This window comes from Populus trichocarpa, chromosome 10, assembly GCF_000002775.5.
Source record: "Populus trichocarpa isolate Nisqually-1 chromosome 10, P.trichocarpa_v4.1, whole genome shotgun sequence".
Taxonomy (NCBI): domain Eukaryota; kingdom Viridiplantae; phylum Streptophyta; class Magnoliopsida; order Malpighiales; family Salicaceae; genus Populus; species Populus trichocarpa.
In genome coordinates, this window is record NC_037294.2 from 1,780,083 (window position 1) to 1,851,606 (window position 71,524).

Consider the following 71,524-nt stretch of genomic DNA (forward strand, 5'->3'; position numbering starts at 1 on the left):
AAGGCAATAACTATTCTGAATTTTAGGAAGATATAATCCCTCACTAACCTATTAGGTGATGTCCATGAGGCTTACCTCTAGCTTATTTTACATGTTTAATGATGTTTTCGAACTTGCTTTACTGTTATGATGTTTTTTAGTTTTGATTTTGATTAATACATAAACAAGTTGTTTTATTGTTTAAATCTTGCTTTGAGTTGTTTATTAATGTCCCTGAATACTTAGGTGATGTTCGTTGGATGAGTTTTGATGAAATAAAGTAGTTTTGAAATCTACTAGATGTGGCAGCAAGGTTATGATGTTTTTTTATGTTGGCTGATGCATGTTCTTAGTTTCTAGGTTTTGGTTGGGTCTTATTGAAGGTTTAGGAAAAAAATTACATAAATATGTAGGCTATTTTAAGTTTGTAGTTTTGAAGTTTGGAACCTCTTGCATGATTTTGATGTTATTTGCTTGTTTTTTTTATTCAAACATGTTTGGTTATGGTAGTGTGACTTTTTGAAACGAAGAAAGCATGTTTTAGTGGTCGAAAAAGCCAGTTTTGGTGGCTTGACAATAGCCGGGTTTTCTAAGGCAGTGTTCTATGTTCTTGGAAAAAACATTGGCTTATCTCTATGTTTTGGACCAGTTTTGGTCCATTCCTTTGCATTAAACACTTCATTGGACTTGATTAATTAGTAGTCTAGAGCTCATTTGTATCAATAACAAGTTTTATGGGGGTTTTAATCATAGGGTTTTGGTTTTGAACCAAAACCTATTTTGACTAAATCGTGATTATTGGCTGATAATCATTGATGCTTGATGCTTAATTATTGTTCAATGATTGATTTCCATCATTTATGTGCTTTTTATTTCATGAAATATGGTCTAGATTAGAATTCATGTTGCTAGAATTTGAGTTTTAATGTTTTTCATGTTATTCGTGTTCTTCTTCTTCTTCTTTGCATTTGATTCGTTATTTTCGAGTTTTTTCATGTTTTTTGTGTTTTTTGGTGTATAATCTGTTTTTTGGCTTTCGTTTTCTTTTTTAGTTGTTTTTTGATCAAACCAGGATCTTTGATTCGGTTTATGGTTGAAACCAAATATTTTGGGTCATCCCAGTCAGGTTAACTCAGTCGGGTCAACCCAGTTGGGTCAAGAATGGGTCAAAGGGTTAAGACTCTGTTTAGCTTGCAATATGTTTGCTAAAAGAGTTTTTTGGTTTAAGGGTGTGTTTGTCAAACACCCCCTTATGCTTGTTTCGACAGTTTTATTATAAAAAAATTATGTTTTTTTTCCAAACAAAGCCTAAAAAATTAAAAAAATAACAAAAAAAATAATTTTAATCACATCTATCTTTAATTAATTTGTTGTTATTTATAAATTTATTTTACTTGCAACATTTTTTCTTACAGACTACAGCTCATGGACATGAGCCAAGCTCAATGGAGCTTTTTGTGGAGACGCACGTGTAGAGTGAAGACTGCCAAAAATAGGTGCAACAGTTTGTTGACTACTGCGCTCAACACTTTGTGGTATGTTCGTTCAACCATTTTCTTTTGTAAATTATTATTTACTTGAATTAAATTTGATGATTTCATTTTTTTATTTCTAGGAGACATATAACAGCCGATTGAGGGAGAGATACGGGAACAATCCTTCGACCCACCTGGATTTCGATCCGGATTTGTGGATGGAGGTAGGATCATATCTGGTGGACCCGATAGAAATTAGGTGTACAAACTCTTCAACACCACGACTAACTTGTAGATGGCTCGTAGTGTCTCAAACGTTAGGAGCTTGCAATCGATATGGACCACCCAGTCTCAGGAGTTCGCGACCTTGCAACAACATACGACCCATCTTATTGAAGAATATGAACAACTCTATGCGGATTATGATGAACTTCGTAGAATGGCCATGGATATGAGATCACAGATGGGTGGTACGTGTGCGCCTCCTTTTTGGCCATATGGTCCCGGGAACGATCAACCTCCTCCAACGCCGCCATTTTTCTTCTTTAATTTTATTTGAACATATAAATTTGTAATGAATATTTGGCTTTTATATTAAGATAATTTATTTTTACATACTTGAATTTTATACAATTTTTTATTTTTTATTATTTTATTTTTTTGTTCAATAAATAATTTTTTTTAAAAAATATATTTTTTAATTATTACGGACGGAGTTACCGACAAACTTTGTTCGTCGTTATATTCCAGAGAGTTGAAAAATAATTACTGCATATGCCATTTCAACTGTTACATCACCGATGGAATAATTCCTTCGGTATTTTATAGAGGGTTTGGAATAAAATTACTCCATATGCCATTGTCAATCACCGAAGAAATAATTTCGTCTGTATATTCCAGTGGAAAAAAAATTGGCTTGCATTTTCTATCTGTAAAACCATCGGGTTTTTTTGTACCGACATTAATGAAATTACTGACAAGAGGAATTTACCAATGGACTGATTCCGTCCGTAAATCAGTCGGTAAAATTCATGCTGACGGAATGGTAGAGTAAATACCGAGAAAACATTTTGTTGGTAAAACTGTTAAATGCAGCAGTGTTAAGAAGCTTGTCATCACTTGTGGTTTGCGGATCTGCTGGTTATATTCATACGTACACTCATGCTTACAGTGCAACAATCAGAGACGCCTCCCACGGCTCATCATTGAGCTCTGTACAGTTCCAAACTTAGTCGGTGAAATCACACCTTGAAGAGCTTCAAAGCATTTCAAGAGCATATTGTATCTTTCAATTCCATGCTAAGTAAGAGGTGATAATGAGGAAGTAAGAAAGATAATTATGACAATACATACAAATAGAAAATGATATATAAATCACAGAAAGTTTATTTGAAGAAGTAACAAGAAGCTCCTGACTCGAGTTCTAGCAACCTCTCCTCGTCTACGTTTAGCAGAGGGAGAATATCGTACAGGACTAAAGGTAACACAACTGGAGGAGGTTATGCATACAAGAAAGCTAAGTGATTAATCAATAGGTCTTTAAAACGGAACTGGTTTACCCTTAGGGTAATCGACATAAACCCTCCCCTTGTAGCGTTGAGCTGCCTCGTTGCTGTCGATAACTTCTGTTGCATAGTAATATGTGGGATGAGCATAGGGAACCTTCATAACTGGTGGCCGCCTCTTGGCCCGGCCGAAGTGCTCATCAATGGCTGCAAAACCCTCCTGCCCAATCTTAACAAGACGATCTGCCTGACGTGCCATGTTAACTACAATTAATCAACACACAAAGACAAGTAGCTGTTTATAGGTTTTGTTGGTTTTCTTGCTTTGGCTAATATGTAGGAGGCCAAGCCAACCTTTATAGAGAAAGGAAAGGTTTGGTTGACAACAGCTGTGGAATGAATAATGGTAGACAGTACTCCTTTTTGTAAATAAAAGCACCCAACATTTGTGTACGATAAAACTAACCATTGCTGAGAGAAAAATCAATAGCTTTTCTTCATCTTATCACTACTGACGATAAAAGCATCACAAAATGAAAAAAAATATATATCATCAAAAGTTTATTAATATCATATTTAAACACAAAAAAGTAAAACATGTTAGATTTGGATGTTTTCAATACTTAATAAACTTTTTATATAAAACAATTTTACTGGTTTTTTTGTCGTCCGATCACCATCGATGACAAAACCATCACCAAGAGTTTATTATTATCGACTTTGGATTGGAATTGAATGTTCTAAATACTTAGTAAACTGAAAAATAAGGGATGCAAACACTGCTCATTAACAACTGTTGTCAGCCAATCATTAGAGCCACTTTTATGAATTTGTGTTGGGCATAAATTATAATATCTGATCATGTGATTAAAGAAAACAAAAGCTTCCCTGCTTTTGGACTAATGCTTTTTCGACCGGTCAGGAATCAAGTCAGGTCCAAAAGCAGTAGCAGCAAAAACACTAAACCTTCGCAAAAGCCAATTATGAAAGAAGATTCCTTCTGTTCTCTAATCAGAATAATCTCAGTTTAATTATGTGACGATATTGCAGTTTCTAATTAATGGCAATAAGCACAATCAGGATATTATCTGACCTTGGTCTCGGCATTGGATAACCTGCACTTAACATTTTTTTTGCTTCTTAATCCCAGAGCCCTTTTTAACAGTTATATTAGGGGTTCGCTAGTATTATCTGACCTTGATCTCGGCATTGGATAACCTCAAGCAATGTTTGTTCTTCATATGTAAACAAAAGGGAAACTTATCGAATCCAATTACAGGTGGAAAAAAATTAAAAGGCAATTTGTAGTAAAAACTCAATGATCTCTGAGCCAAGCCCCCGCAAGCTATTCCAAGCTTATTTTACAGAATATTAACTCACAAAAGAATAGAATTATGTTCTTAATTAGCACATATGGCAAACAAATGGCCTTCAGTACATTTGAAGTGGCTCGAAGGTTCTCTCTAGTGCGAAGGTCAATTTTTGTAAAATTGATTCCTTCCAACTTGTTTCCTAGAATCGATGAGACTTAAATTTGTTTGTGAATCTAATTCCTTATAACTAAACTTTTCGTTTCCAATTTATTTTCATAATCTGTTTTTTTTTTTTGCTTTAACTGATCTTGATTCTCTCCGAAACTTGATATCTTTATTTCTTACTCTAGTTAACTTCATGACATAATCAATGTGACGCAACCTGACCACCTCATCCTAACAAAATTAAAATCTATTTACATCTCAAATCCGAATAAACAAGTTGCTTGCATTAAACCCCAATATTGAAGGAATAATAGAGAATGGAATTTTGGTCAAAAAGTTGCCTCAGATTCTATTCTTTGACATAGACTAGGTAGCTAGAACTAGATGTTGTTGTTGATAATTGCAGGGTTGTTATGTGGTGGTTTGTTTTTAGGTGTTGAAGGTTGCTTTCTAAGCAGCCTATGGTTGGTTCTAGCCAATGGTAAAGACTGGTCTAGTTCTCCACCATATCATTCATTTTTTTTCCATTTTTTTGGCAAATCAAACTAGGACTAAGAAGGGGATGATGTTTCAAGATTCGTAGGATTGGAATCTCAAGTTAACCGAGCTAAAGAAAAAGACTAAGGTTCTAGTTAAAGAGGGGTCTCTAAATTGAGATTTTAGGTTAACCGAGTTGAAGGCAATATTTTGGTTCTTGTTAAATGGGATCGTAGGATTGGGATCTCAAGTTGACCGAGCTAAAGAAAAAGACTAAGGTTCAAGTTAAAGAGGGGTCTCTAAATTGAGATTTTAGGTTAACCGAGTTGAAGGCAACATTTTGGTTTTGGTTAAAGGGAATCGCTTGATTAAAGGGAGTCACTAGATTGAGATTCTAGGTTAACCAAACTGAAAGAAACATTTTGGTTCTAGTTAAATAGGATTGTCGGATTGGGATCTCAGGTTGAATGAGCTAAAGACAAAGACCAAGGTTTTAGTTAAAGGGGGTCTCTATATTGAGATTTTAGGTTAACCAAGCTTAAGGCAACATTTGGGTTCTGGTTAAAACGAATCATCAGATTGGGATTTCAGGTTTGTCGAGCTGAAGACAAAGACCAAGGTTCTGGTTAAAGGGGGTCTCTAGATTGAGATTTCAGGTTAACCAAGCTGAAGGTGACATTTTCGTTCTAATTAAAGGGAATAGCTAGATTAGGATCTCAAGTTGACTGAGCTAAAAACAAAGATCAAGGTTCTGATTAAAGGGGATCTGTAGATTGAGATTTCAGGTTAACCAAGCTTAAGGTGACATTTTGGTTTTGGTTAAAGGAAATCACTAGATTGGGATCTCAGGTTGACCGAGCTAAGGATAAAGACCAAGGTTTTGGTTAAAGGGGGTCTCTAGATTGAGATTTCAGATTAACTAAGCTAAAGGCGACATTTTGGTTCTTATTAAAGAGAATCGTCGTATTGGGATTTTAGGTTGACCAACTTAACGACAAAGACCAAGGTTCTGGTTAAAGTGAATCGCCAGATTGGAATTTTAGGTTACCGAGCTACTTTTCATATTTTAGTTCTAGTTAAAGCGGATCGCCAAATTGGGATCTCAGGTTGACCGAACTTTTGGCATTGATTTTGGTTTTGGATTAAGAAAATCACTAGATTGCGATTTCAAGATAACCAAGTTGTACACAGTTTGATTGTAGTTTCCGTTGATGGGGATTGCTATGAAAACAAAGTTTCAGGTCAACCAAACTAAAAGCTTTGAGAAAAACAGTCCGTTAGTCAAGCACTTAACAAGTCTTTGTTCCATAAGTATTATGAAGAAGGAGCAACTATTGCCATAAGAGTGGTAAGTTGTAAACCGTGAGTATAATCGGCCAACAAGAATAAGGATCAACAAATGACCTGAATGGGTTGAATCCATCTGTACATAACCCAAGATGCACGTTCCTTGATTCAGCTGAAAAATAAGAATGCACACTGTTAAAGTGTTTCCATGCTTCACCGTCAGAAGAATGCACCATCACTCCATCCACCGCATCAAGTGATTGGTGCTATATCATGTGCTCAGTAGTCTTTGGTGATATGAATAACCTCTACAGTCTAGGTGTGATTGGGAAGTATCTAAGTTTTTTATATGCCATAAGAGTCTTTCTCATGCCAGTTCTGGGTTTGTAACGGGAATGCTCTCATGTCATGCACACGGTTAGCTCAGCATTTTCAAGGTAGTACATCATGCAAAAGTTTGGACACATGTCAATTTTCTAGTATTCTAAACCGAGGGGTTTAATCATGGACTTAGTAGCATAGAAGTTCTCTTTCAGCCTCTTCCCTTCAAGTAGAATGCTTCTCGCCCATTCAATAATTTTGTCGGCAATTCTGTTGGTTGAATTTCAGGTAGTGATGCCTCAGATTCCTCAGGACTTTCCATGCATGATAGACCATTTTCTTTCAGGGATACCCTAAAGAGGACTTAAAGATTTCAGTTGTATATGTGTGATAACAGAGCAGAAAAAGAAAACTCTCTCGGATAGGACCCAATTTGTGGCAGTTTCATGTCATCAAAAGTTCACCGAAAGGCGATGCTTGCAATCGTTATGTTTCAGAAGCAATAATATTCTTGTTTATCCTTCTAGGCTAAGATGAAATATGGAGGAAGTTAAAGCACATCTCATGTTTTTGATGGGTCCCATTTATAATGAAGGATTGGGAAAGATCAAGAAAAGGTATAACTCGGAGCATTTCCCATTTTTCCCTTTTTTCTGTAAAAGATATGTGTAAAGCAATGCTTCAGAGGGAGGCTTACTAATATCATTTTCATAGGAGATAAGATATTTTTACTAGATACACTTGCTCACATGGCTCGGATTGGGAATCATGTTTTTCCTTAAATCTTCATCGACTATCAGCTTAGTTAAAGAGATGTGAAGGAAATTTTGGTTGTAGAACTCAGAAATGATCCAATCATGGTCATGATCGCTGATATTCTTAGATATCATGTAAATTTCTACTGTTTTTTTTTCTAAGCTATTGTTTTACCTTGAACTCCGTTTATTATTTCTTTATCGGAGACGCTTCCCATGGCTCATCATTTTATCCTTGTGCTCGGGACAATTCTAAAATGAGGTGATAATTCTAAACTCGAAATTATTCAGTGAAATCACACCTTGAAGAGCTTCAAAGCTTTTGAACAGCAAATTAATTATTTGTTTGCCCTAAACGGACTACTAACAGATATGTTCATGTACTAGTGAAAGATGTTTAGGCCAAGAGAAAGCATGATCACGCAAGACCAGAATAATAGTCTAAAATAATAATAACAGGAGATATTCTAACCGTTAAATCAGGTTTAAATTTTTATAGAAGATTCTACAAACCGTTTTCCCATTAAAAACCACTCAATAGTTATCAGAGCATTGTATCTCCATAAAGTAGGCTAATTAGTTATTATTTGGGATAATTTTGTTATTTTTCCTTAATTTTCACAGATTTATTGTTTATTTTTAAATTTTATGTTATTTTCCGTTATGTTTTGGGATTCTGATATTGTTTCGAATCTTGGCCGATTTTTCTAGTCTATGAAAGAGATTGTAAACCTCTTTAGAAGGTAAACTTAATCAAATTAATATTTTAGAAATAAGGTTTTAGGATTCTCAGTGTTTTAACATTATTTCAGTTTATCTTTTGTCTTTCTATGCTTGCAGCTATATTGTTGTGCTTCCGCTTGCATTAAACTTTCAAAACCACTAAGTCAGTTATCGAAGCATTGGATCTCCTATAAAAGGGATTGTAAATTAACCTCTTTAGGAGGTAGACTTGATCTTAGGATTCTTCGTGTTTTCACCTTATTTCAGTCCATCTTTTTATTTCCATGCTTGCAGCTATATTGTTGTGCTTCCGACTGCATTAATCTTTCAATATTTCATGCTAAGTAATAGGTGAATAAGGTAATAATCAGGGAAGCAGAGTGATATTTATGACAATGCATACTTGACCAGCCAAATAGAAAATTATGATATATAAATCACAGAAATTTTATTTGATGAAGTAAGAAGAAGCTCCTGACTCGAGTTCTAGCAACCTCTCCTCGTCTACGTTTAGCAGAGGGAGAATATCGTACAGGACTAAAGGTAACACAACTAGAGGAGGTTATGCATACAAGAAAGCTAAGTGATTAATCACTAGGTCTTTAAAACGGAACTGGTTTCCCCTTACGGTAATCGAGATAAAGCCTCCCCTTGTAGCGTTGAGCTGCCCCGTTGCTGTCGATAACTTCTGTTGCAGGAACATAGTAATATGTGGGATGAGCATAGGGAACCTTCATAACTGGTGGCCGCGTCTTGGCCCGGCCGAAGTGCTCATCAATGGCTGCAAAACCCTCCTGCCCAATCTTAACAAGAAGATCTGCCTGACGTGCCATGTTAACTACAATTAATCAACACACAAAGACAAGTAGCTGTATATAGGTTTTGTTGGTTTTCTTGCTTTGGCTTAATATGTAGGAGGCCGAGCCAACCTTTATATAGAAAGGAAAGGTTTGGTTGACAACAGCTGTGAAATGAATAATGTTAGATAGTACTCCTTTTTGTAAATAAAAGCACCCAACATTTGTGTACGATAAAACAAACCATTGCTGAGAGAAAAATCAATAGCTTTTCTTCATCTTATCACTACTGACGATAAAAACATCATAAAATGAAAAAAAGATTATCATCAATAGTTTATTAATATCATATTTAAACACAAAAAAAGTAAAAACTGTTAGATTTGGATGTGTTCAATACTTAATAAACTTTTTATATAAGAAACTTTTACTGGTTTTTTTGTCGTCCGATCACCATCGATAACAAAACCATCACCAAGAGTTTATTATTATCGACTTTGGATTGGAATTGAATGTTCTAAATACTTAGTAAACTGAAAAATAAGGGACGCAAACACTGCTCATTAACAACTGTTGTCAGCCAATCATTATAGCCACTTCTATGAATTTGTGTTGGGCATAGATGAGAATATCAGATCATGTGATTAAAGAAAACAAAAGCTTCCCTGCTTTCGGACTCATGCTGTTTCTACCGGTCAGGAAACAAGTCAGGTCCAAAAGTAAAAGTAGCAAAAACACTAAACCTTCTCGAAAACAAATTATGAAAGAAGATTCAGGGTATTTTATCTCGGTTTCTTTAATTTGAAAAATAATGGAAAATCCGAAATAAAACATAAAATTTTGAAAAAAAAAAAAAAACAAAATTGGCTTGAGCCGAATCTTCTCATCTTAATTTGAGGAAATCCATTTAGAGGATGGATTGCCAAAGAGCTCCTCCATAGAGATGGGCTTTGGGAATCTAAGTAAAAATTTAAGATTTATCTGACGGTTGAATAAAAAGCTATGGTTTTTTTTAGATACTTTATTAGTTTGGCATGATCATATTTTTTCTTGAATTTATTCCTATCTTATTGAACTATAAAAGTAAATGTTAAATCATTTATGTAATTTGTTGGTGATTTGACCCTCATCTAGCTATATCAGTTCCCCTTCTAACCACTCATAACCTCCAGTTTCTTCTAGCTATGTTGTATCATTTAGAAACTAATATTATATTCATCGATCCATTTAGATTTTTATTTCCTAAACATTATTTATTATTTAATATAAAATAAAAAAAGTAATATATATGTATGCATATTGAATTCAGATTGAATTGATATCTCGAATAATTGCTTTCAAGTTCGTCCGAAAATATCTATTAACACCGGGAAAAAAGGGTCTATGCATGCAAAACTATGGACAGTTATTGTTAGTACTTGGTGGCACAAATGTTCAAAGTTCCTAAAATATATATAAGACAAAAATCGCATTCAATTATTGAACAAATGATTCCTTAATTCCGACTCTTTAGTTTAATGGTGAATCTGATTCCATATAACTATCTTTTCCTTTCTAATTTCTTTTGATAATCTTTTTTTCTTTTCTTTTTTTTTTCCTTCTTTAACTGATCTTTATTCTTTCCAAAACCTATACCTTTATTTCTTATTCTAGTTAACATGACATAATTAATGTGGCAAAACCTCTCCATCTCATGGCCGGCCTCAAATTAATCCGAATAAACGAAGTTACTTTATTGACCGACTAATCGAGAGATAAATTCCGTACGAAAATATAAAGAACAAGTTCTTTATTTGTAAGTGCAATTCCACAGTAAGGAATTATTAGGAAATAAGCAGTGAAGACCTGGCCTGCTCAGTAATGCTAAATAATCAGTGAAGGCACTTTATTCTAGCTTTCTTTATTTACTTAAGGATGTGCTAGATTCTGTAGTAAGGGGCAATCCATTGAGATCTTATGGATATGGTTATCCTTAGAAGCATTCTGGACATTGTACCTCTCACTCCCAATATTATAGTACAAACAGTTAAGTTATGGCTTTCCGTTTTGTTAATAACAATAGGAAAATAGATTCTGATCCCGCTTCATGGGTTCATATACTCACATTTTTTTAACATTTTTATGATATTGGGACAAGTTATATCGTTTTATATGCTTCAAATTCCTCATGACTTACCTTGAGAAACCATTAATGATGTAGTTGGACTTGCGATAACAGGTGATTCTGAGCTGTCATATGTGGGTCTGCCATAATTAGATGAGTATCTGCTCTAGACAGATTATATGGATGTTCTAACATATATATTTATAGACTAGTATGACAAGTCTAGATCCAAAAGAAGGTCTAGTGATGCAAACCCTAGCGGAATTTAATGGTATTCGCGACCTGAAGATCAATCTAACCCAAGTTTGTTGAGATTTGAATGAGCTTATCACAATGGAAGACTTGATCCAAGGCAACAAGACTATAAACCAACTCGATCACAACGCCTACACCTGGAGACGAGCAAAAGAAGTATAAATTCACAACAAAAAATGGTCAATTCTTTGAAGAGTTGAAAGTTCAATCAAGAACAAAGATTGAGCAACCAAAAGTCGGCTACAATGCTGAAAATATTATCACAAGTCTCCCCTAAAATTTGAAGTAAAGAAAACGATTAAAAATTTTCAAACTGTTTTCAAAGCATTTTTGAAATGCAAAAACAAACATGCTTTAATAAGAAAATTCAAGAAGAGAAATGTCAAAAATATATATAAAAAAGTATCTATTAACACTGGGAAAAAAAGGTTCCCTTTCTAGTGTTAGTACTTGGTGGCACAAATGTTCCCTTTCTAGTGCAAAGTTCCTAAAATATATATAAAGCAAAAATCGCATTCAATTATTGAACAAATGATTCCTTCCGACAAGTTTCGTAGAATCGATGAGACTCTTTAGTTTAATGGTGAATCTGATTCTTTTTTTGATAATCTTTTTTTCTATTCTTTTTTTTTTCCTTCTTTAACTGATCTTTATTCTTTCCAAAACCTATATCTTTATTTCTTATTCTAGTTAACCTAAGTAACATGACATAATTAATGTGACACAACCTCTGCATCTCATGGCCGGCCTCAAATCCGAATAAACGAAGTGACTTTATTGACCAACTATTCGAGAGAGAAATTCTGTACGAAAATATCAAGAACAAGTTCTTTATTTGTAAGTGCAATTCCACAATACAGAACTAATAGGAAATAAGCAGTGAAGAGTACTTGGCCTACTTAATAATGCTAAATAATCACTGAGGCCACTTTATTCTAGCTTTCTTTATTTACTTAAGGATGTGCTGGATACAAAATAAAACTTGAGGCACGCACAAACATTGTCCTTAAATATATTTTCTCAACACAAGGTTATATTCCAGAATTCAACAAGATTTTTTCTAAAACAAGGGTTACGGAAACAGCTAGACCAAGATCGAAAGGAAATGCCAGCAAGTTTTGCAAACACAGAAAAATACTATGGTTTTTTCAGCACACTATGATTGTAAGAGTGCATGGCATATATAGGTTGTTAAAATGGAACAACCAGGCAGAAAATAAATTAGAAAATTAAAGAGTTTTTACAACAGTTCAAAAAAATAAAAGAGCTGTTAGGAAGTTAAAGAATTGTAAATGTTAAAAACGTTTTAAAATAAAAGAGTTGTTAGGATTTTGTGACTAATAGAAAATTAATTCTAAGTTTTAAAAAAATTGTGGTTTCAATTTAAGAGCAAAAAACAAATTATTGCTAGAGACAAAAGGTTCAGAAAGTATAGGCATTGCCTCACACGTCGGAGAGCAATCAGAGGTTTTTCTCCTGCTCGGCTCAACTTTATACACGCAAGCCCACTACCCCTTTTGTTTTGGTTACTATCACGTATCAAAGTTTACTATATAAATACTAGATAAATATTTTATTTTTTCAATATGTAATATAAAACCTTATATAGACTCTATGTTTACAAGAAATAAGTTGTGTTTTTTCAAATGTAGGATAAAAACCTTGTAAAATAGTCTTCATTATTTACAATTCTATGGTAAGAGGCAATCCATTGAGATCTTATGGATATGCATATATGGTTATCCTTAGAAGCATTCTGGACATTATCCTTTTAGCAAGGGAAAAAATTTGGTTGGTAAATAACACCATAAAATACCGATAGAAAAATTCAATCAGCAAATCCGTTTGTATTCATTGAATTTTTGATAGTGACAAAACTGTTAAGGAAATAAGCAGTGAAGACTTGTCCTGCGCAATAATGCTAAATAATAAGTGAAGGCACTTTATTCTAGCTTAAAGATGTGCAATCCATTGAGATCTTATGGATATGGACATATGGTTATCCTTAGATGCATTCTGGACATTGTACCTCTCAATCCTAATATTACAGTATAAACAGTAAGTTATGGCTTCCGTTTTGTTAATAATAAAAGGATAATAGATTCTGATACCACTTCATGCGTTTTTTTTTCAGTTTGGTCCTTGGTTTTAGATTTTTTAAATCAAGTTCCTAATTGCATACCAAACTTTAATATTCTTACAATTAAGCCCTTGATTCATCCAATTAAACCTCCTAAAAAACCAATTAAGTCTCGGAACTTTAATTTATTTCAATTAACACCTAAATTGACTCTAAAAACTGATTTTCCCAGTAATCAAGTCCTCAATAAAATTAATTAAGCCTTCCAAAATTCTCATTAAGTCCTTACCTATCCAAATTTGTATTTCTTTACCCTAATAGAAATATTTTCACCAATAGGAACCTTGTCAATTAGAATTGGGTTGTTAATCATAGTAGTTTTGTACATTTTAGTCCTCCAACTTTTCCACTAGTAATTTGGTCCTTCACCATCAACTTGAGTAATCTTTTAGGTTTTTTTCATGTATATCCTCTTGTATTTTGGATTTTCTCTTTCTATTTTTTCTTTTTTCTTTTCTTGATTTTTCGTGGAGTCAAAAGTAGGTAATAACAAATTGATTGTAAATAAGTTTTTGAAATTGAAAACTATAATATAATTAGAACATGAGATTAAAATTCTAGATTTAAAAAAATCAAGTAAGGACTTGATTTACGAAAACGCAGCCTTCAAGTGTTGATCAAATTCTAGGACGAAGAACTATCTTCATATAATTTTTGCACAAATCCTAAATAAATTTATGTTGTTTAATGAGATCCATGAGACTTGAAAAAACTATTTTCACTATGTCATGTATTTCAAGAAACCCAACAACGTAATCATAGAGAAATAAGAGGTGCAGCAAATCACTTTAAGGCACTCATACTTTTTCATCTTTTGGAGTAGCTGACTCTAAAACACTTGGCACACACACACAAACATAGGAAAAAGAAGAAGAAAACAATAAAGTTAAAAACGACTTAATTATGCTTGGTAATTAACTTAACCAAGCAAAGCAAGGCCCAATACATTATCACTAAAGAGCTCAATAGAGTAACTTTTTCTTTCGATAATCCATAATCACCACCCCACCATAATGTTTAGCTGCCTCCTTGTTGTTGATAACATCCATTTTCATCATGGGAACTTGGATTCCACCATAATCATATCGTTGCTGATGGTGCTCTTGAGGAGTTGAAGACCTCCTAGGGCACCCGTACCACTCGTCTATTAGTGCAAACCCTTCCAACCCAATCTTGTAAAGGCGATCTGCTTGGCGAGCCATTTGCAAAATGACACTAAAAAATAAGAAGAAGAAACAGTTTAAGTAGGTTCTGAGTTTGAGCTTGACTTGTACATATGGTTTGAAGCCAAGCTAGTCCGTATATATAGAAATCATAGAAGCCTCTCTAGTTAAGCTTATAGGTTCACTGTGGTCAAAATCAAAATCTTCAAAGAAAGATATAATTCTCACAACTTCTGATGATTGATTCTGTTGCTTTTTCTTTTTTATTATTCTCTATGTTGTTAATTCCATTCACATCTCAGAGAAACTATCGATCCAAAGGCTTTACCAAGTATTACGACTTTTCCAAAATTCAATTAAGAAATATCAAATTCTGGATATGCATGCATGATTCACCATAATAATTGTCGCGGGGTGCGCGGCGACGCGGCGAATTTTCCATTTTTTAGATCTAGGAAGTGTGTATGGTATCTATCTGGTAAATGTGGGGAGACAAGAAAATAGTCTTTTGTTGGTAGGAAAATGGAATGGGAGTCGCCACCTAGTATTTTGGTCACTAGGAACCCTAACTGGTCTCAAAGATTGGGTACGGGGACTGGTTGCGTAAAGGGAAGGTATTAGCACCCCAAATACGCCCTACCTAAAGTAAGCTGCATTGTTTATTTGTCTGATAAAATTCAAGGTCTCGTTGTGTTTCCTAGTTGTTGGTCCGTCTATGGTTCAAGAAAAGTCCTCCTCAATAAGGAGGTCATTATCTTAAGGGGTAAAACCTAATCCTTCTAACGTCTATGTATGTTGGTCCGTCTATGGTTCAAGAAAAGTCCTCCTCAATAAGGAGGTCCTTATCTTATCGGGTAAAACCTAACCGTTCTAATGTCTATGTAAAAAAACCCATATTTTTAATATCAGGAATACGTTTTACGTATAAATTCGTAATCCCAAATACTAAAAGAAGACAAAAAGATTTTTTAAGAATTTTTGAAATATTGGCCTAGTTCTCATGGCTTGAATAAACTGGTTATTAAAGCCAAAATACATGCTAATACATATATTGTTTTGAAATTTCCTTTGTTGTGTGAAAATATGATGTTAGAATATTTATATATATATATTGGAGAGACTAGGCCGTATGCATGAAAACAAAACATTTTTTTTTTTTGTAATTATGTATTTTTTGATGTTTTGACGAAAATCGGGTATTTTAATACCGGATTTGTATCTTTACCGTATAAAAATACAAACCGACATTGATCAAAATACAGTAATAAAATTACAACAAAATCGCATATTTTTTAAATGATTTTTGAAGAACCCTTTTTTATTTTTTTTGTTTTTTTTTGTTTTAAAACATGTATACATATATAAATAATACAAAACAATATAATATATAAATATATAATATTAAATGGGTTGGGCTGGTCCGGCCCAACCAACTGGGCCGGACTCAGCCCAAAAAATGTTGGGCCGATTTCGGCCCAAAATGGATTGGGCCGATCTCGGCCCAAAATGGATTGGGCCGATCTCGGCCCAAAAAACTGATATTCTTCTCTGGGCCAGACCCGGCCCAGAAGACAGGGCTGGGCCAGGATCTGCCTGGCCCAGACCAAACGGGCGGGGGGAATTAATTCCCCCCCACCCCTGCATGCAGAACGCTACTCGTTCTGCATGCAGAGAAGGAAAAAAATAAACACCAGAACAAGGGGGGAGGAAGAATTACCTGGCGCGGAGGAGGCGATGGCTTGCTGATTGGAATGCTTCGCTGGTGGTGCTGTGGTGGAGGCCGGTGGCGGTGTCGTGGCTCACGGACGGCGGCTCCAAGCGGCGGTGCTGCTATTTCAAACGGTGGAGGGTGAGGTTACTGCTCTTCCCTTCTCCTCCGTATGCCTTCCTCTTCTTTCGTTTTCGGTGGTTTCCCTTTATCCTCCCGGTTTGTTGTCAAGTTTCCTACCCCGTTTCAAGCTTTTCCTTCCTCTCCGTTTGAGTTTATCAGTGGTTCCCTTTTTATTCGGTTCTGTTCTCTGTTTCTCTCTATTTCCTCTTCTTTCGGTCCTCTCTCTTTTTTTGATTCGTTCCCTCCTCTCTTTGGTTTGTTCTCTCTTCGGTTCTCTCCTTTTTTTTCTTCTCTCCGTTCTCTCTCTTTCGGGTCTCCTCCTCCCTTTCCCTTTTTCTCCCTTTTTTTTCCTCTTTCGGTCTATTTATAGAGCCAAAGGGCGGGGCTTTTTATGGTTGCACATGGGGAGCAAGGGCTGCGGCGGTTGGTCGGCCATTTGGGTGCAGCTGTCGAGGTTCCGCTCCCTGTTTTTCGGGTAGGCGCGCGGCGGGTGGTCGGCCAGCGGGCGTGGCTGGCGAGGTGCGGCTCCCTCGGTTTTCTGGCAAGGCATGCGGTCAAGAGAGAGACAGCACACTTGAAGAAGAAAAACCCACCATTTTGCTTTCTTCCCCTGCTGCACGTCCATGGGAGGAAGAAATCGGAACAGTGTCGTTCAAAACGACACCGTTCCGATCTTCTCTTTTTTTTTTTTTTTTTTTGCATGAAACGGCGTCGTTTTAGGCAAAACGCGCCGTTTCATTTAAGTCCAGCAAGACGCCAAAACGCGTCAATTTGCAAAGCAGCCCTCAATCATCTTTTGTTCATTTCAATTGCACCCCTGCCAAAATTAGTCCCTGCCCTTATAGTTGGCCGCGTTTTTCAGTTTGGTCCTTGGCCTCTGATTTATGCAATTGAGCCCTCAATTGATTAATAAACTTTCAATTTCTTCAATTAGGCCCCTGAACCGAATAATTGCAGCCCCTCCATTTACGCTCCTCTTCCAATTTGGTCCCTGGTTTTGGATTTTCTTAATTAAGTCCCCAATTGGCCCTTAAACTTCAATATTTATGCAATTAAGCCCCTGATTTGAACTAATAAATTCCTAAAAAATATATTTTGGCCCCAGAACTTAAATTTCTTCTAATTAAAGCCCAAATTGACTTAAAAATCAATTTTTCTTACAATCAAATCTCCTATAAATTCATTTAAGAATCCAATTAAGTCCATAAACATCCAAATTTGGGCTTTTCTCCTCAAATTTCAAATTTCTCCTCTCAATAGGGCTCTCATCCTTCAAGAATATACTGTCCTAACTCCAATCTTTGTATTTTTAACCTCATTGACCAATTTTCCAACCATTTTCTGAGCACTCCCACCTCTTATTATTTTTTCTAATTTCTTCCGGCTATATATTTATATTTTTATGGGGGGAACCCAAAAATGGGTTACAACAGATGCCCCCTCTTTATAATGCTTACGGAGCAGAGGTTTTGCGCAGTAAGTTTTATAAAGATAAACCCCAAAACGGAACTCCCGAAACTGATCTGGTTGAAGCTTGATTGATCTGAAACTTGTCTTTTACAGCAATCCTCCTCAACTTGGAATCCCATCTGGCGATCTCCTTTAGTCAATTTGGAATCCCATCTGGCGATTCCTTTTTTAATCAACATGAAAAACGAGGTCCCATCTGGCGACCTTCAAATAGCGAAACATGAGATCCCTTCTGGCGATCTCCTTTAATCAAACTTGGAATCCCATCTGGCAATTCCTTTTATTCAAACGAAATATGAGGTCCCATCTGGCGACCTCCAAATAGCGAAATACGAGATCCCTTCTGGCGATCTCCTTCAACTTGGAATCCCATCTGGCGATTCCTTTTATTCAACAGGTAATACGAGGTCCCATCTGGCGACCTCCAAATAGCGAAACACGAGATCCCTTCTGGCGATCTCCTTTATTCAACTTGGAATCCCATCTGGCGATTCCTTTTAACCAACATGTAATACGAGGTCCCATCTGGCGACCTTCAAATAGCGAAACACGAGATCCCTTCTGGCGATCTCCTTTAATCAACTTGGAATCCCATCTGGCGATTCCTTCTAACCAACATGTAATACGAGGTCCCATCTGGCGACCTTTAAATAGCAAAACATGAGATCCCTTCTGGCGATCTCCTTTAATCAACTTGGAATCCCATCTGGCGATTCCTTTCAACATGAAATATGAGGTCCCATCTGGCGACCTTCTAATAGCGAAACACGAGATCCCTTCTGGCGATCTCCTTTAATCAACTTGGAATCCCATCTGGCGATTCCTTTCAACATGAAATGAGGTCCCATCTGGCGACCTTCTAATAGCGAAACACGAGATCCCTTCTGGCGATCTCCTTTAATCAATTTGGAATCCCATCTGGCGATTCCTTATTACCAAAGCTGATATCGATGTCGTTCTTCCTGATGGCAGGGTTCAAAACTTTTCATTCTCTCTTTTTCTTGTTATTCTCGTTGTTCCAGAATCCACTATGGTTCAAAACCGTGATTCTTTGCTATCATCCTCTATGATTCTTTCTTCGTCTCCAATCTTGTTGGAAAGCATCAAGGTCTCCTCCTGTAACGATCCAAAAAACATATATGCAATGCTTTATGATTAGATGTCATGCATGCATTCGTACCTGGTTTTGAAACATAGGCCCCATCACCTTCTTCGAGTTCATGAGCCTCCTTCTTAACCTGAGCTTGCTTTTGAAGTCGCATGCTGGATTTATCTCTCGTGTTGCCTCCTATCATATTTTGGAGAAGAAATCTCTGACTTTCTTTAAGTAGTCCTTTTCCCAAAATGTATGATTTGTCATTGCCTCTTTGTCATGCTTTTGTCAAATGCTTTAGCTTGGTTTTCAAATCTATAGGCTTCCGTACATTTTAAACACGTAAAACTTTTCATGAAAACATCTCTTATTGCCCCCAGTGTAGGGGTGTGATTTTAGCCTAGTCTTTTGTATAGAGAAGGAATTCGTTCAGCCGATGCTAAACTTTTTTAGGTGCGATAACAACAAAACATGCACTATTGGGATTAATGCAAAAAAATGATTGTTGTGAGATCAATGCAAAAAAAAGAAAGAAGTCAATGGCCAAACTTTGCTTTATTGATTTAGGAGCGTACATCAAACATAATATCTTTTTACAGAGTCAGAATTCACAGGTCGAGCTAGGTCTTCTCCATCCATTCTAGCCAACTTCAGCGCTCCTCCTGAGAATGCCTTCTTTACTACGTAAGGCCCTCGTAATTCGGTGCCCATTTGCTTTGATCGTCTCCAGGTAATGGCAATATTTTCTTCAATACTAGATCCCCTTCTTGAAACAACCGCGGTCTAACCTTCTTATCATATGCCTTGGCCATTCGTTTCTGGTAAAGTTGGTGATGACATATTGCAGCTATCCTCTTTTCGCTGATCAAGTTCAGTTGCTCATATCTCACTTTGGCCCACTCAGCCTCTTCTAGTTCGGAATCCATTAATACTCTTAACGATGGGATTTCCACTTCCAACGGCATCACTGCCTCCATACCGTATACCAAAGAATATGGGGTAGTCCCTGTCGAGGTCCTGACTGTAGTGCGGTATGCGTGAAGTGCGAATGACAACATCTCATGCCAATCTCTATATGTGACTACCATTTTCTGAATAATCTTCTTGATGTTCTTGTTGGCGGCTTCTACTGCGCCATTCATCTTTGGTCGGTATGGTGAAGAATTCGAATGCTTGATTTTCCATTTAGTACACAGCTCCGCTATCATTTTTCCATTGAAATTCTGTGCATTATCTGTCACTATCTTTTCAGGAGGACCATATCGACAAATCAAGTTCTTCTCTATAAACCTCTTTACTACGTTCTGTGTTACGTGGGCATATGAACTAGCTTCTACCCATTTTGTAAAGTAGTCAATAGCTACGAGGATGAATCTATGACCATTGCTAGCTTTTGGGTTAACAGGCCCGATCACGTCAATTCCCCACATTGCAAACGGCCAAGGGGATATTAGATTAAATAGAGGAGCTGGTGGCATATTGACCTTGTCACTGTAAACTTGACATTTATGACATTTCCTGACATAATCGATACAGTCTTTCTCTAGTGTCAACCAAAAATAACCAGCCCTTTGGATTTTCCTCGCTATCATATGCCCGCTAGCATGGGTTGAGCAAATCCCCTCATGGACCTCCCGTAATGCCTTTCTAGCATCTGCCTCATTCAAACACCTTAGTAGGGTCCCATCAAATGATCTTTTGTACAAAATCTCTCCGTCTAAATAGAAGTCTATAGCCAACCTTCTCAAAGTTTTCTTATCCGTTTTGGAAGCTCCCACCGGATATTCGTGATTTTGCACAAGGTTCTTGATATCATAATACCAAGGATGTCCGTCTATCTCTCCTTCAACTAAGCAACAATAAGCTGGGTCATTTCTAATGTCAATGTGTACCGGTTGTACCTTGCACTTGAGATCAATGGTAGTCATAGCAGCTAACGTGGCCAAAGCATCCGCAAAATGGTTCCCCTCCCTTCCCAGATGGGTGAATCTAATTCCTTCAAATTCCTTTGCTAGCGTGGATAGGTATTCCTGGTACGGCCTCAACTTGTCCTCCTTGGTCTGCCATTCCCCTTTAACCTGACAAATAATCAACATTGAATCTCCATATACATCTAACTTCTTTATCTTCAACTCTAATGCCGCTTCTAAACCGAGTGTACAAGCTTCATACTCAGCTGTGTTGTTGGTGCACTCGAAATGTAGTTTAACCGAAACTGGATATTGTTTCTTATTAGGAGAGATTATTACCGCACCGGCCCCGTTACCATATACATTCACTGCACCGTCAAAAAACATCGTCCACCAATCTGTCTTCTCTTCTTCTTTCTCTATTGACAATATATCTTCATCAGGGAAGTCAAAATCCAAAGGTTCATAATCTTCAACAGCATTATCGGCCAGATGGTCTGCAATTGCACTTCCTTTTACGGCTTTCCTTGTCATGTATACTATGTCATATTCTGCTAATAGAACTTGCCACCTTGCAATTCGACTTGAGAGAAAGGGCTTGTTACAAATATACCTCAGAGGATCCACTTTTGAAATTAACCAAGTGGTATAGTATAACATATAATGTCGCAACCTCTTTGCAGCCCACACCAACGCACAACAAAGCCTTTCTATCTCCGTGTATCTAGACTCACATTCAGTGAATTTCTTACTTAAGTAATAAATAGCTCTTTCCTTCCTTCCGGTTTCATCATGCTGACCCAATACACATCCCATGGCTGCTTCAGTTACTGTTAGATATAATACTAGAGGTTTTCCTGCTACTGGAGGAACCAGTAAAGGTGGATTTTGTAAATAATGCTTGATTTTATTGAATGCCTCCTCACACTCCTCATTCCAGGTTCCAGGATTCTTTTTCCTTAGTAGTCGGAATATAGGTTCACATGTCGTTGTTAACTGAGCTATGAACCGAGCAATGTAGTTTAACCTTCCCAAGAATCCTCTTACTTCTTTCTCCGTCTTAGGGGATGACATAGCTTGGATGGCCCTTACTTTATCTGGATCCACCTCTATACCTCTATCACTTACTACAAATCCTAACAGCTTGCCCGATTTAACTCCGAATGAACATTTTGCAGGATTAAGCCTTAGTTCATACTTCCTCAACCTCTCAAACAACTTCCTCAAAATTTCAACATGATCCTCTCCCCTTTTAGACTTGGCAATCATGTCGTCTACATACACCTCAATTTCCTTGTGCATCATGTCGTGGAACAAAGTCACCATTGCTCTTTGATAGGTTGCTCCTGCATTCTTCAATCCAAATGGCATGACCTTGTAGCAGAACGTCCCCCAAGGTGTGACAAAAGTTGTTTTCGCCTTATCCTCCGGAGCCATTTTTATCTGGTTGTATCTTGAAAAACCATCCATAAAGGAATAAGTGGAACTCCGGGCAGCGTTATCTACTAAAACATCTATGTGTGGTAGGGGAAAATCATCCTTAGGGCTAGCTCTATTCAAATTCCGAAAATCCACACAAACTCTAATCTTCCCCTCCTTCTTAGGCACCACAACAACGTTAGATACCCATTGTGGATATCTAACTACTTCTAGGAAGCCAGCATCCCATTGCTTCTCCAGTTCTGCCTTGACCTTGATCCAGACATCTGGGTGGGCCCTCCTCAGCTTCTGCTTGACTGGCTTACAACCTTCTTCCAACGGTATTTTGTGTACTACAATATTTGTATCCAAACCCGGCATATCTTCATAGGACCAAGCAAAGACATCTGAATATTCTTGTAATAGGGTGATCATTTTTATCCTTTGTTCAGAAGTAATTAAGGTACCTATTTTCAACTCTTTCTTGAGCTGATCACTACCCACATTGATGGTTTCGAGTTCCTCGGCGATAGGCTTCCAAGTCTGTTCCTGTTGTTCTACTAACCTGGTGAATTCACTAATATTGCTTTCATCCCATTCTTCTTCTTCCATAGCTATCACATGCTCGTTCAAGTTTGGCCATTTATTCTTGATGCTAAATATATGTGATGTTGTAGGAGATCCGCTTTCAGGATTCCTGAAAGCGGGAAGTGTTTGGTGTAAATGCATAAAAAAAGAAAGCAATTTGTGGAAAGTGCATGATCTCACAATTTATTTAAAGAAAAAGTGGGCTCCATGACAAACATAAAATCTAGCTGACATCATGAGCCTTGATTGTCAACTAGAGGAAATAAAAGCAAACATAAGCAATGACAAAAGCATGTTAAGACAAACAAAATTGGTTTACATTTTGAAAACCACTGGAGCTTCTTGGGTCACCCAGTTCTGAAACTTCTCGTCTTGAGCTAACTTGCGCACAAAGGTCTTGGCGGATACTTCTTCTATGGTGTAGACCGTCAGTTGTGGGAGTGCTTCATCTCCCTTTCTTGCTACTGTCTTCATGTCATCTCCTTCCACCTTGTTTTCCCCCAAGGTATTTATGCTCATGTTTGACAGCTCTTGATCAAGGCTTTCGGCTTCTTTATCATGTTGCATTATGTATGCAGCTTTTGGGAATGACACGCTAAGGGGAGGGATTTCCAGCTTTTCTTCATCAGGCTCTCTTCCTTTAATTCTAGCCATCCTTCTTGCCCTTCTCCGACCAGCAGCCCACCGATAATCCTCTTGGTTAGGTTGGTACCCTAGCCCAAATCTTTGAGCAGCACTTTTCATCTTTGCCAGATTAACCCCTTCTGGTATCCCGATAATAAGGTTATACTGAAATGGGATTCCGCGGTTCAAGAAGCATAGACTTGCCATCCTTGCTGCTTCTGAGATCCTTGGCCTTCTTAGCACTGTGTTTTCCGGCACCCAGTCGGTGTTCACAATCTCAAAGGCATGGATATTGTTACCCTTGCAATCACCCGCTTCGATAAAAGGCACAGCTACATTCTTTGTCATGGATACTGTCTCCTCGGCCTTGACAGTTACCAACATCCCATTCATGATATACTTCAGGCATTGGTGCAATGACGAAGCTACTGCCCCCGCTGCATGAATCCAAGGTCTTCCTAACAACATACTATAGGAAGGGTGGATATCCATAACCTGAAGTGTTACTAGGAACATTTGTGGTCCCACATATAGCTCCACTTCTAAAGTCCCAATTATTGGCCTAGGCGACCCGTCATACGCTCTGGCCATCATAGTACTTGGCTTAATATGGGATTCATCGATCGGCATTTCTTCTAGCATGTGTTTTGGCAACACGTTAAGGGCCGAGCCATTATCAATGAGTACTTTTCCTATGAGGCAATCCTTGCACCTAACCGTAATGTATAAAGGCTTGTTATGTCCGGTACCTTCATCATCGAGCTCGTCAGCTGTGAAGTACAGGTAATTCGTTGCATGGATTCTCCCCACTAGGTGCTCCATGGTTTTATGTTCGATGTCTTGGGGTACATATGCCTCATTCAATACCTTCTGCAAGGCGTTTCGATGCGGCTCAGAGCTGAGTATCAAGGACATAAAGGAGATCCTAGCTGGAGTCTTCTTTAGTTGATCCACTATGCAATATTCGCTATGCTTGATCAACTTCAAGAATTCATTCGATTCCTCTTCCGTTACTGGCTTATTAACTTCTAGTGCTTTGTCCAGATCTACCACTTCTTTGCCCTTTGACTTCCTCAACTCCTCGGGCGTAAAGCAACGACCACTCCTGGTCAAACCACTTATCTCAGGCTGGAACAAAGGAAGAGGAGCTTGAACGTTAGAGGCATAACCATAATTATAAGGCATGGCATTGTGATTCCCTATTGTGTAGGGCGGTTTAACCAAGATTAGCCTTGGGGGCCCATAAGCTGTTTGCTGGACCCTGCATACTCCTGTCATTTCATCTTGACCTTCCATCATACTCACCTCACCGCTGCTCTTTATGGGTTCAATCCTCAACTCCCCCATTTTTAGCATTTTTGCAATCTTTTCGCAAAACTCGATGCAATCCTCAATATGATGTCCATCTCTTCCATGGTATTCACAGTAATCATATCCCTCCAAATGGCTCTCCACCTTTGTCTTTAGAAATCCTGATTGTACCAACATGTCGTACAACCTCTTCATGGGCACCTTCAACACCTTGCATTGATTTCCCACTTCGATCATGCCTATTCCACTACTATTTGGGGCATGCTTAGGCAATGGGTTTGAATTAACATTGGGCTTGTCCTCAAAGGATACCCATCCCATCTTAATAAGCTCCAACAACCTCTTCTTGAAGGCGTAACAGGTTTCAATCCCATGCCCGGTGTCGCGGGTGCGCGACGTCGCGGCGATCGTCCGCCCTCGAATGTGTATGGTGGGATATATATCTGGTCAATGTAGGGAGACAAGGAATTCGTTGTCTCTTAGCAGTGAAAATGGAATGGGAGTCGCCACCTAGTATTTTGGTCACTAGGAACCCTAACTGGTCTCAGAGATTGGGTACGGGGACTGGTTGCGTAAAGGGAAGGTATTAGCACCCCAAATACGCCCTACCTAAGGTAAGCTGCATTGTTCATTTGTCTGATAAAATTTCAGGTCTCGTTATGTTTCCTAATTGTTGGTCCATCTATGGTTCAAGAAAAGTTCTCCTCAATAAGGAGGTCCTTATCTTAAGGGGTAAAACCTAATCCTTCTAACTGTCTATGTATGTTGGTCCGTCTATGGTTCAAGAAAAGTCTTCCTCAATAAGGAGGTCCTTATCTTATCGGGTAAAACCTAACTATTCTAACGTCTATGAAAAACCATATTTTTTATATCAGGAATACGTCTTACGTATAAATTCGTAATCCCAAATACTAAAAGAGGACAAAAAGATTTTTTTAGAATTTTTGAAATATTGGCCTAGTTCTCATGGCTTGAATAAACTGGTTATTAAAGCCAAAATGCATGCTAATACATATATTGTTTTGAAATTTTCTTTGTTGTGTGAAAAATATGATGTTATAATATTTATATATATATATTAGAGAGACTAGGCCGTATGCATGAAAACAAAACATTTTTTTTTGTAATTATGTATTTTTTATGTTTTGACGAAAACCGGGTATTTTAATACCGGATTTGTATCTTTACAGTATAAAAATACAAACCGATATTGATCAAAATACAGTAATAAAATTACAATAAACTCACATATTTTTGAAATAATTTTCGAGGAAATTAATTAATTTTTCTATATATATATCAGATATAAATAATACAACCACAATATAATATACATAACATTTAATATATAATTGGGCCGGGCTGGGCCGATCTCGGGCCAAAGGATATTGGGTCGATCTCGGCCCCAAACAAAGTCTGTTTTATCATGGGCCGGAACCAGCCCAGCCAGTAGGGCTGGGCTGGTATCAGTCCGGCCCACAGGAGGAAACCACATTGGTGGGCCAGAACCAATCTGGCCCAGCCTAATTAAAAAACAAACGGGGGGAATTATTTTCCCCCCTTCCTGCATGCAGAACGCTGCTCGTTCTGCATGCAGGAGATGAAACCAAACAATGTGCGAAGAGGGGGGAGAAGAGCACCTGGCGTGGAGGCGGCGGTGCGTCGCTGGTATGTCGGCGGTGCTGCGGTGGAGGCTGGTGGTTTCACTGGCGTGCACTGGTCCCGGCTAGAAGATGAAGGAGCCGATTCCTGCAGAGGAGAAGGAAAGCTCTCGGCTGGAGCTGTCGGTGTAACTGAGGAAGGAGCTGCTACTCCGGTTGCTGCTGGGCGTCGCTGGAGGAAGGAAGACTGCTGTTGGCCGGCGAAGAAGCTGGAAGGCGGAGGCTTGCTCCTGTGGAGGCTGTCACTGCTGAGGAGGCCGCGGGAGGCGTTGCTGGGGCTGTTGAAGCTGCGGTGAAGGAGAAGCTGAGGTGAAGCTCTGTTGCTGGCGTTGTGTTGATGGGAGGGAGAGGGGACAGTGTTTCTTTGTGACTGCTGGAAGAGAATGAGAGGAAATGGAGGGGGCTGCCCCGATTTGGTTTTGCAAGAGAGAAGGGTGTCCCTTGTTGCTGGTTGCTGAGGGGAAGAAGAAAATCAAGGGGAGTGGCGCTAGAAGAAGGGCTGTTCGGGTGTGTGTGGGTCTGTGGGGGAGCTGGACTACGGTGGAGAGAAAAAAAAAAGAAAGGGAAGGCTGTTTGCAGGAAAAACCGGGCAGAAAAGCTTATTTTGTGCCAACTTTGAGCTCCTCTTTTGCCAACCCTTTGAGCATGAAAATTGATCCTATTTATAGGGCCGGACAGAGGGTAATCTCGTCTTCAATGGGAAAAACATCCCAGCCCTTGATTCGCCTTGAGTAATTCAAACCGTTGGTTCAAAGTGTGCACCTCGAACTGCCAAATTTGCAGACTGCCCGAGGTGCACGATTTGGGCCACAAAACGGAGCTGTTCCAAACTTTTTTGACCCGACCGGACCACTCCCCATGATAAATGGGTTCCAGGTGGACATGTCGGTGCATGCTTTGTCGGATTTGGGGGCCAAACGAGGCAGCAAACACGCCTGGAAGTCGGCCACTCGGGCAGCTCGGCGGGGAAGACAGTGAACAGTACCGGGCGATGCGTCGCCTGGTTCCTGCCTCTTTTTTTTTTTTTTTAAAAAAGTGCAAAACGGTGCCGTTTTGATAAAAATAGGGATTTCTTTGCCAATTTTCAATTTAGTCCTCCGACTTTCAATTTCGTTCAATATTATTCCCTAATTGACCCTAAAACTTCTGATTTGATGCAATTTAGTCCCGACATAACTTCACCTTCGGCCCCAAAGTTACGCGCCTTTTGCAATATGGTCCTTGGTCTCGGATTTATGCAATTTCATCCCTAATTGGCCATTAAACTTTCAATTTCTTCAATTAGGCCCCCTAAACCGAATAATTGCAGCCCCTCCATTTACGCGCCTCTTCCAATTTGGTCCCTGGTTTCAGATTTTCTCAATTAAGTCCCCAATTGGCCCTTAAACTTCAATATTTATGCAATTAGGCCCCTGATTTGACCTAATAAATTCCTAAAAAATATATTTTGGCCCCATAACTTAAATTTCTTCTAATTAAAGCCCAAATTGACTTAAAAATCAATTTTTCTTACAATCAAATCTCCTATAAATTCATTTAAAAATCCAATTAAGTCCATAAACATCCAAATTTGGGCTTTTCTCCTCAAATTTCAAATTTCCCTTCTCAACAGGGCTCTCCTCCTTCAAGAATATACTGTCAAAAATCCAATCTTTGTATTTTTAACCTCATTGACCAATTTTCCAACCATTTTCTGAGCGCTTCTGCCTCCTGTGATTTTTCTAACCTCCTTTGACTATATATTTATATATATATTTTGTGGGGACCCAAAAATGGGTTACAACAGATGCCCCCTCTTTATAATGCTTACGGAGCAGAGGTTTTGCGTAGTAAGTTTTATAAAGATAAACCCAAAATAGAATTCCCGAAACTGATCTGGTTGAAGCTTGATTGATCTGAAACTTGTCTTTTACAGCAATCCTCCTGAACTTGGAATCTCATCTGGCGATTCCTTTTAACCAACATGAAATATGAGGTCCCATCTGGCGACCTCCTTTAACCAATATCAAAATACGAGATCCCTTCTGGCGATCTCCTTTAATCAATTTGGAATCCCATCTGGCGATTCCTTTTTTAATCAACATGAAAAACGAGGTCCCATCTGGCGACCTTCAAATAGCGAAACACGAGATCCCTTCTGGCGATCTCCTTTAATCAACTTGGAATCCCATCTGGCGATTCCTTTTATTCAAACGAAATATAAGGTCCCATCTGGCGACCTCCAAATAGCGAAATACGAGATCCCTTCTGGCGATCTCCTTCAACTTGGAATCCCATCTGGCGATTCCTATTATTCAACAGGTAATACGAGGTCCCATCTGGCGACCTCCAAATAGCGAAACACGAGATCCCTTCTGGCGATCTCCTTTATTCAACTTGGAATCCCATCTGGCGATTCCTTTTATCCAACATGTAATACGAGGTCCCATCTGGCGACCTTCAAATAGCGAAACACGAGATCCCTTCTGGCGATCTCCTTTAATCAACTTGGAATCCCATCTGGCGATTCCCTATTACCAAAGCTGATATCGATGTCGTTCTTCCTGATGGCAGGGTTCAAACTTTTCATTCTCTCTTTTTCTTGTTCTTCTCGTTGTTCCAGAATCCACTATGGTTCAAAACCGTGATTCTTTGCTATCATCCTCTATGATTCTTTCTTCGTCTCCAATCTTGTTGGAATGCATCAAGGTCTCCTCCTGTAACGATCCATAAAGAACATATATGCAATGATTTATGATTAGATGCCATGCATGCATTCGTACCTGGTTTTGAAACATAGGCCCCATCCTCTTCTTCTAGTTCATGAGATTCCCTCTTAACATAAGCTTGCTTTGGATTCATCTCTTGTGTTGCCTCCTATCATATTCTTGAAGAAGAAGTCTCTGACTTTCTTCAAGTAGTCCTTTTCCCAAAATGTATGACTTATCATTGCCTCTTTATCATGCTTTTGTCAAATGCTTTTAGCTTGGTTTTCAAATCTATAGGCTTTCGTAAAACTTTTCATGAAAACATTTCTTATTGCCCCCAGTGTAGGGGTGTGATTTTAGTCTGGGCTTTTGTATAAAGAAGAAATTCGTTCAGCCGATGCTAAATTTTTTAGGTGCGATAACAACAAGACATGCACTGTTGGGATTAATGCAAAAAATGATTGTTGTGAGATCAATGCAAAAGAGAAAGAAGTCAATGGCCAAACTTTGCTTTATTGATTTAGGAGCCTACATCAAGCATAATATCTTTTTACAGAGTCAGAATTCACAGGTCGAGCTAGGTCTTCTCCATCCATTCTAGCCAACTTCAGCGCTCCTCCTGAGAATGCCTTCTTTACTATGTAAGGACCCTCGTAATTCGGTGCCCATTTGCTTTGATCGTCTCCAGGTAACGACAATATTTTCTTCAATACTAGATCCCCTTCTTGAAACAACCGCGGTCTAACCTTCTTATCATATGCCTTGGCCATTCGTTTCTGGTAAAGTTGGTGATGACATATTGCAGCTATCCTCTTTTCGCTGATCAAGTTCAGTTGCTCATATCTCACTTTGGCCCACTCAGCCTCTTCTAGTTCGGAATCCATTAATACTCTTAACGATGGGATTTCCACTTCCAACGGCATTACTGCCTCCATACCGTATACCAAAGAATATGGGGTAGTCCCTGTCGAGGTCCTGACTGTAGTGCGGTATGCGTGAAGTGCGAATGACAACATCTCATGCCAATCTCTATATGTGACTACCATTTTCTGAATAATCTTCTTGATGTTCTTGTTGGCGGCTTCTACTGCGCCATTCATCTTTGGTCGGTATGGTGAAGACTTCGAATGCTTGATTTTCCATTTAGTACACAGCTCCGCTATCATTTTGCCATTGAAATTCTGTGCATTATCTGTCACTATCCTTTCAGGAGGACCATATCGACAAATCAAGTCCTTTTCTATAAACCTCTTCACTACGTTCTGTGTTACGTGGGCATATGAACTAGCTTCTACCCATTTTGTGAAGTAGTCAATAGCTACGAGGATGAATCTATGACCATTGCTAGCTTTTGGGTTAACAGGCCCGATCACGTCAATTCCCCACATTGTAAATGGCCAAGGGGATATTAGATTAAATAGAGGAGCTGGTGGCATACTGACCTTGTCACTGTAAACTTGACATTTATGACATTTCCTGACATAATCGATGCAGTCTTTCTCTAGTGTCATCCAAAAATAACCAGCCCTTTGGATTTTCCTCGCTATCATATGCCCGCTAGCATGGGTTGAGCAAATCCCCTCATGGACCTCCCGTAATGCCTTTCTAGCATCTGCCTCATTCAAACACCTTAGTAGGGTCCCATCAAATGATCTTTTGTACAAAATCTCTCCATCTAAATAGAAGTCTATAGCCAACCTTCTCAAAGTTTTCTTATCCGTTTTGGAAGCTCCCACCGGATATTCGTGATTTTGCACAAGGTTCTTGATATCATAATACCAAGGATGTCCGTCTATCTCTCCTTCAACTAAGCAACAGTGAGCTGGGTCATTTCTAATGTCAATGTGTACCGGTTGTACCTTGCACTTGAGATCAATGGTAGTCATAGCAGCTAGCGTGGCCAAAGCATCTGCAAAATGGTTCCCCTCTCTTCCCAGATGGGTGAATCTAATTTCTTCAAATTCCTTTGCTAGCGTGGACAGGTATTCCTGGTACGGCCTCAACTTTTCCTCCTTGGTTTGCCATTCCCCCTTAACCTGACAGATAATCAACATTGAATCTCCGTATACATCTAACTTCTTTATCTTCAACTCTAATGCCGCTTCTAAACCGAGGATACAAGCTTCATACTCAGCTGTATTGTTGGTGCACTCGAAATGTAGTTTAACCGAAACTGGATACTGTTTCTTATCAGGAGAGATTATTACCGCACCGGCCCCGTTACCATATACATTCACTGCACCGTCAAAAAACATCGTCCACCAATCTGTCTTTTCTTCTTCTTTCTCTATTGACAATATATCTTCATCGGGGAAGTCAAAATCCAAAGGTTCGTAATCTTCAACAGCATTATCGGCCAGATGGTCCGCGATTGCACTTCCTTTTACGGCTTTCCTTGTCATATATACTATGTCATATTCTGCTAATAAAACTTGCCACCTTGCAATTCGACTTGAGAGAAAGGGCTTGTTACAAATGTACCTCAGAGGATCCACCTTTGAAATCAACCAAGTGGTATAGTATAACATATAATGTCGCAACCTCTTTGCCGCCCACACCAACGCACAACAAAGCCTTTCTATTTCCGTGTATCTAGACTCACATTCAGTGAATTTCTTACTTAAGTAATAAATAGCTCTTTCCTTCCTTCCGGTTTCGTCATGCTGACCCAATACACATCCCATGGCTGCTTCAGTCACTGTTAGATACAATACTAGAGGTTTTCCCGATACCGGAGGAACCAGTAAAGGTGGATTTTGTAAATAGTGTTTGATTTTATTGAATACCTCCTCACACTCCTCATTCCAGGTTCCAGGATTCTTTTTCCTTAGTAGTCGGAATATAGGTTCACACGTCGTTGTTAACTGAGCTATGAACCGAGCAATGTAGTTTAACCTTCCCAAGAATCCTCTTACTTCTTTCTCCGTCTTAGGGGATGACATAGCTTGGATGGCCCTTACTTTATCTGGATCCACCTCTATACCTCTATCACTTACCACAAATCCTAACAGCTTGCCCGATTTAACTCCGAACGAACATTTTGCAGGATTAAGCCTTAGTTCATTCTTCCTCAACCTCTCAAACAACTTCCTCAAAACTTCAACATGATCCTCTCCCCTTTTAGACTTGGCAATCATGTCGTCTACATACACCTCAATTTCCTTGTGCATCATGTCGTGGAACAAAGTCACCATTGCTCTTTGATAGGTTGCTCCTGCATTCTTCAATCCAAATGGCATGACCTTGTAGCAGAACGTCCCCCAAGGTGTGACAAAAGTTGTTTTCGCCTTATCCTCCAGAGCCATTTTTATCTGGTTGTATCCTGAAAAACCATCCATAAAGGAATAAGTGGAACTCCGGGCAGCGTTATCTACTAAAACATCTATGTGTGGTAGGGGAAAATCATCCTTAGGGCTAGCTCTATTCAAATTCCGAAAATCCACACAAACTCTAATCTTCCCCTCCTTCTTAGGCACCACAACAACGTTAGATACCCATTGTGGATATCTAACTACTTCTAGGAAGCCAGCATCCCATTGCTTCTCCAGTTCTGCCTTGACCTTGATCCAGACATCTGGGTGGGCCCTCCTCAGCTTCTGCTTGACTGGCTTACAACCTTCTTCCAACGGTATTTTGTGTACTACAATATTTGTATCCAAACCCGGCATATCTTCATAGGACCAAGCAAAGACATCTGAATATTCTTGTAATAGGGTGATCATTTTTATCCTTTGTTCAGAAGTAATTAAGGTACCTATTTTCAACTCTTTCTTGAGCTGATCACTACCCACATTGATGGTTTCGAGTTCCTCGGCGATAGGCTTCCAAGTCTGTTCCTGTTGTTCTACTAGCCTGGTGAATTCACTGATATTGCTTTCATCCCACTCTTCTTCTTCCATAGCTATCACATGCTCGTTCAAGTTTGGCCATTTATTCTTGATGCTAAACGTATGTGATGTTGTGGGAGATCCGCTTTCAGGATTCCTGAAAGCGGGAAGTGTTTGGTGTAAATGCATAAAAAGACAGCAATTTGTGAAAAGTGCATGATCTCACAATTTATTTAAAGAAAAGGTGGGCTTCATGACAAACATAAAATCTAGCTGACATCATGAGCCTTGATTGTCAACTAGAGGAAATAAAAGCAAACATAAGCAATGACAAAAGCATGTTAAGACAAACAAAATTAGTTTACATTTTGAAAACCAATGGAGCTTCTTGGGTCACCCAGTTCTGAAACTTCTCGTCTTGAGCTAACTTGCGCACAAAGGTCTTGGCGGATACTTCTTCTATGGTGTAGATCGTCAGTTGTGGGAGTGCTTCATCTCCCTTTCTTGCTACTGTCTTCATTTCATCTCCTTCCATCTTGTTTTCCCCCAAGGTATTTATGCTCATGTTTGACAGTTCTTGATCAGGGCTTTCGGCCTCTTTATCATGTTGCATTATGTATGCAGCTTTTGGGAATGACACGCTAAGGGGAGGGATTTCTAGTTTTTCTTCCTCTAGCTCTCTTCCTTTGATTCTAGCCATCCTTCTTGCCCTTCTCCGACCAGCAGCCCACCGATAATCCTCTTGGTTAGGTTGGTACCCTAGCCCAAATCTTTAAGCAGCACTTTTCACCTTTACCAGATTAACCCCTTCTGGTATCCCGATAATAAGGTTATACTGAAATGGGATCTCGCGGTTCAAGAAGCATAGACTTGCCATCCTTGCTGCTTCTGAGATCCTGGGCCTTCTTAGCACTGTGTTCTCTGGCACCCAGTCGGTGTTCACAATCTCAAAGGCATGGATATTGTTACCCTTGCAATCACCCGCTTCGATAAAAGGCACAGCTACATTCTTTGTCATGGATACTGTCTCCTCGGCCTTGACAGTTACCAACATCCCATTCATGATATACTTCAGGCATTGGTGCAATGACGAAGCTACTGCCCCCGCTGCATGAATCCAAGGTCTTCCTAACAACATACTATAGGAAGGGTGGATATCCATAACCTGAAGTGTTACTAGGAACATTTGTGGTCCCACGTATAGCTCCACTTCTAAAGTCCCAATTATTGGCCTAGGCGACCCGTCATACGCTCTGGCCATCATAGTACTTGGCTTAATATGGGATTCATCGATCGGCATTTCTTCTAGCATGTGCTTTGGCAACACGTTAAGGGCTGAGCCATTATCAATGAGTACTTTTCCTATGAGGCAGTCCTTGCACCTAACCGTAATGTATAAAGGCTTGTTATGTCCGGTACCTTCAGCATCGAGCTCGTCAGCTGTGAAGTACAGGTAATTCGTTGCATGGATCCTCCCCACTAGATGCTCCATGGTTTTATGTTCGATGTCTTGGGGTACATATGCCTCATTCAATACCTTTTGCAAGGCGTTTCGATGCGGCTCAGAGCTGAGTATCAAGGTCATAAGGGAGATCCTAGCTGGAGTCTTCTTTAGTTGATCCACTATGCAATATTCGCTATGCTTGATCAACTTCAAGAATTCATTCGACTCCTCTTCTGTTACTGGCTTATTAACTTCTAGTGTTTTGTCAAGATCTACCACTTCTTTGCCCTTTGCCTTTCTCAACTCCTTGGGCGTAAAGCAACGACCACTCCGAGTCAAACCACTAATCTCGGTTTGGAACAAGGGAAGTGGAGTTTGAACGTTGGAGGTATAGCCGTAATTGTAATGCATGGCATTGTGGTTTCCTTTTGTGCAGGAAGGTTTGACCAAGATTAGCCTTGGTGGCCCCTTAGCTGTTTGTTGGATCCTACATACTCCTGTCATCTCATCTCGACCTTCCATCATACTCACCTCACCGCTGCTCTTCATGGGTTCAATCCTCAACTCCCCTATTTTTAGCATTTTTGCAATCTTTTCGCAAAACTCGATGCAATCCTCAATATGATGTCCATCTCTTCCATGGTATTCACAGTAATCATATCCCTCCAAACGGCTCTCCCCTTTTGTCTTTAAAAATCCTGATTGTACCAACATGTCATACAACTTCTTCATGGATACCTTCAATACCTTGCATTGATTTCCCACTTCGATCATGCCTACTCCACTACTATTTGGGGCATGCTTAGGCAATGGGTTTGAATTAACATTGGGCTTGTCTTCAAAGGATACCCATCCCATCTTAATAAGCTCCAATAGCCTCTTCTTGAAAGCGTAACCGGTTTCAATCCCATGCCCGGGATTACCCCCATGGTACTCGCAAGCCAACTCGGGCTTGTACCAAATTGGGAATGGTGGTTGTAGTGGTAGTGTAGGGATAGGAGCTATTTGTCCAATGCTCAACAGTTTGGCGTACATGTCCTTCAAAGGCATGGGTAACGGTGGCAGTTGTTCTGAAGTGTATTTTGTATGGGGTCTTTGGTAGTGATTTTGGTAGTTTGACTGGTTATTTGTTCGATTAGGGGAAAAAGGTTGGTTAAAGTTTATGCGTGAGAATTGAGAGGTAGGTGCTTGAGGATTATGGAAATCTACTCTCTTGCCCTTGTACCCACCTTCCAGATTGTTAACATCGCCTTCTCTCTTTCTTCCAATAAAACCCTTCTTTTCCACTGGCATCGCTATTCGCCCAGCTTTAATCCCTTGTTCTATCCTTTCAGCTATGCGTACCGCATCATAGAAATGTTGAGAGGAGCTACCCATTAGGTGCTCATAATAAGGTGCTTTGAAGGTATTGGCAAACAAGCTCACCATCTCCGTTTCTATCAAAGGGGGTTGGACATGCATTGCCTCATCCCTCCATCTTTGCGCATAAGCCCTTACTGACTCCTGGCTCCTTTTCTCCATTGCCATTAGACTTGTTCGATCAGGAGCGATTTCCATGTTAAACTTGTATTGTTTGAGGAAAGCCTCCACCAAGTCTCTCCAGCTCTTGATCCTGATGCTGTCTAACCTCATGTACCAGCTCAAAGCGGATCCTGCTAGGCTATCTTGAAAGAAATAGATTAGCAATTTATCATCACGGATTACTTCCGCCATCTTGTTGCAGTAGGATCGAAGGTGAGTGTTTGGGCATTCCAAACCGGTATACTTAATGAACTCTGGTATTCGAAAATCTTTTGGTACCACGATGTTTGGTACCAAACATACTTCGGCTGCTCGTATGGGGTCAAACCAGTCATTACCCTCAACTGCCCTTAACCTTTCTTCTAGAGCAAATAGCTTGTCTTGGTCCATCACACTGGGAGACCTATTATCCGGGACTCCCTCCACTGTTAAGTCCACAGTGATTGGAGCGTGAGTTGGCTGGATAGGGGTGATAGGCACAAAATGTTGTTCATTGGCCGAGTTTGCCCCCTGGTTTTGGGATACCTGCTGGAAATCAGCTAAACCCAGGGTTCTTGGCGCGTACTGCATTCCACCCAACTGTCTTGTTACTAGGGCGGGCGCGTAGCTGATGTACCCGGTTATACCAATCAAAGGAACCCATATCTTATTTCCACAGCTCATTGTGCAGATGGCATTGTTCATCCATGGTGCTTTCCATTTGAAGTTGCTCCTTGGCAATGCTGCATATTTATCTATCCATGCTTTCTCATCCCAATTCTTCCAAGTCTCATCCATGGTAACCTTTAACGGTCGTAGGTCAAACCACCAAAAGTTGTTAAAAATGTCCCTTGGTGTTTCGATATGACTGATAATCCATAAATACAACATAGGGGTGCAACATCTCATGGCTCCTTTTCCATGCATTCTGCAGTGATTGAGTGATAACATGGTTTCTCCCAAAATAGCTGATGAAGGATTGATCTGGTCACGCTCGTATTCTATGAAGACACTTGCTGCTTCCAAACTGATGACTCCGATTTCGGAAGGGAACAATACTAGCCCAAAAATGGCGAAGGCCACCAACCTGTATCGTTCCTCTCCTAACTTCCCTTCTTCAGCATTTTTCTTCATTCGGGCCTCAATGACTTTCCATTTGAAACCCCCATCGGCGACTCTACATTGACTGATTTTTCCCAAGCCTAATAAAGTGATTACCTCCGAAGCTGTATCTTCAAATCTTCGCCTTAGGTAGATCCTGTGGCTGTCGTTTGGAAAATCTAGAATCCTTTCATATTCCTCCAAAGTCGGTGTCATATCAATGTTCCCAAAGGTAAAACTCCGATAACTAGGATCCCAAAAATTCAGTAGGGCTTTGATTGCTGCTGCTTGTACGGGTAACCTCATTAGTTGTGCAATTCTCCCATATCGCCTTTCAAAAATAGTCTCATCAATGTATTCCATAATAGACACTAACTTCCCCAAGTCATTTACCATGTGATTTATCTTAGTAATGCAAGGCAACCTACTAGCATCGATTCTTGGGCATTTTCCTTCAGCTACTTGAGTCAACTCAGATTCTTGCCCAAACTCTTGGAAAGATAGGTACTTAGTCATGATTTGGTTCAAAACCTGGATTGATGAATTTAACATTGTTAATCATGATGCAAATGAACATAAGATAGATATCCTAAGGACAAGTTCTAATTATTAGGTGAGAATGGGTAGGTTTTCTATCTGGTCTTTAAAAGGGTCTCATATCTGCCCAGTGACGTTCTTCGTAAAGACAGTATGGGGGCGTTGCAAGGAACAGTTAAGGTAAGTATACCCACCATTACCAAGCAGGCACTCAGATATGAGTTGGGTGTTTCACGCATCTGAACCCTGACCGATAGTCATAGGGCAAATCGCTAATCCCCCACCTAACTTAAAGCTTGTGTGTGCTTCTCAAAATCAAAGTATGTGATGCATGTGACAGTTCTATAAGATGCATGAGACAGTTCTATACAAATGCATGAACAATATGCGTAAAAATATTTAAAGCATATAAGCAGATAACAAAAGGAAAAGTATATTAAAAAACACACGAAAAAAACAATTTAGACAAAAACAAAGCTTAGTCCACAAGGTCCCCAGTGGAGTCGCCATTCTGTCGCGGGTGCGCGACGTCGCGGCGATCGTCCGCCCTCGAATGTGTATGGTGGGATATATATCTGGTCAATGTAGGGAGACAAGGAATTCGTTGTCTCTTAGCAGTGAAAATGGAATGGGAGTCGCCACCTAGTATTTTGGTCACTAGGAACCCTAACTGGTCTCAGAGATTGGGTACGGGGACTGGTTGCGTAAAGGGAAGGTATTAGCACCCCAAATACGCCCTACCTAAGGTAAGCTGCATTGTTCATTTGTCTGATAAAATTTCAGGTCTCGTTATGTTTCCTAATTGTTGGTCCATCTATGGTTCAAGAAAAGTTCTCCTCAATAAGGAGGTCCTTATCTTAAGGGGTAAAACCTAATCCTTCTAACTGTCTATGTATGTTGGTCCGTCTATGGTTCAAGAAAAGTCTTCCTCAATAAGGAGGTCCTTATCTTATCGGGTAAAACCTAACTATTCTAACGTCTATGAAAAACCATATTTTTTATATCAGGAATACGTCTTACGTATAAATTCGTAATCCCAAATACTAAAAGAGGACAAAAAGATTTTTTTAGAATTTTTGAAATATTGGCCTAGTTCTCATGGCTTGAATAAACTGGTTATTAAAGCCAAAATGCATGCTAATACATATATTGTTTTGAAATTTTCTTTGTTGTGTGAAAAATATGATGTTATAATATTTATATATATATATTAGAGAGACTAGGCCGTATGCATGAAAACAAAACATTTTTTTTTGTAATTATGTATTTTTTATGTTTTGACGAAAACCGGGTATTTTAATACCGGATTTGTATCTTTACAGTATAAAAATACAAACCGATATTGATCAAAATACAGTAATAAAATTACAATAAACTCACATATTTTTGAAATAATTTTCGAGGAAATTAATTAATTTTTCTATATATATATCAGATATAAATAATACAACCACAATATAATATACATAACATTTAATATATAATTGGGCCGGGCTGGGCCGATCTCGGGCCAAAGGATATTGGGTCGATCTCGGCCCCAAACAAAGTCTGTTTTATCATGGGCCGGAACCAGCCCAGCCAGTAGGGCTGGGCTGGTATCAGTCCGGCCCACAGGAGGAAACCACATTGGTGGGCCAGAACCAATCTGGCCCAGCCTAATTAAAAAACAAACGGGGGGAATTATTTTCCCCCCTTCCTGCATGCAGAACGCTGCTCGTTCTGCATGCAGGAGATGAAACCAAACAATGTGCGAAGAGGGGGGAGAAGAGCACCTGGCGTGGAGGCGGCGGTGCGTCGCTGGTATGTCGGCGGTGCTGCGGTGGAGGCTGGTGGTTTCACTGGCGTGCACTGGTCCCGGCTAGAAGATGAAGGAGCCGATTCCTGCAGAGGAGAAGGAAAGCTCTCGGCTGGAGCTGTCGGTGTAACTGAGGAAGGAGCTGCTACTCCGGTTGCTGCTGGGCGTCGCTGGAGGAAGGAAGACTGCTGTTGGCCGGCGAAGAAGCTGGAAGGCGGAGGCTTGCTCCTGTGGAGGCTGTCACTGCTGAGGAGGCCGCGGGAGGCGTTGCTGGGGCTGTTGAAGCTGCGGTGAAGGAGAAGCTGAGGTGAAGCTCTGTTGCTGGCGTTGTGTTGATGGGAGGGAGAGGGGACAGTGTTTCTTTGTGACTGCTGGAAGAGAATGAGAGGAAATGGAGGGGGCTGCCCCGATTTGGTTTTGCAAGAGAGAAGGGTGTCCCTTGTTGCTGGTTGCTGAGGGGAAGAAGAAAATCAAGGGGAGTGGCGCTAGAAGAAGGGCTGTTCGGGTGTGTGTGGGTCTGTGGGGGAGCTGGACTACGGTGGAGAGAAAAAAAAAAAAAAGGGAAGGCTGTTTGCAGGAAAAACCGGGCAGAAAAGCTTATTTTGTGCCAACTTTGAGCTCCTCTTTTGCCAACCCTTTGAGCATGAAAATTGATCCTATTTATAGGGCCGGACAGAGGGTAATCTCGTCTTCAATGGGAAAAACATCCCAGCCCTTGATTCGCCTTGAGTAATTCAAACCGTTGGTTCAAAGTGTGCACCTCGAACTGCCAAATTTGCAGACTGCCCGAGGTGCACGATTTGGGCCACAAAACGGAGCTGTTCCAAACTTTTTTGACCCGACCGGACCACTCCCCATGATAAATGGGTTCCAGGTGGACATGTCGGTGCATGCTTTGTCGGATTTGGGGGCCAAACGAGGCAGCAAACACGCCTGGAAGTCGGCCACTCGGGCAGCTCGGCGGGGAAGACAGTGAACAGTACCGGGCGATGCGTCGCCTGGTTCCTGCCTCTTTTTTTTTTTTTTTTTAAAGTGCAAAACGGTGCCGTTTTGATAAAAATAGGGATTTCTTTGCCAATTTTCAATTTAGTCCTCCGACTTTCAATTTCGTTCAATATTATTCCCTAATTGACCCTAAAACTTCTGATTTGATGCAATTTAGTCCCGACATAACTTCACCTTCGGCCCCAAAGTTACGCGCCTTTTGCAATATGGTCCTTGGTCTCGGATTTATGCAATTTCATCCCTAATTGGCCATTAAACTTTCAATTTCTTCAATTAGGCCCCCTAAACCGAATAATTGCAGCCCCTCCATTTACGCGCCTCTTCCAATTTGGTCCCTGGTTTCAGATTTTCTCAATTAAGTCCCCAATTGGCCCTTAAACTTCAATATTTATGCAATTAGGCCCCTGATTTGACCTAATAAATTCCTAAAAAATATATTTTGGCCCCAGAACTTAAATTTCTTCTAATTAAAGCCCAAATTGACTTAAAAATCAATTTTTCTTACAATCAAATCTCCTATAAATTCATTTAAAAATCCAATTAAGTCCATAAACATCCAAATTTGGACTTTTCTCCTCAAATTTCAAATTTCCCTTCTCAACAGGGCTCTCCTCCTTCAAGAATATACTGTCAAAAATCCAATCTTTGTATTTTTAACCTCATTGACCAATTTTCCAACCATTTTCTGAGCGCTTCTGCCTCCTGTGATTTTTCTAACCTCCTTTGACTATATATTTATATATATATTTTGCGGGGACCCAAAAATGGGTTACAACACCCGGGATTACCCCCATGGTACTCGCAAGCCAACTCGGGCTTGTACCAAATTGGGAATGGTGGTTGTAGTGGTAGTGTAGGGATAGGAGCTATTTGTCCGATGCTCAACAGTTTGGTGTACATGTCCTTCAAAGGCATGGGTAAGGGTGGCAGTTGTTCCGAAGTGTATTTTGTATGGGGTCTTTGGTAGTGATTTTGGTAGTTCGATTGGTTATTTGTTCGATTAGGGGAAAAAGTTTGGTTAAAGTTTATGCGTGAGAATTGAAAGGTAGGTACTTGAGGATTATGGAAATCTACTCTCTTGCCCTTATACCCACCTTCCAGATTGTTAACATCGCCTTCTCTCTTTCTTCCAATGAAACCCTTCTTTTCCACTGGCATCGCTATTCGCCCAGCCTTAATCCCTTGTTCTATCCTCTCAGCTATGCGTACCGCATCATAGAAGTGTTGAGAGGAGCTACCCATTAGGTGCTCATAATAAGGTGCTTTGAAGGTATTGGCAAACAAGCTCACCATCTCCGTTTCTATCAAAGGGGGTTGGACATGCATTGCTTCATCCCTCCATCTTTGCGCATAAGCCCTTACTGACTCCTGGCTCCTTTTCTCCATTGCCATTAGATTTGCTCGATCAGGAGCGATTTCCATGTTAAACTTGTACTGTTTGAGGAAAGCCTCCACCAAGTCTCTCCAGCTCTTGATCCTGATGCTGTCTAACCTCATGTACCAGCTTAAAGCGGATCCTGCTAGGCTATCTTGAAAAAAATAGATTAGCAATTTATCATCACGGATTACTTCCGCCATCTTGTTGCAGTAGGATCGAAGGTGAGTGTTTGGGCATTCCAAACCGGTATACTTAATGAACTCTGGTATTCGAAAATCTTTTGGTACCACGATGTTTGGTACCAAACATACTTCGGCTGCTCGTATGGGGTCAAACCAGTCATTACCCTCAACTGCCCTTAACCTTTCTTCTAGAGCAAATAGCTTGTCCTGGTCCATCACACTGGGAGACCTATTATCCGGGACTCCCTCCACTGTTAAGTCCACAGTGATTGGAGCGTGAGTTGGCTGGATAGGGGTGATAGGCACAAAATGTTGTTCATTGGCCGATTTTGCCCCCTGGTTTTGGGATACCTGAGGGATGCGAGCTGCTGGCGCTCCTTCGGGCTGTTGTGCTGATGTTCCCTCCCCATTCTTAGCTCTTAGAAGCTGCTCAAGTAAGTCAGTTAACCGAGAAACTTCATTTTTTACGGACTCCAACTCGGTCTGATAATGTGACTCTAAATGAGCTCTCTCTTCGTTCTCCATTCTTGCTCTAGACCGGGTGTTGTGGACTTTGGATGTGGGACCTATGTTTCACGATCTGGCATGCATATGATAAATTAAAAACAAATGCGTGATGAAAATATGATGCTCGTGCAGATGTATATTTTAAAGTTGATTCATGACTTTCGTAATCCTTTAGGCAAGATTTCTGAGTTGACCCGATTGCTGTAAAGGAGGGTTTGCCAAGTTCTTATCATTGTAGCTTACCAAAACATTTTAGAAAGAAAGATAGGTCATGGCCTTCTTATAAATAGAAGTCATTCATACAATGATTACAAAACAGGGCGTTATACATTGTTACCCTTTAAAAGGCGTTTCCCCTATTAGCTAAGTCCCCAATAAAACATGTGATGGCTGCCATGTATTCCCGATACTTTGAAGCATCATTTCCAACTTGGGTAGCTTGTCGTTGCAACCTTTCCGCATAACGGGCTACTTGCTCGACCTGCTGCGTTATATGCCTTATCTTATCATGGAACACAGTGTTATCTGCAATTATCACTTCGTTGCTGGCTCCTAGGGCTTCATTACTTCTTTCCAATACTCGAACCATATCCTCCGACCGGGCCAACTTATCCCTTACCCTCTGCAGTTCTTCCTTTTCGATATCCAGCTCTATTATTTTGGAGTTAATTTGGACTGTAAAGCTCTCCATGTAGCCTTGACATTCTTGACGCTCTTGCTTAGCCTTACTGAGCTCCTCCTCCATCTCGAAGTAATGGCTTCTCAACTCCCTCAACTCTTCTACTTGTATCTCGATCTCAGATTGTAAAGTCATCATTCTTCCTTTCGAAGACTCAGCTCTTTTCTGGTAATCTCTCATATCAGACTCGGCGGCCTTTCTTGCACTTCTCTCTTCCTCAAGTTGCACCATATATTGAGCTATAATCCTTCTTTCCTCTTCTATGTCGAGCTGGGCTAGCCGATTCTTCTCCTTTTCAACTTCTATTTTCTTTGAAAGAATGCTCTTTCCCTTCTTCAAGGAATCCATCACCTCTTTGTCAACATTCATCTTGCCTTTTGTTGATCTTTTAACCTTTGCCAACTCTTTTTCTGCGAGCCCATTCTTCTTAACCAGCTCATCATATTCGGTCATTCGTTTCTTTAGCTCAGCCTGGACCCCTTTTGCTATTTCTTCCGCTACCTCGGCCCTTTTCTGCCATTCCTTTAAAGATGTCAATTGTTTATCCTGTTTTTCCAACTGCTGGTTCAAGTAAACCCTCATCATGTTTTCTTCCTCTAATTGATTTTCTAATAACTGTTGTTGCCCTTTACTTTTACTGAGATCAATTACACATCGTTCTAGCTGCTTTCTCAGCTCTTCCTCAATATCAGTCCTTTTCCTTTTTGGTTGCTCTATTGCGGATTCTGGATGTTTTGGTATGGAGAAACCCCTTTCTTCAGAAAGCTCTTCATTCCTCCAAACGGCATAATTCTGGCTGAATGATGTTTCAAATGTGCTCCCTTCTTCCTTTTTTACCACCAGGGGTCTTTCCCAATCTTGTCGGATAAGCTCCATTTCTTCGAGGAAGGGTTGGTGCTTGAATAAACCGATGAAATCAGCTAAACCCAGAGTTCTTGGCGCGTACTGCATTCCACCCAACTGTCTTGTTACTAGGGCGGGCGCGTAACTGATGTACCCGGTTATACCAATCAAGGGAACCCATATCTTATTTCCACAGCTCATTGTGCAGATGGCATTGTTCATCCATGGTGCTTTCCATTTGAAGTTGCTCCTTGGCAATGCTGCATATTTATCTATCCATGCTTTCTCATCCCAATTCTTCCAAGTCTCATCCATGGTAACCTTTAACGGTCGTAGGTCAAACCACCAAAAGTTGTTAAAAATGTCCCTTGGTGTTTCGATATGACTGATAATCCATAAATACAACATAGGGGTGCAACATCTCATGGCTCCTTTTCCATGCATTCTGCAGTGATTGAGTGATAACATGGTTTCTCCCAAAATAGCTGATGAAGGATTGATCTGGTCACGCTCGTATTCTATGAAGACACTTGCTGCTTCCAAACTGATGACTCCGATTTCGGAAGGGAACAATACTAGCCCAAAAATGGCGAAGGCCACCAACCTGTATCGTTCTTCTCCTAACTTGCCTTCTTCAGCATTTTTCTTCATTCGGGCTTCTATGACCTTCCATTTGAAACCTCCCTCGGCGACTCTACATTGACTGATCTTTCCCAAGCCTAATAAACTGACTACCTCCGAAGCTGTGTCTTCAAATCTTCGCCTTAGATAGATCCTGTGGCTGTTGTTTGGAAAATCTAGAATCCTTTCATATTCCTCCAAAGTCGGTGTCATATCAATGTTCCCAAAGGTAAAACTCCGATAACTAGGATCCCAAAAATTCAGTAGGGCTTTGATTGCTGTTGCTTGTACGGGTAACCTCATTAGTTGTGCAATTCTCCCATATCGCCTTTCAAAAATAGTCTCATCAATGTATTCCATAATAGACACTAACTTCCCCAAGTCATTTACCATGTGATTTATCTTAGTAATGCAAGGCAACCTACTAGCATCGATTCTTGGGCATTTTCCTTCAGCTACTTGAGTCAACTCAGATTCTTGCCCAAACTCTTGGAAAGATAGGTACTTAGTCATGATTTGGTTCAAAACCTGGATTGATGAATTTAGCATTATTAATCATGATGCAAATGAACGTAAGATAGATATCTTAAGGACAAGTTCTATTTAATAGGTGAGAATGGGTAGGTTTTCTATCTGGTCTTTAAAAGGGTCTCATATCTGCCCAGTGACGTTCTTCGTAAAGACAGTATGGGGGCGTTGCAAGGAACAGTTAAGGTAAGTATACCCACCATTACCAAGCAGGCACTCAGATATGAGTTGGGTGTTTCACGCATCTGAACCCTGACCGATAGTCATAGGGCAAATCGCTAATCCCCCACCTAACTTAAAGCTTTGTGTGTGCTTCTCAAAAAGTATGTGATGCATGTGACAGTTTTATAAGATGCATGAGACAGTTGTATACAAATGCATGAACAAAATGTGTAAAAATATTTAAAGCATATAAGCAGATAACAAAAGGAAAGGTATTTTAAAAAACACACGAAAACAAAAACAATTCAGACAAAAACAAAGCTTAGTTCCACAAAGTCCCCAGTGGAGTCGCCATTCTGTCGCGGGGTGCGCGGCGTCGCGGCGAATTTTCCATTTTTTAGATCTAGGAAGTGTGTATGGTATCTATCTGGTAAATGTGGGGAGACAAGAAAATAGTCTTTTGTTGGTAGGAAAATGGAATGGGAGTCGCCACCTAGTATTTTGGTCACTAGGAACCCTAACTGGTCTCAAAGATTGGGTACGGGGACTGGTTGCGTAAAGGGAAGGTATTAGCACCCCAAATACGCCCTACCTAAAGTAAGCTGCATTGTTTATTTGTCTGATAAAATTCAAGGTCTCGTTGTGTTTCCTAGTTGTTGGTCCGTCTATGGTTCAAGAAAAGTCCTCCTCAATAAGGAGGTCATTATCTTAAGGGGTAAAACCTAATCCTTCTAACGTCTATGTATGTTGGTCCGTCTATGGTTCAAGAAAAGTCCTCCTCAATAAGGAGGTCCTTATCTTATCGGGTAAAACCTAACCGTTCTAATGTCTATGTAAAAAAACCCATATTTTTAATATCAGAAATACGTTTTACGTATAAATTCGTAATCCCAAATACTAAAAGAAGACAAAAAGATTTTTTAAGAATTTTTAAAATATTGGTCTAGTTCTCATGGCTTGAATAAACTGGTTATTAAAGCCAAAATGCATGCTAATACATATATTGTTTTGAAATTTCCTTTGTTGTGTGAAAATATGATGTTAGAATATTTATATATATATATTGGAGAGACTAGGCCGTATGCATGAAAACAAAACATTTTTTTTTTTGTAATTATGTATTTTTTGATGTTTTGACGAAAATCGGGTATTTTAATACCGGATTTGTATCTTTACCGTATAAAAATACAAACCGACATTGATCAAAATACAGTAATAAAATTACAACAAAATCGCATATTTTTTAAATGATTTTTGAAGAACCCTTTTTTATTTTTTTTGTTTTTTTTTTGTTTTAAAACATGTATACATATATAAATAATACAAAACAATATAATATATAAATATATAATATTAAATGGGTTGGGCTGGTCCGGCCCAACCAACTGGGCCGGACTCAGCCCAAAAAATGTTGGGCCGATTTCGGCCCAAAAAACTGATATTCTTCTCTGGGCCAGACCCGGCCCAGAAGACAGGGCTGGGCCAGGATCTGCCTGGCCCAGACCAAACGGGCGGGGGGAATTAATTCCCCCCCACCCCTGCATGCAGAACGCTACTCGTTCTGCATGCAGAGAAGGAAAAAAATAAACACCAGAACAAGGGGGGAGGAAGAATTACCTGGCGCGGAGGAGGCGATGGCTTGCTGATTGGAATGCTTCGCTGGTGGTGCTGTGGTGGAGGCCGGTGGCGGTGTCGTGGCTCACGGACGGCGACTCCAAGCGGCGGTGCTGCTATTTCAAACGGTGGAGGGTGAGGTTACTGCTCTTCCCTTCTCCTTCGTATGCCTTCCTCTTCTTTCGTTTTCGGTGGTTTCCCTTTATCCTCCCGGTTTGTTGTCAAGTTTCCTACCCCGTTTCAAGCTTTTCCTTCCTCTCCGTTTGAGTTTATCAGTGGTTCCCTTTTTATTCGGTTCTGTTCTCTGTTTCTCTCTATTTCCTCTTCTTTCGGTCCTCTCTCTTTTTTTGATTCGTTCCCTCCTCTCTTTGGTTTGTTCTCTCTTCGGTTCTCTCCTTTTTTTTCTTCTCTCCGTTCTCTCTCTTTCGGGTCTCCTCCTCCCTTTCCCTTTTTCTCCCTTTTTTTTCCTCTTTCGGTCTATTTATAAAGCCAAAGGGCGGGGCTTTTTATGGTTGCACATGGGGAGCAAGGGCTGCGGCGGTTGGTCGGCCATTTGGGTGCAGCTGTCGAGGTTCCGCTCCCTGTTTTTCGGGTAGGCGCACGGCGGGTGGTCGGCCAGCGGGCATGGCTGGCGAGGTGCGGCTCCCTCGGTTTTCTGGCAAGGCATGCGGTCAAGAGAGAGACAGCACACTTGAAGAAGAAAAACCCACCATTTTGCTTTCTTCCCCTGCTGCACGTCCATGGGAGGAAGAAAGAGGAACAGTGTCGTTCAAAACGACACCGTTCCGATCTTCTCTTTTTTTTTCTTTTTTTTTTTTTCTTTTTTTTGCATGAAACGGCGTCGTTTTAGGCAAAACGCGCCATTTCATTTAAGTCCAGCAAGACGCCAAAACGCGTCAATTTGCAAAGTAGCCCTCAATCATCTTTTGTTCATTTCAATTGCGCCCCTGCCAAAATTAGTCCCTGCCCTTATAGTTGGCCGCGTTTTTCAGTTTGGTCCTTGGCCTCTGATTTATGCAATTGAGCCCTCAATTGATTAATAAACTTTCAATTTCTTCAATTAGGCCCCTGAACCGAATAATTGCAGCCCCTCCATTTACGCTCCTCTTCCAATTTGGTCCCTGGTTTCGGATTTTCTTAATTAAGTCCCCAATTGGCCCTTAAACTTCAATATTTATGCAATTAAGCCCCTGATTTGAACTAATAAATTCCTAAAAAATATATTTTGGCCCCAGAACTTAAATTTCTTCTAATTAAAGCCCAAATTGACTTAAAAATCAATTTTTCTTACAATCAAATCTCCTATAAATTCATTTAAGAATCCAATTAAGTCCATAAACATCCAAATTTGGGCTTTTCTCCTCAAATTTCAAATTTCTCCTCTCAATAGGGCTCTCATCCTTCAAGAATATACTGTCCTAACTCCAATCTTTGTATTTTTAACCTCATTGACCAATTTTCCAACCATTTTCTGAGCACTCCCACCTCTTATTATTTTTTCTAATTTCTTCCGGCTATATATTTATATTTTTATGGGGGGAACCCAAAAATGGGTTACAACAATAATTATATCATTCTTTGAAAATATAGAGAAGAAGGCTTTGTTCCTTGCAAGAAGGGTAGATTTATGGTTAAGTTCTTTGAAAATAATTACAGCATTCACATTTTATGCAGTTTCTTTCTCTAATGAGAAAAAGCTATACTTTTCCCTTCATCCCAAACATTTGTTACAGAGTTAGCTATGAGTCGATTGACGAATTAAACATATTCTTTCCTTGTGCATAAAGTGTGAAGACTGAGAATGACCTTTTTGACTAAACCCACAAGATACTCCAAATTGGATCCTCAAGGACCCCTTTCCAAGTCGAGCAGGACCAGGAAAAAAAAAAGGTTCTTATTACGACCAATTTTTCATGGTATGAAAAATCTGCCCCAATTTTGTGTTGGTATCTTTATGGTTCTAAATGCTTGAAATATTCTTTGCAATTAATGCGGTAGGCAAAGGTCTGGATTTAAGGTCCTGGCGGTGGCAAGGCAGGTAAGATACTGTTTGATGCTCTTTTACTTGAATATTATAGCCGGTTCATGCGAAAGAATATTTCATTGCATTTTCATTCAAAATTAGAATTCATTGCATATGACATAGAATTCGGATTAATCAAGAGTTCATGAATAAAGTGATAAGAAATATATATAATTGAGAGATAAGAAAGGAATATATATTGGTAACTCCTTCTCTCTTGAACGGCTTTCATGCTTTGACAAATCCACTTGTATGCAATTGCTCCATGTATTCAACCTTGTCTAAGAAATTATACAAAAACACTTAAGCTACCATTCTTTTAAATGAAAGTTTTTTCAAACTTGTATACATCACCACTTTTCTATATTGAAGTTTTCTAATTACTAATATTGTTTTAGACAAATTGCTACATTGTTGTGAAATTTTAGGAGAAATTCTTATTATTGTGTATTTTTTCTGAACTGTTGGACACTTTTAATTTGGTTTGATGTGTATTATTGATTTTGAGGTGATTTGAGTATTTGTGGTGAATTATGAGTTTAGTATTAGATTGTGATTGTTTTTTTTTTAAATTAAATATTGATGCGTGAATTATGTTTGGGTTTGTGTTAATTCCTTTTAATTAATACGCAGTTTGAACAAAGTTTGTGAAATTAATAAGATTCGTGTGGATTTTTGGTGTTGCTCGATTCAAGTTGATGAATGATATTTTGTTTTGAATTAATATCGTGGTTAAAATAGCCTTGATAAAAATAATTTATTTGTGTTTTACTAAACACTATCTTCGTCCATTTTCAAAATCTTTGGAAGATCATCTTGCAATTAATTTTAAGTTCTCCATATTTTCCAACCATCATGTATTTAATATTTGAAATCGTGACTTACACACGAGACGCTTCTTCAATGTTAAATGAATCGTTTTACCTTTTACAAAAACAACAAAAAAAAATCTCTTCTTTCGAAATACAATTTTATTTTAAATAACATACGACCAAGTCTCCCAAAAATAAAAATAAAAATCATATCTTGCTTAAAAAATAAAATACATGGTTTGTCTTAGTATCAAATTATATTGTCATAAAATCTCAAACATTTCTTTACGAATGTCAAGTATTGAATAATATGTCTAAGATTATGGATTTTTTTTTTGAAAAGTTCGGCAGAATTTGCTCTATTTTTGTTGATATCAAGTTATCAACAACACTTCTATTATATGTCATTACAACTTTCATCTTGATCTAATCATCGTGGATCACATCTCATTCATCAATCAATCTCTCAAAACTTATACTTATCAATATATTCAAGTCTCATAATATCAATTAATAAGTCAACATAAAAGAATTACTAAAACAAATTAAAAGATAAACAATTACATCACTAAAGAGTAATAAATGTTAACTAACTACATATACATATTTAGACTATATGGATACAATATTAAGATTAAGATTAAGAGTCATATTGTCTTAAAACAGATAATGTATTCTACTACTTTATATTATAAACTTATCTTATCATTCTGAAAATGATTTAGTCATACTAACATCTATACATATATATAATACATCCATTACATACTACACATCTTCTATTTGATTTTTATAACACGAAGGTAATACAATCATTACATACTACACATCTTCTATCTGATTTTGACAACACAAAGGTTTTCAAAGAAAATAAAGACATATAAATATTACATTCCAAAATGATAATTCATAAACAGAAAAATCCTACACCTAATGATCTGCATCACCTCACGTGCCTGTTTCAACAATAAGCATATTAATTAATTTACTCAATATCTTAGTCATATATTAATTATTATACTCTTAACCTCTAAAATTTTATACTTCTAACTTCATTCAATTAATTTACATAATCTTTTCAAAACTTAAATATCCAGCTAACTCATCTCGATTGCCAATAATTCTAACACTTTCATATAATTACCCACAAATTTGGTTATCCTTCCTCAGTTACCAATAAATTCGGTAATTCCATCTGAATTACCCATCATCCGGCTTGTCGCACCCTCGTAGTGGAGCGCGGTGTCGCAACGACCCTCGATTGATTTCAGTTTTTTGTTTTATTGTGAAAAGGAGTCGCCACATAGTATTTTGGTCACTAGGAACCCTAACTGGTCTTTCAGAGATTCTAAGGCAAGGGACTAGTTGCGTAAAGGGAAGGTATTAGCACCCCTAGTACGCCCTACCTAAGGTAAGCTGTTTGGTGTTTGGTTTGCCTTATAATTGCTATGGTGTTTGTGTTTTCTAATCCCATCAGTTTTCCTAGGATAAGTTTGCTATGATGAACAAACTTGGACTCAATGTCTTAAAAGAAAGAACCCTTGGTCAATCTGGATCACACCCTTAGATATGTCTACAAAGTGCCAAGGAGAACCAATGCAAATCTATTGAAATCTGTATTTGATTCAAACTAAATTTATAACCTATGATTTATGAGATAGGTAAGATAGAAATCTAAGGAGTTTCAATGTGCTTAAGAGCTTATTTTTCCCTTAGTATTTCAAGTGTTTGCGACTCGTAAATTGCAAGGAAAAGGAACAAAGATTTAGAAATCTAAGGAAATTCAGAGTGCTTTAAAAGCCTCCTTTTGCCTTAGTGTTTCATACTTTCACGGCTCGTAAACCGTGGAGTCAAAAATTGAAATGTCCTCAATTATAATCGAGGCTTCTTTCAAGGATGTGTGATGACTTATTATTCCTAGAAAAATATTTTGGATATTAACCACTTGGGGTTTCTTTATCCAAACATTAACAGCGAATAATAACAAGTTATTCCCAATAATATTTTGGATATTCATCCCTTTGGAATTTCTTTATCCAAACATTAACGGTGAATAATAGATGAATTCTCTAAAAAATAAGATTTTTGTATTTTTTGGAATATTGGCCAACACCTTTTGGAGTTTTACAAACATGTTGTAAAATCCAGAATGCAAGAAAATAATATTTTTTTTTGTTTAAGAAATCCATGCTAAAACACATTTTCTTTTAAACTTCAAATATTTGTTTTTTTTAAGAGGAAATTCAAAATATGTTAGGGTATTGGTCGTATGCAACACACAAGAAAACATTCTTTTTGTTTTTCAGACATATATATATATTTGCAACATTTCATGGAAAAACCAAGTATTTTAATACCAGATTTGTATTTTCACAATATAAAAAAATATAAACCATAAACTAAATACACAAGAAAACCAAAGATATTACTCTCTTTTTTTTGGGTTTGGGTCCAGCTCGACCCATGTGGCTAGGCTGAACCCAGCAGGCCTAGCCGGGTCACTGGTCCAAATCAGTGACCCGGTTGGGCACTGTTGCAGGTTGCATGCGTGAATTACTCACGCATGCACTGCACAGTGCGAAGGTAATTAATTTACCTTCGCACAATGCCAAATCTTTTAAGTGCAAATGCAAAATTGAGAAAGGAGAGAAACGGCTTACGTACCTGTCTACTAGCCTTCTTACTCGTCATTTTGATTCAAACTTGATAGCCGAAGTCGTTGCTTGACGTTACCAGATCGATCCTTCCTTGGGTCTAGTTTTTTTAGCTCTCTACTGTCTGTGTTCGTTCGGCTTTCTTCTTGTGTTGCTTGCCTCTTTCTCCTTTCTTCTCCCTGTTTTCTTCTCTTCTCTTTCCCTTCTTCTCTGTTCTGCTTTCCTTTTCTTGAAAGCTGGCGCTGAGACGGACGAAGACAACAGGTGCTGAAGCTTCTGCGCTCAGCCAATGGTTGCTGCTTCTGGGGACAGAGAAAGCGATGGCCACGCCGGTTTTGGTCTCTCTTCGTTTTCTCTCCTTCTGCTGATGCTTTCTTTGGAGATGACGAAGATGATGGCGATGAAGGCGTGTTGTGCTGGTGGAGTTCTCGCCCTTGCTTTTGTGTTTTCCTTGCTTTCGACAGTGTCATTCTTATGGTTTTCTCTACCCTGCCTCCCTCTCGTTTCTTCTTGTCTTTCTTTTCTTGTTTTTCCTGCCCTTTCTTTAGCAGCAGCGCCTCCTCTTTATTTGCTGCAGAATTCCCCGTTTCTTCTGTTGGTGATAATAGCACATTACACTCTGGAGATAATCAAGGCAGCAATCAACGAGAAAATCACTCCTAACATCAAGGATCAATTCATGGAAATCAAGACGTTATGAGGAGCTGATTAGTTGTGTATATAGAATCTTAAATAGCTTTCCTTATAAGAGCTGATACTGTTATTATTATCAGATTATATTCGATACTATTATTATTATTAGGCTGTAATAGTTTTCCATATAATGCACCATTCTACACCATAAGCTGGTAGCTGTGGTTTCATTATTATCTCTAAAACTCTTCATGGTATCAGAGCCTCTATAGGATTAATCTCCACTTGATCTTATGGCCTCAGAAAATTCTTCCATACTCTCCTTCAATACTATGGTTCACATGGTAACAGTGAAGCTATCATCAACAAATTTTCTTCTTTGGCGCAGTCAGGTAGTTCCCCTGCTGCAATGTCAAAAATACTATGGATATATTGATGGCTCAACCCTTATGCCTTCCGCTACCACTGATTCCACAGCCTACAATCTTTGGAAACAAAATGATCAGCTAGTCATGAGTCTTCTTCTTTCTTCTCTCACAGAAGAAGCACTTTCTATTACCATTGGATTTACAACATCAAGAGACATCTGGAATGCTATTGAGACTGCCTTTAGTCATAAATCTAAGGCTCGTGAACTTCAAATAAAAGATGAGCTTCATCTCATGAAGCGTGGCTCTCGCAGTATCTCTGAGTACTCTAGAGTATTCAAGGCTCATTGTGATCAATTATCAGCAATGGGATGTCCAGTTGAAGACACTGACAAAGTGCACTGGTATTTGCGTGGTCTAGGCCACGAGTTCTCAAGTTTCTCCACCACTCAACTCTCTTTAACTCCCATTCCCAGTTTCAAAGATATTGTTCCTAAAGCAGAAAGCTTTGATCTTTTCTCCAAGTCTATTGATTATACTGCAGGTGGCCCCTCTGCTTATATGGTTCATTCCTCTGCATATTCCAACCGACATGCAAGGCCATATAATAATCAAAACAGGTATAAAGGAGGCCACTCAAATGGAGGAAATCGTGGGAAGCAGCAGTCTAGGAGGTCTCCTCGATGTCAAATATGTCGAGAAGAAGGTCATTATGCCACAAACTGCAAGATCAGATACACAAAATCTGATGCAAATCTTGTTGAAGCACTTGCAACCTGCACTATCAGTAATGACACAGCAGATTGGTATACTGATACAGGAGCATCTGCACATATGACTCCTGATGTGTCTCAGCTTGATAGCATAGAACCTTACACTGGTAAGGATAGAGTTATTGTTGGTAATGGATCTTCCCTTCCCGTTACACACATGGGTTCCTGCTCTCCCACTCCAACTCTTCAATTAAAAGATGTCCTTGTTGTGCCAAACTTAACCAAAAATTTGCTTTCTGTCAGTAAATTAACCAATGATTTTCCTCTTGCTGTTCTTTTTACTAACAATAAATTTATCATACAGAATCTTCAAACTCAAAAGGTGGTGGCAAGCGGTGATCGTGTAGATGGACTTTATGTACTGAAGCGTGGACACCATGTTTTCTCTGCTATCATCAACAAGCACAATTTATGCAATTCCTTTGACATTTGGCATGCTCGTTTAGGCCATGTATCCCCTCAAATAATTTCAATGCTTAATAAGAAAGGTTTTTTATCTCTTACCTCTATACTGCCAAATCCATCCTTGTGTGTGAGTTGCCAAAAAGCTAAAAGCCATAAACTATCTTTTCCCTTAAGTGATAGTCGTTCTCAAACAGTTTTAGGATTAATCCATTGCGACTTATGGGGACCAGCACCAATAAACTCAATCTCTGGCTATCGATATTATGCTATTTTTATTGATGATAACTCTCGCTTCACTTGGTTCTACCCATTAAAGAACAAAACTGATTTTTATCACACCTTCATCAAGTTTCAAACACTGGTTGAAAATCAATTCTCAGCAAAGATAAAAACATTCCAAAGTGATGGGGGAGGAGAATTCACCAGTAACATTTTTCAGTCTCACTTAGACAAATGTGGTATTCACCATCAACGTTCTTGTCCCTATACACCCTCTCAAAATGGTAGAGCCGAGAGAAAACATCGACATATCACTGAGACAGGCCTTACAATGCTCTTTCATGCAAATGTTCCTCTTAATCTTTGGGTTGAAGCCTTCAGTACAGCAGTTTTTACAATTAATCGCTTGCCCACACCTGTCTTGAATGGAGTTTCTCCATTTGAAATTCTGTATGGTAAGTCTCCTACCTATGAATTATTTCGTATTTTTGGCTGCTTATGTTTTCCATACTTAAGAGATTATACTAAACATAAATTTGAACCCAGAAGTCTTCCATGTATTTTTCTTGGTTACAATTCATCTTATAAAGGATTTCGATGCTTAGATCCTAAATCACATCGAGTATTTATCACTCGACATGCTCGGTTTGATGAAACAGTCTTTCCATCATCTTCATCTCATATGCGGCCTTCTCCTGCACTGTCAGACTATATTTCTTTTCATGATCCCAGTTCCTCAAATTCTCCTTTGTCTAGCACTCATTCTTCTGCAGGTTCTCAGTCCTTACCATCAATTACTCCATCTATACCATGTAAATCATGTGCCTTGGAGTTGCCTCAGAGTCCACCAATTTTGCTGCCTCCTGTGTCTCCTACAATAGCTGAGAGAGTTTCAGAATTGCCTGTTGAGTCTACTTCCAGAATTGAGCCGTTTTCAGATATACCAATTGCACCGGCTCAACATTCTTCTTCAAATCAGAACTCTCATTCCATGATAACTCGTGGAAAAGCTGGTATCTCCAAATCCAAACATTATAATTATGTTTGTCAAATTCCTGCCTCTCCTTTATTATCATCGCTATTAGCTATGAAGGAACCAAAAGGATTCAAAAGTGCTGCTAAATCACCCGAATGGCTAGCTGCCATGGATGATGAAATTCGTGCTCTCACTCATAACCACACATGGGAACTGGTTCCCAGACCACCTGCTACCAATGTGGTTGGATCCAAATGGATTTTTCGGATTAAATATCATTCTGATGGCTCCATTGATAGGTTCAAAGCACGCCTAGTTGCTCAAGGCTACACTCAACTCTATGGACTTGATTTTCACGACACATTTAGTCCGGTTGTTAGAGCTTCTACAGTTCGCATTGTCCTCTCTATTGCAGTAACTCGTGGCTGGAACATACGTCAACTTGACGTTAAGAATGCTTTCCTTCATGGTCTTCTTCAGGAAGAAGTTTTTATGGAACAACCACCCGGTTATATTGACACTTCTCATCCACACCATGTTTATCGCTTAAAAAAAGCCATCTATGGTTTGAAACAGGCACCGAGAGCTTGGTTTCATCGCTTTAGCAATTTCTTACTCACAATTGGTTTCACTTGCAGCAAAGCAGATTACAGTTTATTTGTTCATTCATCAGATAATGGTATCATTTATTTGCTGCTATACGTAGATGATATTGTCCTCACCGGAAGCAATGCATCTCTCATTGACACCTTCATTCACAAGCTCCAGCAAGAGTTTTCTATGAAGGACCTTGGCAATCTACATTATTTTTTGGGTTTAGAAGTTACTCAATCTTCACAGGGACTGTTCCTAAGCCAAGTGAAGTATGCAAGAGATATTCTCATCAGGGCTGAACTTCATGATTCGAAGCCAATAGCAACACCGATGATTGTTTCTCATCATTTAACTTCTGATGGTCCTCTATTTCATTCACCAACAATCTATCGATCTCTTGTTGGTTCGCTGCAATATCTCACCATCACCAGACCGGATATTACACATGCAGTAAATTCAGTAAGCCAATTCATGCATGCACCACGAGAATCACATTTTCAGGCCGTCAAACGAATTCTTAGATATGTTAAAGGCACTCTCCATTTCGGCCTCAGCATCAGTTCATCAAGTCATCTCAATATCTCAGCTTTTTCAGATGCTGATTGGGTTGGTTGTCCAGAAACCAGTCGCTCAACATCAGGGTATGCAATTTTTATGGGTGACAATTTGATTTCATGGACCTCTAAAAAGCAGACCACAGTTTCTAGATCTTCAGCAGAATCAGAATATAGAGCATTGGCACTCACTGCAGCTGAGGTTAAATGGTTGCTCAACATTCTTCATGATTTACGTATTCAACTACCAGCACAACCAACTTTACTCTGTGACAACACCAGTGCTATTTTCATGACTAGGAATCCAGTAGCTCAACGAAGGTCTAGACACATTGATATTGATGTTCATTTTGTTAGAGAATTAGTCTGCAATGGTATATTGCAAGTTAAACATGTGCCATCCACTTTGCAAATAGCAGATATTTTCACCAAAAGTCCATCCAAATCTCTGTTTCTGCTGTTTCGATCCAAGCTTCGCGTGTTGCCAACTACGCTTGACTTGAGGGGGGATGTTGGTGATAATAGCACATTACACTCTGGAGATAATCAAGGCAGCAATCAACGAGAAAATCACTCCTAACATCAAGGATCAATTCATGGAAATCAAGACGTTATGAGGAGCTGATTAGTTGTGTATATAGAATCTTAAATAGCTTTCCTTATAAGAGCTGATACTGTTATTATTATCAGATTATATTCGATACTATTATTATTATTAGGCTGTAATAGTTTTCCATATAATGCACCATTCTACACCATAAGCTGGTAGCTGTGGTTTCATTATTATCTCTAAAACTCTTCATCTTCTTCTCCTCTCTCTTTTTTCATCGTTTTTCTACTCTCTCCTTTTTTCTCTCTTTCACGTTCCAGTGAAGGCTTTTTAGTATCAAAGAAAAGCCTGCTTTCTTTCTCCTTATTTTGCCTCCGTCTCCCTTTTTTTCTTCTGTTTTTCTCCCCCTTTAAGGTTAGCAGAGGCAACGTATATATAGTCTATACACAGCTTTTATTAGGAAAGATTCAATGCATTAATCTAGGATGCAAATCTCTGCTGATTTGCAGCCAAATAATTAAAATGAGGAAACTACAATATTCTCATTGATTATGTGCTGATTCTAGTGATTTCTTTCCAACATTAACACATCATCCCAGCCATCTATATTAGGGATAAAATCCCAGAATTAGATGATGGTGAGGTTCTTTTTTTTATGGCATTTTGCAGCTGTCAAAAGCTGTTGTTTCCGATGAATTATAGCTACACAAAAACATGATTTTCCTTATTCGGTGTGGTAGAAATCCCATCATTTATGATGATCCAGCCCCCTCTCCAGTTTCCAATATCCTTCTTCAATTAAATCCCTCATTTTAGCACTTTTCAATTCAGTCCTTGGTCAAAAAAAAATCCCTCGAATCAGTCACGCGAACTTGGGCAAAAATCCTTCTCGCGGCAGGAATCCCTACTTTCACACTAGATATTCAAACGGGAAAATCTTGAGCTTCTGATATTGAAATCAAGCGATTCAAAAGCCCAAATTCATCTACGTGTCCCGAACTACACCTTTGATGAAGGATTCGAAGTGAGATAAAAATCTGACAGGGATCTGGTTGGTCAAAAAGATTTTCTTGATCTGACAATGCCAAGCATCCAAATCTGACTCAGGGATCTACCCTAAGAACAGTGACCCCTAGGACCCAATAAAGGTGTAGGTCAATTCTTCAACATGTCATGAGTGATAGAATATAGCTAGGATGGTTAGATATCGTACGAAACCAATTCACAATCAGAGCCTAAGTTCGAACAAAAAGTTGCGACAGCAGCAGAATCAGTTTTTTTAGTGCAAATTTTGAGGGATTTATCCAACCTTAAAAACAAGATAACGAAGGAACGAATTTAGCATTATGAAGACCCTTAGTCAGTCTAAGAAACCTGATGATTTTGGCAGCAAAGGGGGAGGATAAAAAGAGTAGAAAACACCTCAAACAGGGTTCGAAAAAATATTTCTTTCTCCTCCGCTTTTGTCAATTTTTCGGAAAACATGAGCTACACTCCTGCACTTGGTTCAAAAGAGGTATACACCGTCTCCAGCACGTAGGGTCCAAAAATGAGTAACAACACCGCTAACCTCTTTTTTAGCCAATCAATCCAGTAATTCCATATGAATTACCCCATATCTGATTAACCTCTTTGTTAACCAATAAACCCGGTAATTCTGATAATTACCTGACATAACCCAATTTTTGAACAAATAATAAAAATTAAATATAGTTGACAATGGGGTTAAGATAACATAAAATTTGAAGTTTGAGGATGTAATTATAAAAATTTGAGAGTTAATGGATCAATTTTGAAAGAATTAAAAGATAAAGATTTAATTAAGGGCTAAATTGAACAATCTGGAAATTAAGGACTGTTTTGTAAACATTGTTATAATTCAGGGATTTAATTGAAATTAATTCAAAAGGGCAAAATTCAAAGAATTAATTAAGGAACAAATTGAATAACCTAGGAATTAAAGACTGTTTTGTAAACAGTGTACCAATTTAGGGATTTAATTGAAATTAATCAAAAAGGGGCAAAATTAAAAGAAATTTTTAATTGCTTAGGGGTCCAATTGCCGAATTTCCAAAGTTCAGGGGTCAAAGTGAAAATGTGTCTTTTGGCCGAAACGTCGTCGTTGCTGGTGGGAGAGCCGTGTGATCTTCTTCATCCCGATTCAACCGGAGACCTGAAAATCTGCAACAAATCCAATCGTGGACCATGTCCCTTGCCCACGATCTCGTTCGTGGAAGATACAGTCCTGCAAAGGCAGGACTGACTAGGGGCAAGTTATGGGTCTCTATAAAAGGGAACAGAAAACCTAGCACCAGGGGGAGGAGCAATCCAGAAAAACAGAGCAATCAACCCAGAAAAACAGAGCAAACAAGACACAACCAAAAAAAATACAGAGTCAAGAACGGAAACATCAACCCAAAACAGAGTAAAAAACCAAAAAAAAGAGGGCATAAACCAAAAAATATATACACAAAAAGGAGAGAAAGGCAGAGGGGAGTAACGGATCAGCCCTGTTTTCGTCCCTGCAAGAAAACAATTGATCACTGAACCATCGGTTATTGACAGAAAGCAGTCGAACCCACACCGGCGTTGCAGCCTTCCTCACCATCGCCAGAAACAGAAAGCATTCGAACCCACACCAGTATTGCGGCCTTCTTCACCATCGCCAGAAACGGAAAGCAGTCGAACCCCACCAGCGTTGCAGCCTTCTTCGCAATCTCCAGAAACAGGTGCGCCCGTTTCCATTTGTTGTTGCTCTTCTGTGTTCAAATTGCATTTGAACAGTGTGAAGGTAATTTAATTACCTTCGCACTGTTGATGCACGCGTGAAAGTGCTTCACGGGTGCATCAGCCGTTTGCCTAGCCGGTCAACGGCTTGGGCAAGTGACCGGGCCGGGTTGGCCCAGCCCCTGTGGGGCTGAGCTCAGCCCAGCCACCAATATATATGCTAGGCTGGATTTAGCCCAGCCCAGCCCAAAAATAAAAAATAAATAAATAAAAATATAAAAAATATATAATAAAAATTGTGTATGTAAAAAAAATTCATATTTTTTTTATTTTTATTGATGCTAGAGTCAGAATAAAAATACCAATTCAAATTTATTTCATTGTATTTTATTTAGTTATATAAAAATAAAAAATGTGCATGCAAAAAAAAAAATAACATAAGATAAAATAAAATAAATTTATTTGGTATATTCACTGACGCTAGAGTCAGGAATAAAAAATACTAATGTAAATTTATTTTATTTTATTTTGTTTTGTTTTTATTTAGCTACATAAAAATAAAAATAATGCGTATGCGTAAAAAATAAATTGATTTTATTTGTTTATTCACTGACGCCAGAGTCAGGAATAAAAAAATGATGATTTAAATTTATTAATTTTGATACCTACGTAATATTTACCAACGCCAGAGTTGGAAATATCCGTAGTTGAATATTCACTGGCGCCAGAGTCAGGAATATTACACACAAACAATCATAGTATAAACCAACAAAAAATGTTAGCAATTAATGACAAAGATCAGCAATGCAGCCTGCCTTAGGGAGGACGTTTAAGGGGTGATAATATCTTTCCTTTTTCGTAACCAGTGTCGGACCATAGAATCTCTGTTTACAAGTTAGGGTTCCTAGTAACCGTAATATTAGGTGGCGACTCCTTAAACAAAGACTATTCACCATCAAAGAATAGGATGCCAGAAATCCATTCTTTTCGAAAAATTTAATTTTTAAGGCCGCCACGATGTCGGGTGCGACGGAATGGCGACTCCACTGGGGACTAATGGACGAAGCTTTGCCTTTTGTTTGTTAATTGCTATTTTGCTTGTTGTGTTTATTTGTTTATTTTACCTGCATTTACTGCTTTAGCATGCATCCTTGTTTATATTGTCATGCATCACGTTAAGAGCACACACCTTAAAATCTAGGATAGGTGGGGGAATAACGGTACCCCAACGGCTTTAGCCTGGGTAAGACTCGTGAAACCATCCAACTCTCGCTTGATTGTTTACTTGGAAGTGGTTGATATGCCAAACTGATATTACTCAGGGCCTCTATCTTCACACTACTTGTAAGCCTCATATTGACCTTTTAAGGACGATCACTGAGCCTGCGAGAGACCCTTTTGGAGCTAGATAATGACCAACCCCTTAATGCACTCAACAATTAGGATCTTCCTATTAGGTTGTCATCCCGTGAAGGGAGAGTCCACATTTCATATGCATTTTTAATTGAATCAACATTTTTGCATAAATTGCATGATTTACATTTACAGGTTGTAATATAGGTTCCCCATTGAAACCCATCTATAACACTCATTCAGGAAAAAGACAAAATGGAAAACGAAGAAAGAGCCCAGTTGGAAGCCCAACATCAAAAAGAGGTGGACAATCTTAAGGAAGAAGTCACAAGGCTTAGTAGTCTACTCGAGCAGGCCTTGAGAGACAAATCCGGAAAAGCAACATATATAGCTCAGCCTGAACCTATGCTCGTAAATCCCTTCACTCCACAGAATCTGGGGGCAAACGAGAAGGAATCTCAAAAAGGCAAGATGGTAAAAGAAGATGATCTGAACAAATTCATTACCCTAGAGCAAAGGATGAGGGCATTTGAGGGAATTCGCCTATATGATCCTATAAAGGCTGTTGATATGTGTTTGGTGCCCAACGTTGTCATTCCCAAAAAATTTAGAGTGCCAGAATTTGTTAAATATACGGGAACTCAATGCCCTATAACTCATCTCAAAGCATACTGCAACAAAATGGCTGAGGTGGTTGATGATGAGAAACTGCTGATTCATTTCTTTCAAGACAGCTTGAGTGATGTTTCCCTCACTTGGTATATGCGGTTGGACAATACCAAGGTTAAAAAATAGAAGGATTTAGTTGATGCCTTCATGAGGCAATATAAGTTCAATATAGACGTGGGCCTTGATCGTTTAAACTTGCAAGCTATGGAGAAGAACAACAAGGAGTCCATAAGGGATTATGCCCGAAGATGGAGTGAGGTAGCTGCACAAGTTAACCCTCCTATATTGGAAAAAGAGATGATTAGTTTATTTTCCAACACCTTTAAAGCTCCGTACTTTGAATACTTGGTTAGAAGCTCTGCACAACATTTCACTGACCTGGTTGTTACAGCTGAGAGGATTGAACAGGTCATTGGGTTAGGTAAGATTACTAACCCGACTGAGAAGAACGGTTTCACTGAAGGTTGTTGCCAAGGCACTTATCGTTCCTATAGCTAATTGCTTCACACCGACTCCCAGAAATCAACTATCTTGAAGAAAAGCTATGGTGATATTAGGTCGAGAATGATCTACATATGATTTCAATTGATTGTTGAAAAGATGCCCTTGTCGAGGAGAATGAATGATTGAAAGATTCCAGAAATTCCAATCAATGATCGCTAAATGTTTAGCCCCTTTATGTGTTATCATGCCAGTGTTCATAGCCCAAGCTGTTGGCATAAGTTCTTTGTTGTTAAACTTCTTCTCCAAAGTTTCAATGAAATAATGAGTTTGTCATTCAATCATGTTTACGACCAAGCATTATTCATTTTCTTGAGAGAGTTTTCTTATAAGAACTCACAAATACACTTTGGAAGCCTCGCGTGATCTCATAGACACAATTCATCTCTTTTACCAAAATCAGTTTCCCTATTGGAGTTTTGAAAAATTGATCTTGCATTTTGATTTCAAAAATAATTTGGTGTTTATTTAAAACAATATTTATGACATTCTACTTGTAGAATGACACATGAATCAAGCAACTCCTTCACTGAGGTGACTAAACTCTGAACCAAAATGCACGAATAGAAGATGAACTGTCATCCTCACACTATGACTCTTGAGACATGTTGTTTTAAATGTATGAATAATGGTATGTAGTGAACTCATTGCTCATAGACTCACGAAATGCATCTCTTTGCAAAGACCAAACCATCACATTGGACGAGACCAAAGTTTATTGATCTTAACTGCTTGCGTTTGAAATGAGGAAAGGCTATCTTTGTTATTCCTTTTACATTCTGAAAAGTATATCCCTTACAGTCCCTTTTTGAGCCTGAATAATTTTTCTTTCATAAAAAAAAACCCGACTAAGATCACACCCCACAATGGGGGGCAAGTGAAAATTTCAAGGAAAAAAGATGGAAAAAAAAACCGTGAGAAAGCCGAAAAGAGCCCAAGAAACTCAATGACTAGGGGGCATGCCCAAATCACAAGAAAGAGTGATAACCAAGATAAAGTGAGTATGCCCTAGCACAGCAATAAAAAAGCAAATCAAAGAAGAGCGGCGAAAGAAAAGATGAACGACACAAAGAATCGAATTGCTGATAGTGATCCTTAGTCTTTGAAACCCTGAAACACTCTTTGAGCCTTATGATCTTTTCTTTCATAACCAAAAACCTCAGCCTACATTACGTGCCTGTAGAAGTCCTTTCTAATCGAGCAAGCAAGCAACGTGGGTTAATAAACAATGCTCTCAAAATGCAAAGAGTGCTTCTTTATTAGAGTCATGACATTGAGAACAAGTTATTCATTATTATTCATGCTGATAAAATAAGTGTTCAAAAAGAGACAGTTTTTCTCAAACAAAACCTCGAGCTGTTTCTAGAGCCCTTCATTTTGGAAACCCATAAGAAACAGAAGGTCACCTCATGACATACTTTCACCAAAGACAATATCGCCAAACACAAGAGCAAATAATCTTTTTTCCAAGAAAAAAAAAACAAGGAGTTGCAAGAATTCAAGTGCAAATAGTTTCAAACTTTACATCAAAACAATTTTTGTTTTCAAAATGCAAGATCAAGATTTCAAGATTCATTCTGAACAGATATTCCTTCACCAAACTAGAAAAGGAGAGAAATGAGAGAATGCTTACTTAAAACCATTATTTGTCTGAGTCCTTGACAAAACACACTTAGAGGCAATGACCAATACAAGGGGGCAACATTGTGTTTAAAAGGAAAATCGATCCCTTCTAGAAAGAAAGAAAAGAAAAAGAAAAAGAAAAAAGAAGAAGAAGAGTAACATTTCCTACAACAAGACAAGGGGGCATTGTGGTTTATAAAAGGCAGCTTGATCCTTTCAGCAAGTGACACAAATGTTTTTGGCAGTGAGAAGGGGAGTAATGAATGATCCTCTCAAACTATTTGACGAGATAGAAAATCTCTAGCAAGCAAGTGGGTCACGATGGGCACCACAAAGGCTGAGTTGTGCAAACAAATCTGGAAATAGACTTACATGGGCTAACTCGAGTGGGCTAGAGAGCCAAACAACAAAGATGACCCAAATCAGAGGTAGCAGGTCTTCATCAATCAAACAACAAGAAGATTAAGAAGAAATGGGGGCCTATATTTCAAATCAGGTAAAAATGCATGCATATCATCTAAACTTTGAGACATTGGACAATGATTTTTGCAAATTTCATTAGAGAAAAATTCTAAACGGAATCCATCAGGTGAAAGGCCAACTTGAAATGGCGAACATTGAAATTGCTTTTGAAAAAATTTCATTTTTGAGAATTTTTCAACCTGGGCAGGCCGCCCATGAGAATTAGGCCACCTGAAAAATCTCTGTATTTTTCCACCACCTTTCATCTTCCATTCCTGAGGTAGTGCATTTCCTATCCTACTTCCTTTGGAGTGCGCCTTCGAGCCCTCACCTCATTTCTTTTCAAGTGCGCCTTCGAGCCATCGACCATCAAAGGGAGTGCGTTTCCTACCCTACCTCCTTTTGAGTGCGCCTTCGAGCCCTCACCTCATTTCTTTTCGAGTGCGCCTTCCAGCCCTCGACCATTAAAGGTAGTGCGCCTCCGAGCCTTCATTTCCTTTCAAGTGCGCCTCCGAGCCCTCATTTCCTTCAAGCTTCCATCTACTGAATAGTGCGCCTTCGAGCCCTATCTTGTCTTTTTCATGTTATTCCACTTCAACTTCATCATTTTTCCTTCCCTTCCTAATTACCCCAAATTCCTATAAGAACCCTAAGTTCAAGAATCGAGGATTTAAGGGAAATTAAAGTAAAATTCCATGAAATTACTTCCTAACTTAATCAAGTTAGCTTAAAAACATCTAAATCAAACATTAAATCCAAACTTCTCATACTTACCAATTGACTTTCTTCCAATTTCTCTTCTCTCCCAAGGTTAGCCAAATTCTCTCTCTCACTTCCTCCTTCCTTCACTTGATTCTTCCTTAGATTAGTGTTTTATAAGTTGGACTTTGTAAGTTTACAAGGTTATTCTCTCACTTTTCTTATTTTTTCCTTACTTTTCTCTCTTTCTCACTCGCTTTTTTTCTTTTCTTTCTTTTCCCACTCTGCTTCTGCCCAGTCGGCAGCATATAAAAGGAAAGGAGAACTGATTTGTTTTATTTTTTAATGGCAAATAATCATTTTACCCTTAATGAGTCCTTTTGCTTCTATTTGAAGGTTCTTATTTTTTTTAGCACTACCAAGCTCCGTTCATCCTAAAATGTTAACCAAATTTTATTCAATATAGTTTAAGATCCCTCGTAAAATTTTAGCTCAATTTGAGGATTGGATTGAAAATTACGTCCAATAATGTAAAACTAGTCATTGTGATTTTTTGTCAAATTTCTGAATTTCTCCAACAATTCTGAAATTTTAACCCAAGCTAAGGCATCATATTAGAAGGCTCCACGCAAATTTTTAGAATTGTCTAATAACCTGATCAAGAGTTATGAAATTTTTTATTTTACATAAAACTAACCAATCTATGATTTTTCGACAAGGGGGTTTACATTCTCCCCTCCTAAAAAGAATTTTGTCCTCGAAATTTAAATTCATACCTATGTAAGAAAATAATCTAGGATATTTCTTCTTCATTTCTGACTCTCTCTCCTAGGTTTCTTCTTCTATTTGAGAGTTTCTCCACAATACCTTTACTAACGACACCTTTTTATTTCGTAATTCCTTTATACTTCGGTCCATAATTTGCACCGGCTGTACCTCCATAGTTAAATCTTCCCGTGCTTCCATCGAAATTTATGGCAAAATTCATGCAGGATCCAAGTTTGCTTTCCGTAGCATCGAAATTTGAAACACATTATGTATCATATCTAAATGTGGTGGCAGTAGTATTAGATAGGCAACCGTCCCATTTCTTTCTATAATTTTATATGGCCCGATATACCTGGGTGCTAATTTGCCTTTCATTCCAAACCAAATCACATGCTTCCATAGTGCAACTTTTAATAATACCATATCTCCAATTTGAAACTCTAGAGGTCTCCGTCAATTATCAGCACAACTCTTTTGTCGGTCTTGAGCTTCTTTCATCCTTTACAATGCTTCATATGGTTCCATGCCAATAGTAGATTGATAACTATTATTATAAGTAAATTCTACTAATGGCAAGTGATCCTCCCATTGACCTCCAAACTCTAGAATACAAGCCGTAACAAATCTTCCAAAATCTGAATTGTCTTTTCAGATTGCCCATCAGTCTGTGGATGAAAAGTCGTTCTTAAATTCAATATGGTACCCAAAGCCCGTTGTATACTCGGCCATAACCTTGATGTAAACCAAGGATCCCTATCGGAAACTATAGAAATTGGTACACCATGCAATCTCACCACCTCTTTAATATATAATTGAGCTAGTTATTCAACCGAATCCCCCATCTTCATAGGCAAAAACAAAGAAAACTTTGTCAATCTATCCACGATCACCCATATGGCATCAAGTCCTTTCCTGCTTCTTGGTAACCTAGATACAAAATTCATAGTGATATTCTCCCATTTCCATTATGGAATCAGAAGAGATTGTAATTCTCCAGGCGACCATTGATGCTCTACATTCACCTCCTGATATATGGCACACTTGGCCACGTGTTATGCTATCTCCCTTTTCATTTTTGGCCACCAGTAACTCTACTTCAAAGCTCTATACATTTTTGTGCTCCCTGGATGGATCGCCAATTTAGACTCATAAGCTTCTTTTAAGACTTCACTTTTTAAAACCTTATCATCAGGTAAATATATTCTGTTTCCTATAACTACGAGCCCATCTTTTGACACTTGAAATAAAGAGTTTTGGCCTAATTTTACATTGTTCATTTCTTTCATCACTTTAGGATCTTCACCTTGAGCTTTTCAAATCTTTTCTCTCATATCAGATTATAGTAGTAACGTTGCCAGTAATATTCCTCCTGAAGTCACATCCAAATGCACATTTAGCTCACTTAACACTAGTAAACCACTAATAAAAGCTTTATTCTTTCGACTCAGAGCATCTGCCACCACATTTGTTTTCCTCGGGTGATAGTCAATAATACAATTATAATCTTTGATTAGCTCCATCCATCTCCTATGTCGCATATTCAATTCTTTTTGTGACATCAAATATTTTAAACTTTTGTGATCTGTAAAAATCTGCACTTGTACCCCGTACAAATAATGTCTTCATATCCTCAAAGCAAACACCACAGCTACCAGCTCCAAATCATGTACCAGATAGTTTATCTCATGTGGTTTCAACTGTCTAGATGCATAAGCGATTACCCTTCCGTGCTGCATAAATACACAACCCAAACCCTTATTGGAAGCATCGCTATACATAACAAATCCCTCATGTCCTTTTGGTAAAAGCCAATACTAGGGTTGAAGTTAGCCTGGATTTTAACTTTGAAAACTTGTTTCACACTCTTTTGACCATTCAAACTTAACTTCCTTCCGAGTTAGTCGAGTCATTGAAGAGGCTATCATTTAAAAACCTTCTATAAATCTTCTATAATATCCAGCTAAGACTAGAAAACTATGAATTTCAGTCACATTCGTAGGTCTTTCCTATTTCAATATTGTTTCTATCTTCTTCGTATCCACATAGATACTCTTCTTCAATATTACATGGCCAAAAAATACCACTTTGTTTAGTATATTTACATGCATTTTGGGTTTAATAACAAGTTCATTGAATTCATTAGAACTTTGTCAATGTTTCAAAAATCCATAAAAAAATTTAATTCATGAGAAATAATTGCCAATTTTTTGGTATAAATGTTGGACCTATAAGTATGCTGGTATTTAAATATCACGAGTTGACGAGAAAATTCTCAAAATTATTTTAAATATTCACCAATTTTAATTGGGAGTATTTTTCATCAGAATACACGAGTTGTGGAAAACCCTTCCACCTTTAAAGATAGGTGAACCATGTCAGGGCACCTATATGGATCTTGTCTATAACCATAATAAATTCAAAAAAACCAGATTTATTCACATGAATAAATCCCCATCTTAAGTCATAGACATACCACCATTTAGGAACCCATAAAAACCTTTAAACCACACAATACAGTTTACTTCAGGTAGGGTGCATTAAGGGTGCTAGAACCTTACCCAGCCACAATCAGTCTCATACCTTGGAATCTCTGATAAAACCAGTATACCCGAGTTTCCTAGCGACCTTGAACCAAAAAACTAGGTGGTGACTCCCATGACCTGCCGACATCTTGCGCCCACATGCGACACTTGGCATCCAAAGCTAAAAGGATAAGTTAAAGATTGAAAAAAGATTGGATTTTCAAAAGGAAGAAAGGCAATAACTATTCTGAATTTTAGGAAGATATAATCCCTCACTAACCTATTAGGTGATGTCCATGAGGCTTACCTCTAGCTTATTTTACATGTTTAATGATGTTTTCGAACTTGCTTTACTGTTATGATGTTTTTTAGTTTTGATTTTGATTAATACATAAACAAGTTGTTTTATTGTTTAAATCTTGCTTTGAGTTGTTTATTAATGTCCCTGAATACTTAGGTGATGTTCGTTGGATGAGTTTTGATGAAATAAAGTAGTTTTGAAATCTACTAGATGTGGCAGCAAGGTTATGATGTTTTTTTATGTTGGCTGATGCATGTTCTTAGTTTCTAGGTTTTGGTTGGGTCTTATTGAAGGTTTAGGAAAAAAATTACATAAATATGTAGGCTATTTTAAGTTTGTAGTTTTGAAGTTTGGAACCTCTTGCATGATTTTGATGTTATTTGCTTGTTTTTTTTATTCAAACATGTTTGGTTATGGTAGTGTGACTTTTTGAAACGAAGAAAGCATGTTTTAGTGGTCGAAAAAGCCAGTTTTGGTGGCTTGACAATAGCCGGGTTTTCTAAGGCAGTGTTCTATGTTCTTGGAAAAAACATTGGCTTATCTCTATGTTTTGGACCAGTTTTGGTCCATTCCTTTGCATTAAACACTTCATTGGACTTGATTAATTAGTAGTCTAGAGCTCATTTGTATCAATAACAAGTTTTATGGGGGTTTTAATCATAGGGTTTTGGTTTTGAACCAAAACCTATTTTGACTAAATCGTGATTATTGGCTGATAATCATTGATGCTTGATGCTTAATTATTGTTCAATGATTGATTTCCATCATTTATGTGCTTTTTATTTCATGAAATATGGTCTAGATTAGAATTCATGTTGCTAGAATTTGAGTTTTAATGTTTTTCATGTTATTCGTGTTCTTCTTCTTCTTCTTTGCATTTGATTCGTTATTTTCGAGTTTTTTCATGTTTTTTGTGTTTTTTGGTGTATAATCTGTTTTTTGGCTTTCGTTTTCTTTTTTAGTTGTTTTTTGATCAAACCAGGATCTTTGATTCGGTTTATGGTTGAAACCAAATATTTTGGGTCATCCCAGTCAGGTTAACTCAGTCGGGTCAACCCAGTTGGGTCAAGAATGGGTCAAAGGGTTAAGACTCTGTTTAGCTTGCAATATGTTTGCTAAAAGAGTTTTTTGGTTTAAGGGTGTGTTTGTCAAACACCCCCTTATGCTTGTTTCGACAGTTTTATTATAAAAAAATTATGTTTTTTTTCCAAACAAAGCCTAAAAAATTAAAAAAATAACAAAAAAAATAATTTTAATCACATCTATCTTTAATTAATTTGTTGTTATTTATAAATTTATTTTACTTGCAACATTTTTTCTTACAGACTACAGCTCTTGGACATGAGCCAAGCTCAATGGAGCTTTTTGTGGAGACGCACGTGTAGAGTGAAGACTGCCAAAAATAGGTGCAACAGTTTGTTGACTACTGCGCTCAACACTTTGTGGTATGTTCGTTCAACCATTTTCTTTTGTAAATTATTATTTACTTGAATTAAATTTGATGATTTCATTTTTTTATTTCTAGGAGACATATAACAGCCGATTGAGGGAGAGATACGGGAACAATCCTTCGACCCACCTGGATTTCGATCCGGATTTGTGGATGGAGGTAGGATCATCTGGTGGACCCGATAGAAATTAGGTGTACAAACTCTTCAACACCACGACTAACTTGTAGATGGCTCGTAGTGTCTCAAACGTTGGGAGCTTGCAATCGATATGGACCACCCAGTCTCAGGAGTTCGCGACCTTGCAACAACATACGACCCATCTTATTGAAGAATATGAACAACTCTATGCGGATTATGATGAACTTCGTAGAATGGCCATGGATATGAGATCACAGATGGGTGGTACGTGTGCGCCTCCTTTTTGGCCATATGGTCCCGGGAACGATCAACCTCCTCCAACGCCGCCATTTTTCTTCTCTAATTTTATTTGAACATATAAATTTGTAATGAATATTTGGCTTTTATATTAAGATAATTTATTTTTACATACTTGAATTTTATACAATTTTTTATTTTTTATTATTTTCTTTTTTTGTTCAATAAATAATTTTTTTCAAAAAATATATTTTTTAATTATTACGGACGGAGTTACCGACAAACTTTGTTCGTCGTTATATTCCAGAGAGTTGAAAAATAATTACTGCATATGCCATTTCAACTGTTACATCACCGATGGAATAATTCCTTCGGTATTTTATAGAGGGTTTGGAATAAAATTACTCCATATGCCACTGTCAATCACCGAAGAAATAATTTCGTCTGTATATTCCAGTGGAAAAAAAATTGGCTTGCATTTTCTATCTGTAAAACCATCGGGTTTTTTTGTACCGACATTAATGAAATTACTGACAAGAGGAATTTACCAATGGACTGTTTCCGTCCGTAAATCAGTCGGTAAAATTCATGCTGACGGAATGGTAGAGTAAATACCGAGAAAACATTTTGTTGGTAAAACTGTTAAATGCAGCAGTGTTAAGAAGCTTGTCATCACTTGTGGTTTGCGGATCTGCTGGTTATATTCATACGTACACTCATGCTTACAGTGCAACAA

The 71,524-nt window shown here is 38.7% G+C and overlaps 5 protein-coding genes across 6 annotated transcripts; 1 reads left to right on the plus strand and 4 right to left on the minus strand.

Moving 5' to 3' along the window:
* Nucleotides 1–2,817: 2,817 nt before the first annotated feature.
* LOC127905858 (uncharacterized) lies at nt 2,818–3,307 on the minus strand. The gene has a single exon (XM_052456455.1). The coding sequence runs from the start codon at nt 3,216–3,218 to the stop codon at nt 2,994–2,996; it is 225 nt and encodes a 74-aa protein (XP_052312415.1). The 5' UTR covers nt 3,219–3,307; the 3' UTR covers nt 2,818–2,993.
* A 5,116-nt stretch (nt 3,308–8,423) lies between these two features.
* Nucleotides 8,424–8,923, minus strand: LOC18110862 (uncharacterized). The gene has a single exon (XM_052456454.1). It carries the CDS (start codon nt 8,831–8,833, stop codon nt 8,603–8,605), a length of 231 nt encoding a protein of 76 aa, XP_052312414.1. The 5' UTR covers nt 8,834–8,923; the 3' UTR covers nt 8,424–8,602.
* Nucleotides 8,924–19,533: 10,610 nt separating this feature from the next.
* LOC127905833 (uncharacterized) lies at nt 19,534–25,026 on the minus strand. The gene is made up of 4 exons (XM_052456267.1): nt 24,349–25,026; nt 23,890–24,264; nt 23,153–23,760; nt 19,534–22,747 (listed from the first exon to the last, which is right to left on the minus strand). Exons 1-4 carry the CDS (start codon nt 25,024–25,026, stop codon nt 19,534–19,536), a joined length of 4,875 nt encoding a protein of 1,624 aa, XP_052312227.1.
* A 4,532-nt stretch (nt 25,027–29,558) lies between these two features.
* Nucleotides 29,559–37,321, minus strand: LOC127905834 (uncharacterized). The gene is made up of 5 exons (XM_052456268.1): nt 36,184–37,321; nt 35,534–35,646; nt 33,677–35,275; nt 33,309–33,475; nt 29,559–32,905 (listed from the first exon to the last, which is right to left on the minus strand). Exons 1-5 carry the CDS (start codon nt 37,319–37,321, stop codon nt 29,587–29,589), a joined length of 6,336 nt encoding a protein of 2,111 aa, XP_052312228.1. The 3' UTR covers nt 29,559–29,586.
* A 22,129-nt stretch (nt 37,322–59,450) lies between these two features.
* On the plus strand, nt 59,451–70,868 carry LOC112328891 (uncharacterized). Of its 2 annotated transcripts, XR_008060346.1 has the most exons (3): nt 59,451–60,066; nt 70,288–70,407; nt 70,488–70,868. XR_008060346.1 is itself a non-coding variant. In XM_024610136.2 (2 exons), exon 2 carries the CDS (start codon nt 61,673–61,675, stop codon nt 62,210–62,212), a length of 540 nt encoding a protein of 179 aa, XP_024465904.1. In that variant the 5' UTR covers nt 59,451–60,066; nt 61,661–61,672; the 3' UTR covers nt 62,213–62,899. The 2 variants fall into 2 exon arrangements, 1 of the variants encoding a protein (XP_024465904.1); XM_024610136.2 differs by lacking the exons at nt 70,288–70,407; nt 70,488–70,868 and adding an exon at nt 61,661–62,899.
* The last annotated feature ends 656 nt before the right edge of the window (nt 70,869–71,524 follow it).

Excerpts from the sequence above, each read along its gene's own strand:
- LOC127905858 (XM_052456455.1), bottom strand. The coding sequence starts at position 3,218 with ATGGCACGTCAGGCAGATCGTCTTGTTAAGATTGGGCAGGAGGGTTTT.
- LOC127905833 (XM_052456267.1), bottom strand. The coding sequence starts at position 25,026 with ATGGGATGGGTATCCTTTGAGGACAAGCCCAATGTTAATTCAAACCCA. Across the intron at positions 23,761-23,889 it reads TGTTCCTAGTAACACTTCAG|GCCGAGGAGACAGTATCCAT; the intron begins GTTATGGATATC and ends GTAACTGTCAAG. Across the intron at positions 22,748-23,152 it reads GCCAAGACCTTTGTGCGCAA|GTTAGTAGAACAACAGGAAC; the intron begins GTTAGCTCAAGA and ends TGAATTCACCAG.
- LOC127905834 (XM_052456268.1), bottom strand. The coding sequence starts at position 37,321 with ATGGTAAATGACTTGGGGAAGTTAGTGTCTATTATGGAATACATTGAT. Across the intron at positions 35,276-35,533 it reads GTGGGTACAAGGGCAAGAGA|CCCGAGTTGGCTTGCGAGTA; the intron begins GTAGATTTCCAT and ends ATTTGGTACAAG. Across the intron at positions 32,906-33,308 it reads GCCAAGACCTTTGTGCGCAA|GCTAGTAGAACAACAGGAAC; the intron begins GTTAGCTCAAGA and ends TGAATTCACCAG.
- LOC112328891 (XM_024610136.2), top strand. The coding sequence starts at position 61,673 with ATGGAAAACGAAGAAAGAGCCCAGTTGGAAGCCCAACATCAAAAAGAG.
- LOC18110862 (XM_052456454.1), bottom strand. The coding sequence starts at position 8,833 with ATGGCACGTCAGGCAGATCTTCTTGTTAAGATTGGGCAGGAGGGTTTT.